The 72,089-nt window shown below is 41.8% G+C and overlaps 3 protein-coding genes across 4 annotated transcripts in view; 2 read left to right on the top strand and 1 right to left on the bottom strand.

Moving 5' to 3' along the window:
• Window positions 1–7,293, bottom strand: part of LOC120536842 (zinc finger protein OZF-like) — an 8,155-nt gene extending 862 nt beyond the window's left edge. The window contains exons 1-2 of the mRNA XM_039765358.1: window positions 6,829–7,293; window positions 1–1,188 (exon numbers count right to left, since the gene is read on the bottom strand). The exon at window positions 1–1,188 is cut by the window's left edge and continues 862 nt beyond it. Of these exons, the coding sequence (XP_039621292.1) occupies window positions 1–1,188; window positions 6,829–7,036 (1,396 nt within the window). The 5' untranslated portion in view covers window positions 7,037–7,293. The remainder of the gene's footprint in view (window positions 1,189–6,828) is intronic.
• Window positions 7,294–13,091: 5,798 nt separating this feature from the next.
• LOC120536859 (zinc finger protein 239-like) lies at window positions 13,092–20,986 on the top strand. The gene is made up of 2 exons (XM_039765381.1): window positions 13,092–13,802; window positions 18,959–20,986. The coding sequence occupies exons 1-2, from the start codon at window positions 13,400–13,402 to the stop codon at window positions 19,837–19,839; spliced, it is 1,284 nt and encodes a 427-aa protein (XP_039621315.1). The 5' UTR covers window positions 13,092–13,399; the 3' UTR covers window positions 19,840–20,986.
• Window positions 20,987–34,815: 13,829 nt separating this feature from the next.
• Window positions 34,816–60,066, top strand: josd1 (Josephin domain containing 1). Of its 2 annotated transcripts, none has more exons than XM_039765401.1 (5): window positions 34,816–34,918; window positions 40,946–42,518; window positions 52,538–52,666; window positions 52,778–52,972; window positions 59,445–60,066. In XM_039765401.1, exons 2-5 carry the CDS (start codon window positions 42,310–42,312, stop codon window positions 59,545–59,547), a joined length of 636 nt encoding a protein of 211 aa, XP_039621335.1. In that variant the 5' UTR covers window positions 34,816–34,918; window positions 40,946–42,309; the 3' UTR covers window positions 59,548–60,066. The 2 variants fall into 2 exon arrangements, with proteins under 2 accessions (XP_039621335.1, XP_039621336.1); XM_039765402.1 differs by lacking the exon at window positions 34,816–34,918 and adding an exon at window positions 34,964–35,503.
• Window positions 60,067–72,089: the final 12,023 nt, after the last annotated feature.

Raw genomic sequence — 72,089 nt, 5'->3', positions numbered from 1 at the left:
GTCTTTTGAGGTGGGAAGACTGCCTGAAGGTCTTTCCACATTCCTCACAACTGTATGGTTTCTTCATCTGGTGGATAACGTGGTGTGTCTTGAGATGTGACAACTGGCTGAACGTCTTTCCACATTCCGAACAGACATACGGTTTCTCCCCGGTGTGGATTCTCTGATGTTTTGTGAGGCTCATCAGTTGATTGAAGCTCTTCCCACAGTGGGAGCAAATGTAAGGCTTCTCTCCCGTGTGTATCCTCTCGTGAACCTTAAGGTTGTACAGCTGATTGAATGTCTTTCCGCATTCAGCACAGCTGTAGGGTTTCTCCCCGAGATGAATGCTGTGGTGTCTTTTGAGATGGGCCAACTGACTAAAATTCTTGCCGCACTCGGCACAATTGAACGGTTTCTCGATGGTGTGGACCCGCTGGTGGGTTTTAAGGTTGATTAGGCTATTAAAGGTCCTATCACAATCCATGCACTGGTACGGCTCCTCTCCTGTGTGAATTCTCTCATGCACCTTAAGGTTGTACACCTGATTGAAGCTCTTCCCACATTCATTACAACTGTGAGGCTTCTCCCCCTGATGAATGCTTTGGTGTCTTTTCAGGCTGGACAACTGACTGAAGGACTTTTCACACTCGGTACACGAGAAGGGCTTCTCCCCACCATGAACTCGTTGGTGTCTCAGCATACCGGCCTTGTGTTTGAAACGCCGGCCACACACATTGCAGGTCACTGGCTTTTCGGGCCTGTCATTCACTGGGCACTTTATATAATTATCTTCTGCTTCCTCCTCAGCATCTTCACTTTCCACTCGGTTCTGATGGTGACCAACCCGGATCAGCTTCACAGGGGTTTTTCTGGGATCTTCAGACACGGCAGTAGCCTCTGCTTTGAAATCTGATGCCTTCTCATTTTCACCAACCTCCACTTTGATGTGGGCACATTCTGACTCGCCATCCTCTTTTTTAACATGGAAAGAGCCTTGCTCAATCTCATTGTCTTCAAGCAGAATAATATTCAGTTTGGTGTCCTCGTCTTCACAGTGACACAAGCTTTCCTCAGCAACTGTCTTCCCAACTTCATGAAGATCTGTGTCTGAGGATCCCAATGCTGCCAAAAGGCACTGCTTCTCAAACGGCTTCTCGTTCTTATGAGTCCTTTTAACCAAGACGGGTAGAGTAGCACCTGGTTTACCTGCGGAGGTATAAAAACAAATAAAGGTCAATTAATAAAGTTAACATCCCTTAGAGAAGACCACTTGGAGTGGAACTTGTAACCGAACTTCCTCTAAAATCAACACATTTCATGCTGTTGTTTATAATGCCTGATATCTTTGATAAGTCAACTGAAATGATTTCACATGCTCCAAGTCCTGCGCTGATTTGACAGGGTTTGTGATATTACTGATGACTAAAGACCAGAAGACAAACACATGGTCAGGATGAGCAAACACTACACATGTGATTAAGAAAACCAGTTCATTGTGTGCTATTCCTGAAAACAGATCATGAATACAGTGAAAGATCATTTAGATGGCACATCATGAACCTGTCAGTAATGAACACCACTGCCTTCAACTCTGATACTGAATTTGACTTATCTCTGTAATGAATACCCATGTAAAATGGCCAAAAAGTACTGAGAGGCCTTCACAAACACCCAGGAATGCAGGCTTGAATCCCACTAGCCTTCCTGGAAGAGGCGCATGAAAAGACTGCCTATTATTCACTTCAGTGCCTGGCTTCAGATTACACTGGGCTTCAAAATCAAAGTTCCAAATACAGTATGCTCAAAATTCCCCAAAAGGGAGAGGATCACCGGCAATTCCTGGCTTGTATAGAGCACGCAAATGAAACATCTTTATATAAGAATGATTTATTTGAATAGTAGAAAAGAATACAGAAAAAAATTACAGAAGTGAAGAACAATCAAAAAGGAATTGCCCTTAAAGGAAAACCACAGCAATTGCTTGTTAAATGCCCATTATTGTGTTGGCTTATGCTATGCAATTAATATTTATAATATTCTGTTTTTGTTTCAGCATCCAGTTTATTCAGCACATCCTTACAAAACTTGCAACAACCACTTTGCACTTTTAAAAATTCACATCAGGAAAAGTGTGTACAGACAGCAACTTGACTGCTACAAAGACTAGGAGGCACATTATACAGTGACCCCAGACTTACAGCATAGTGTGTGTGTGTGTGTTTTTAATAACAGAATTCTACTACAACTTTGTTCCTTCTTAATACTGCTCCAGTGAAGCCCAATAAACTGTCGGTGATGCATTTCTTGTACATGACACACACACACACACACAAAAACTTAGTTATTACTACAGAATTTTTAAAGACACTGTGACTTGTTGCTACAGTATGTTTTTTTTTATTATTATTAAACTGTTAGTTTATCTTACTTTGTCTCAGATTTTCTACCTTTAGCAGACACATCCGATATGTCCACACTACACCAGCACTGGTTTCATTAATATAACACTGCAAAAAAAATAAAATAAATAAAACTCAGGTTTGCAAACCTGCTCACCTACAAAGAATTAACGTCTTTTAATTACGATTTAAGAATTAACATCTAGCTCTGTTACTACTCTGATCTTTGTGTGTCACTGGAGCTACAATTTTAAAGTATTTAAAGTAGATTTCATTGCATGCTGTATTGTGTGTCAGTGATGTTTCTTTTTATGTGTTACAGAGATAACTAAAGTGGAGCTTACAAACAGCAAAACTGTAAAGCTGAACTAGAATTGGATTTACTGCACCCGATGACTTAAAGGTAGGTAGATAGGTTAGTATGGCTGGCAAGATACATAGAAAGATTAGTATAGATGGGCATAGCTGAAGTCAAGAGTTTCCATACACTTAAGGTGAATTCTTTAAAACTCACTGTATAATCCCTTCTCAGATTTCATACTAACAAAGAATAAATTTGGCATATTGTTTAAGATTATTTCACTTTTTCCTATGTTGGAATATTGTGGAGTGGCTGGCAGTTGGCACCACTCGAGACTCTGTTTGGATAGAATCGCTATGTGTGTGTTAATCTTCAAAGGCAAGAGTAGGTGAACCCAATAAACATCGTTGGTAAGTCTCAAAAAGTTCATGATAATACACGGGAGATGCAGTGGTCACACGTCAGATTTTCAGGGGCTCGCACTACGATGTATGCTATTTACTTCACGGTGCATGAAGGACTAAATGCGTTTATAAAACACATGAAAATTATCACCAGCTCCGTATTTATTTTTGGATTCACCACGCCCGATGAGATCGTTTAAATCTTTTTTGTGCAGTTTAATGACACTAAAGCGTTTTGCCAAAGGTGAACTTCGGAAGCGCACTTAACAGTATTGTTTTTCAGCGAGAGGCGAGACATAGTACTTCTCATCGTTTCTAGTAATTAATCTAAAGTGATAAAATGTAAGTTCTCCGCCACCATACGGAAACGTTCAGAAGTGGGACGCCCCTTTCCCCACCTTTGATGCTACTTGGTTATATGATTACATTCAGTTCTGGCTGAATCGGAATGCAACACACCACGGGTAGACGTTTTGCTTTGCTTTTAGTTATGACGAGCCACCTATGTATGGAGGAATATTTCGGACAAAATTAAATAAGTAAATAAATAAATGCGCAAATAAATAAAAGTACTGTGAAATGTGAGCATAAATAAATAAATGTGTCATGAAATGAGTGCCTAAATAAATACACATGTCATGAAATGAGAGCATAAATAAATAAATGTGTCACAAAATATGTTTTTTGTTACTTATTTATTTATTTAATTAATCTTGTCCGTAACACTCCTCCAAACCATCATGAAATACGACTTGAAATAAAACTGTCACTTTCACTCGTCAAAGTTGAGAGGGTGGGCTCTAACACACCCTCTGGTTATTGATTGATGAATCGAGAGCACAAGAATTAATTAGAAAAATGTTTACTACTGCCGATGAAATGGATTCTGCAGAAGATATTATGCATTTCAGAGAGAGAATTGAAGATTTATCGGAAGAAATTGCCATATTGTTACAATGTTTGCCACTGATCAGAGTTGTAAAGTTGTTTGAAAAAGTAGCTGCGAATATGCACCTGACTTTATACTCGTAAACAAGGGTTAAATACTCAGTTCAAAATATTAGTTGGCGCTGCTTTGGGCATTCCATGTCAAAGGACCTAAACTAATACAGCCGTATATCAAGCTGGCTCATTCGCCTTGTGATCGTCTTCTCCGACACACCATATACAGTGCATCCGGAAAGTATTCACAGCGCATCACTTTTTCCACATTTTGTTATGTTATACAGCCTTATTCCAAAATGGATTAAATTCATTTTTTTCCTCAGAATTCTACACACAACACCCCAGGATGACAACGTGAAAAAAGTTTACTTGAGGTTTTTGCAAACTTATTAAAAATAAAAAAACTGAGAAATCACATGTACATAAGTATTCACAGCCTTTGCGCCTTTGGCAGCAATTACAGCCTCAAGTCTTTTTGAATATGATGCCACAAGCTTGGCACACCTATCCTTGGCCAGTTTCACCCATTCCTCTTTGCAGCACCTCTCAAGCTCCATCAGGTTGAATGGGAATCGTCGGTGCACAGCCATTTTAAGATCTCTCCAGAGATCAGAGATATTCAATCGGATTCAAATCTGGGCTCTGGCTGGGCCACTCAAGGACATTCACAGAGTTGTCCTGAAGCCACTCCTTTGATATCTTGACTGTGTGCTTAGGGTTGTTGTCCTGCTGAAAGATGAACCGTCGCCCCAGTCTGAGGTCAAGAGCGCTCTGGAGCAGGTTTTCATCCAGGATGTCTCTGTACATTGCTGCAGTCATCTTTCCCTTTATCCTGACCAGTCTCCCAGTTCCTGCTGCTGAAAAACATCCCCACAGCATGATGCTGCCACCACCATGCTTCACTGTAGGGATGGTGCCTGGTTTCCTCCAAACGTGACGCCTGGCATTCACACCAAAGAGTTCAATCTTTGTCTCATCAGACCAGAGAATTTTGTTTCTCATGGTCTGAGAGTCCTTCAGGTGCCTTTTGGCAAACTTCAGGCGGGCTGCCATGTGCCTTTTACTAAGGAGTGGCTTTCGTCTGGCCACTTTACTATACAGGCCTGATTGGTGGATTGCTGCAGAGATGGTTGTCCTTCTGGAAGGTTATCCTCTCTCCACAGAGGACCTCTGGAGTTCTGACAGAGTGACCATCGGGTTCCTGGTCACCTCCCTGACTAAGGCCCTTCTCCCCCGATCGCTCAGTTTGGATGGCCGGCCAGCTCTAGGAAGAGTCCTGGAGGTTTCAAACGTCTTCCACTTACGGATGATGGAGGCCACTGTGCTCATTGGGAACCTCAAAGCAGCAGAAATTTTTCTGTAACCTTAGCCAGATTTGTGCCTCGAGACAATCCTGTCTCGGAGGTCTTTGACTTTCCTTTGACTTCATGCTTGGTTTGTGCTCTGACATGAACTGTCAACTGTGGGACCTTCTATAGACAGGTGTGTGCCTTTCCAAATCATGTCCAATCAACTGAATTTACCACAGGTGGACTCCAATTAAGCTGCAGAAACATCTCAAGGATGATCAGGGGAAACGAGATGCACCTGAGCTCAGTTTTGAGCTTCATGGCAAAGGCTGTGAATACTTATGCACATGTGCTTTCTCAATTTTTTTTATTTTTAATAAATTTGCAAAATCCTCAAGTAAACTTTTTTTCACGTTGTCATTATGGGGTGTTGTGTGAATTTAATCCATTTTGGAATAAGGCTGTAACATAACAAAATGTGGAAAAAGTGATGCGCTGTGAATAGTTTCCGGATGCACTGTAGATCTGTAATCGGTCGTACTTTAAAACCGCATAACAGAAAGTGTTCTATTGACTGGAATGTCAAAGGATGGGCGTCCAGAGCAGGGAACTGCGTCACCTGAACTGGAGTGCAGTCGAGTCCCTTCCACGAGTTCTTTGATACTTTCAAAAATAGTTTCATCTACAGGTATATCGGAGTCTAAAAGGGCCGCCAACATTGCAATTTCTTCCGATAAATCTTCAATTCTCTCTCTGAAATACGTAATATCTTCGACAGAATCCATTTAATCGGCAGTAGTAAGCATTTTTCTAATTAGCCTAATTCTTGTGCTATCGATTCACCAATCAGTAACTAGAGGGTGTGCTAGAGCCCACCCTCTCAACTTTGACGAGTGAAAGTGACAGTTTTATTTCATGATGGTTTGGAATAATGTTACGGACAAAATTAAATAAATAAATAAGCAACAAAAAACATTTCGTGACACATTTATTTATGCTCTCGTTTCACGACATATTTATTTATTTAGGCACTCATTTCATGACACATTTATTTATTTATGCTCTCATTTCACGACATATTTATTTATTTAGGCACTCGTTTCATGCCCCTTTTATTTATTTATGCTCACATTTCACAGTACTTTTATTTATGTGCGCATTTATTTATTTAATTTTGTCCGAAATATTCCTCCATATGATTTAAAACGCAATAGACTTTTGCATTGCATTTTAAACTAACTAGAAATTTGCTTACAAGATAACACTGTGCCAACATTAAATGCAATGTCTTGTGTTAAACTACGTTGCAATATACTGCCTATGCACGTAGTGAAATTAATTTTGGTTCGAATAATCTTACATAAGAAATAGAACCCATGTCAACGGAGCTGCGATTCTGTGGCTCGAACCGTTTAATGCTGTTAACGCATCTCTAACGTAACCATTAGCACGCGACAAGCTGCCCATCTACTCCCATTTCTTTCGGCTCTTTTGTCCAGGTCGTCTACCTGTGACAGGTGGCAAGAGCTGCTCGTCCACTTCGCCGTCGATCTCCGCACCCTCGGCTGCTCCACTCGCTCTGATGCCGGCGGCGGATCCGGCGGGATTCATAGGTGGGTTGCTGAAGCCCTCCACGACAGTTCCTCTGTCATGCTGGTCGCGTTCTAGTTCCAGTTGCAGTTTCAGTGTTCCTGGCTTCTTCACTTCAATGGCCATCTCGCGCAGAAACTCTTCGTCTGTCACTACTGACAAATGGGCGTGGGGCGGACGAAACGAACCTCTTGTTTTGTTATGCTCGCCGTCCAGAGTTTGTTTTTACTGAGCAAAAACGAAGCTAACGGTTTATAGCAAAACAAGCCCCACTACTGAAATAAACTGTTGTAGTGTAGGCACGTGGGGGCCGCGTTGTAAACGTGGATAAGAAGCTGCCTTCTGCTTTTTTAACAATCCCGACGCTTTCCCATCCACGTTTGTTTGGGGCGTCGCTCCTGATGAGCTCACGCGATGACGTTTAACTGACGCGACGGGATGTAAACAAAACAAGCCCACCAGGCAGCGAATGAATGAATGAATGAATGGATGGATTGGCAATCTTAGGATACTTTTACGTTTTCACCTTCAGAATGTAAACGATATATTGAACAAAAGTATGGAAATAAATAGTTTGTTTAACCGCAGTGTTTTTATCTATTACTATGGCTCGAGGAGCGGATCCCAGCTGCATTTCAGGAGAGGAATGCAGATAATTCCAAAGCTTTCGCAGATCCTTTCTTACAACTATTTATTAAGACAAAAATATAGGCTTTTGGTAATGAAATTAATGAATATATACAATTAAAACGGAAACCTGAGGTGGTTTGGACATATGTCTTCTGATATTTTTTTAAATACATTTGCAAGCCTTCCTAAAATTCTGTTTTCACTTTGCCACTTTTTAGCACAAGGCTGCACCATAGCAAAATGTGAAAAAGTGAAGGTTGTCGGAATACTTTCTAAAGGCGCTGTAACTCCCTCGACTGGTCGGGAAGTTGTTGGGAAAAGAGCGGCCAGGGGGTATTTTTCGTACGTGGATTACTCGCTTAGCCGGATGTAATTGTTGACGATTTGGCCTGATCCTGGATCTGTCGGTTTTTCGTAACTCTTGCTGGAAGTGTTGTCATAGCAACACATCCTAATCCTCAAACCTGCTGTTCTATGTAAACAAGGATTAGATCACACACTCAATCAGTGTCCGTGAGTGGAACTGATTCAGTCATGGCTTCGCCGTTCATGAATGAGCGACCAATTGATATCGGTGCGCAAATTATACGAAGAGAATTTCATATAAAGAGGGTTTTGCGCGATTGGCAATATCCTTTATTGCTCCCGGAGGGAATTGTTTTTCGAAAGATACCACTTTAGCCGAGGGGGAATATTGTATCTCAAAGATTTATTAGCACCTTATATTCGAAGTCAAACTAGGTGAAGTCGGGCTGTCACATCCACACAGACAGTATGCATTGCTTTGGGTTTTTTTGCAAGTGGCACTTTTTTAATATACTGTTGGCGATGCGGAAAATCTATCTAAAAGTGCAGTTTGCCAGGCAATTCGTAAAGTCTGTTTGGCTCTGAAATATTTCTTTCGGGTTTTCGTTGTGTTTCATGGACACCTGTGTGTGCAGACAATAAAAGAGGTGTTTCATGCCATTGCAGGTACACAGGCAAAAGCACCCACAGTTCCGTAAAGAATCTCACAATCAGCCTAACATTCTCATTACCTAGGATTTCCAAATGTGATTGGGGCACATGGGACTGATCAGAGTGGAGTTTGATCAAACATTATTTGGAAAATGTACCTCTCATCCTGATGAATAATCAGACACAGTGTCTTCATCAGATATTTGACCTTCGTCAATATCTCGTTGGTCAGACACAAGTTCTAGGGGTATGACATTCCCTGCAACTGACCCAACAAAAAAAAAATGCCCTCAGAAACAGGGCGATGGGCATTTTGCTGGAGAGCCAACTCTTCTGTAGGGGTTAGGTCTGGACCGCGTGGACCTTCACCTGTTTTTTGCTTGATGCCTTCTTATTAGCTTTAACATTAATGTTTTTTATATTATATATGATTATGTCAACAATTCTTTAAATAGTTATATACCAATATTTACTAGTTTGAAGTATATTCTTGTACTTCACTTTAACCTGTTCCCATGTTCTCCTTTTGCTCACTTTTAATCTGTAATTATGACATATTAAATAATAATTAATCTGACACATTAGAAATGAAACGCTGCATTCAGTAAGTACAATGCACACTACTTAGCGTTTAATTTGTCAGCCACTTTTTGCCAGCCATCTTTTCTGGTTTGGGCTGCTTTTGCAGTGTTACCTCTTGTGCATATTAAATCTTGAAATTCTTCATATCCTTCGAATTAAAGGTCCTGCTCCTCTTGTTTGAAAAAAAAATGTGCCCGTTCTTTCGTCATTTTGTTACAGCCTATCAAAGACTTGTTGGTCATGTTTTCTAGACTCAATATATATGGGCTTTTCAATCAGCGCTCATTCATCTCGGATGATTAGATCCAGCTAGACTAATCTACTACACGGCTGCGTTTGAAAAACTGACTTATCCCGAATGAGCTTCACCGGCATTAACTCATACAAGATGAGGCATCTGATCTCGGATGATTTAAGCGACGTACGGAAAAATATCTCATTCAGGGCAAGTGAGGCACATATATTATACTTCTAGTTCGTTTGGACCCGTTTTTTGCGATTTCCCTGAAAGTCCAGTAAACGCCAATCTCACTCTGGCGCTGCCTCTCGGAAATGGTGGTCTCGGTATGGTACTAACGGAACCTTGGGGTGGTACGCGTGAGGTCTGAATGTGGTCAGGCGGAGGACCAATTTAACTACATGACATACTGTGCACTATGCGTGATATTTTGCTGTTACACTGAGCGTCTGCTGTCGGCAGTTGGGAAATATCTTTCATAGCATAATAAGTCGAGGACTTGGGGCAATTAAACGATAAAAATACAAAAAGAAATCCGCAGACAAAATACTGCATGTATATACACATGAAACGACTCGCACATCCAATTACACGCTCAATTAGAGCTGCATCAAGAGTTTCCGTGCGTGCCATTGGACAGCAGTTGACAATTTTTACATAAAACACAGATTGTTGAGAATTTTTATGTGATCGGGTCGATCAGAACTCATCAAATGATGGTTTCAAGAACCGAACAGTAGTTCTCTGTGAGATCAAATGTCCTAAATCTTACATGAATATACGACGCGCGTACGGTGCGTCCTCTCAATGTGCAGACAAGCATATTGCTATATATTAGTCAGTGTTAATTAAGTATTCCAAAATAAACATTAATAACAAATATGTACCGGTGTTAAGACAGTAGATATGTGATTTGAAATTAATGAAATGGAGATTTTGTTCATAGTGTGGCTACAGCAGAGTAAAGACGCAACATCATACAGTTAAATGAAAATGACGTAATAAATCTATACTGTCATAAAAGTGAAGCACATCCGTGTGTGCCATCAACAGAAATTGGTTTCTATTGCACACTCTAAACTTAGTAACGAATAATTTTCAAGTATAGGCTTACTTAATAATCATAATGCAGCATTGCGCAAATACCCGCCATGATGTTTTCTCCCATGGGAAAAAGAGAAATGTTTCTGCACAATGAAAGAAGTTCACGACACGTCTGTGGGATGTCCCTTGATTTGAAAATTATCCGTAAGAAACCTTATTACCTGGAAGTTGAAACGAAGTAACGAAACGACAACTGATTTGGAGCGAAGTGTGAACGCACTTTAATAAAGGTAACATTTAAGAAATGTAATTTATTGTTACTATAAAATCACACGCAAAATAAGTAACGTCAATGTAAGTTAGTCGGTTATGTAATGTCAACATTGCACAGGAATTATTTTTTAGTGTAAGTGCACATGGAACCACGTTAGATGTTGATAGGGTGTTTATTTCCTCTATTTATGTGTGCAGTGGAAATAATAATAATAATAATAATAATGACGATAATGTATTTGAAACTAAATATATGTAAACTTAACCATTGAAATAAAAGTCAATTTAAAGGTTTTAACTGGATGTGAAGTAGGCTCTTGACAGTGTAGGGTCCGGCAAGTAAATGCTCCAGTAAGCAGATGTATTTTCGTTATAGCTTTAGCAGGATTGTGTTTTAAACAGAAGGATTTCCTATGTTTAACAACAAACCTTGAAATTCTTCGGAGATTTTCACCCATAAGAAAACCATATGCTTTTCACGTTCTTTTTTTGCGCGCACCATTACAAAATTCGTACATTGGATTGGAATCTTTCTTCTCTCGTGAAGGACCAAACATATCAGTGCCTCTGACACCTCGTAATCTCTGCGTTTTTAATCTGCGAGATTTCTGGTTATTTGTCTCATGACAATTAGCTTTGGCTTTAATTCTTACATATGGATTCATATATAATTTATATTTGCTACACGCAGTGACGGCGATGGCAAAGAAACTACCACAGATAAAATAAATGTTTAGAGCCCAAGTGATCATAGACATAGAATTACTAGACGCCGCATGACCAGCAGCATCATACTTCAACGTCGCTGCCATATTGCGAGTGGCACTGCTGTGGAGTGAAGTAATGGATAAAGATGCCTCACGCATGTGCTACTTGGGATTGTACAAACCGCTGTACTCTCCAAACCAGATCCCGGGGGATTACATTTCATAGGTAAGGCTGAACAATTGTTTTGGTTATATTTGGTCATTAGAAAATCCCATTTTATAATCTTAAATTTAGCTACAACAGGCTATGCTAACAAAGCTATGCATTTATGTGCTCAAGTGAGCCTCCAAACAACGTTTTGGCTAAACGTATTTAGTCATTAACTATGTAGATTGTTGTTAGCTGTTAGTATTTCTCAAACTTTGAAGGTTTACCAAAGAAATCCACCTCAGGAAGCAGTGGGAGGTAGCCCTTGGACAAGATTTTGAGAAAGCCTTCCTATGATGTGTGCCATGCTAGTTTGGCAACAGATGCTTCACAGGCATCATATGATCAAAGCTACCACTCGTTCACATTAAAAAAGAAAGGAGGTTTGATGATTCCTTCTGAGGGTCCAGTCAAGGTGGTCAAAGTAGCTGAGCGTGTTATCCGACAGTCAACATTAGGGCACGCTGTCAGTGTATCTTTGATCAATCAGTTTGTTTGGGCTGAGATTGGTTCAGATGATGTGTTTTTTCTCAAGGAGCACATTGAGGAAACACAGTTTAAAATTGACAACCATCATTTTATGCTCATGTCTTTAGTTGTATCTGTCTTACACAAACTAAGGCTGCACCATATTGCCAGACTGAATACTCTCACATTACAGGATCCGAGTGAGCGAGAGGGAGTGTAAGTCTGGAAGAGATCAGTGAGTTAGTGGGGGAGCAAGACTGTGGAGAGCTTTAAATGTTAAGAGCGGTATTTTGTATTGTATTCAGTAGTGACCAGGGTGCCAGTGAAGTTGAAAGAGAATAGGTGTAATATGTTCAGTGGATTTAGAACAGCAGGTTATTATCCTGGAAGCAGAATTTTGAAGAAGTTGTACACGATGGATACGTTTTTGTGTGATGCTAGATAGAATAGCATTACAATAATCTATACGTGAGGTGACTAGGGCATTAATCAGTACTTCAGTACTGTGTTGTGTAAGAATAGGACAATGGAAGAAGGCAGTCCGAGAAATGTTACTTATATGGAAGGAATTATTTATTTAATAATAATAATAATAATAATAATAATAATAATAATAATAATAATAATAATAATAATAATAATATTATAATTATTGTTATTATGTAATAATTGCCATTATTAGTGTATAAATGGATATGAATAATTGCATTTAAACGATTCGCCAAAATCTGTTGTATGTAAGTGATACTGTTTTAAACGTTATTGTTTTTTCATCAGAAAAGCCGGTTTCCACGTCTACCTGTATTAGTTTAAATGGCATTTTTGCCACTCGCAATATGGCGGATGAGCTGGCGTATCGTGTCGACTGGGCAACGCAGTTTCTATCTATATATGTCTATGCAAGTGACGACTACCAGAATCCTGAACTGCATGATTCTATTGGGCAGCTCAGCTAAGTACGTTCCAGTATGCCATAATTATATTGGGTACAGGGAGTACATGCGCCAATGTTCTCGCTCGTGTGATTTTATTGGATAATCTGATGCCGCGTGACTCGGTTCCGCCACATTTTATTGAATAACCCCAAGTGGGTGCGAAATACATGTATCTGTACATTCTGTAAAGAGGATTAGTGGTGGTATTCTGAAATTCTATTGGACAGTTTACGGAGGGGCGTTTCTCTTATTACGCACATATACTTGGTTTCATTGGATTGATTCTTGTGATTCACCAACACGAACTGCTCGTCAGGAGACGTCACAGAAGGGGCTAAGAAAAAGAAATGAAAAGGAACTTGTGATCTCAGTGCGCCCATGAGCAGCTTGGACTGAACGGAGAATCGGAATATTACCGGAATCTAATAGCACTCTGATAAAGTTGCCATGGAAAGAGTATCGTCTGCCGGTGCCTTTCCGGAGCAATTCGCATCATTCAGGGCAGCTTTGGAGGCTGCCTTATGCGAGTTTATCCGCTCTGTGGATGAGCGTTTCATTGAGTTCCAGCTAGCCAAAGAGAAGGAGATTGAAATCTTGAAGCTGGAGTTGGAAACATGCCGGCGCAAACTATACCAGGCGGACGGGGATGACCTTTCCCGACCCCCTAAAGACAGGAGAACAACAGAAGCAGCAACAACAGATCGTCTCGGAGTCCAGCAGTGCACACTGAACGGTCAATCAACCGAATACAACGAACAGATGGACCGACGGGGGCTCTCTATCAGGAGTGCTGAGCACAATGTCCCAGAATCAAGAAACGCGAGCTTACGGAGTCGAAGAAACATTCAAGGTACGTCTAAAAATGACCACGCAGAAGTGCGGCGCTTCACGTACCAGGCGGGTGACAAAAGTGCGACCTGACGTGCTCTGGTTTTTATTTGTTTGGATTAAAAAAAAAAAGCAGCAGAAGCACGTTTCCGATCGTCCTTCATGCTCTTAGTGAAAATAATACTAGTCAGTTTTCCGTTTTCAGGATGTTTCTGTTCATAGAGAGCTTAAACAGGTTGTCAAACCACAGTTGTTTGAAAATAAATTTCGGAAAGAATTCTTTTAGCGCTACGACAGGAAAGGTGAAGTTTACGTGAACTTCCCGATACTGTTGTTCAAGTCCCGAATGATCTGTGCCTTTAGTTTGCATGTTTTATCCATGTTAGTACGAATTTTTGTGAGGATTCTCCGTTTTTTTCTCACGGTCCAAAGATAGGCGATTGCTGGTGCCACAACAACAACATTTATTTCTATATCACACTTTCTTAAATACATATACTGTAGCTGAAAGTGCTTTGCAAGATGTCAAAGGAAAAACGCAATCCTAATCTGTACTAATAAAAGGCAAAGCGCCCACTGACTCACTCACTGACTCACTCATCACTGACTCACTCATCACTAATTCTCCAACTTCCCGTGTAGGTGGAAGGCTGAAATTTGGCAGGCTCATTCGGCAGGTTTCATTTTGAAAAGCCTTCGCTGACTGACTGACTCTCACTCACTCACTCACTGACTCATCACCAATTCTCCAACTTCCCGTGTGGGTGGAAGGCTGAAATTTGGCAGGCTCATTCCTTACAGCTTACTTACAAAAGTTAGGCAGGTTTCATTTAGAAATTCTACGCGTAACGGTCATAACTGGAACCTACTTTTGTCCATATATACGGCTATAGCCTGCAGCTTGGTTGCCGTGTGAGGCGGAGTTGTGTCCCGCATCATCATGCCTCCCACGTAATTGAGTGCCTGCCCATATAAGGTAAATATTCACGGGTGAAGGACTGTGCTTAGCATATTCATAAGTGCAGCTACTGCGAAAACCCTCTGACGCTGAACAAGCCTTTGTACACATATCAATAGGAAAGCAAGGTGTAAAGCTTAAGTTTAAATTACGTTCATAGACACGCTGATGCTAAATATTCGCAGGCAAATCCACAACTTAATACCGGGAATGCCTGTTAAACATCTTAGATTCACAAGTACCGATTTGGGTACTGATCACTTAGGTGAATGAAACCTGTTCAAAAAAACACATTACACAATTGAAAAGGCAGCAAAAGAATATGAAGCGAGTGATGCATGCAAGCATATTCATAAGTGCAGCTACTGCTGAAACAAAGCACTGTGTAATCCTAAAGTTTATATTAAGTTCATAGACACGCTGCCGCTGGGGTTTGTCATGCCTAAGACGAATACAAGATTCGCGAGATACAAGTTTAATGAGAGGACGTAGGGTATAAACAAGACTTTTGATCACTTTGTAACAGAGTTAAAATTGCTGTAATGGGATTAAAATTGCTGGTGAAGGACTTTGCTTATGCAAACGAAGATGAGATGGTCAGGGATAGAATAGTGTTTGGCACAAACTCAGCAAAAGTGCGAGAGAAACGTTTAAGTGCCGGGTCTGAGCTAACATTAAATAAAGCCGTGGACATCACAAGATCGCACGAGATAGCACAAGCACAGCTGAGAAGCTTAGATGCATGTACTCCGAGTGGCTCACATGAACTGACTTTGCAGGACTGGGAAAGTTATCTTTACAACGGTTGACAAACACGGAATGTAACTTGAACACAACACATCCTCCAAATACGAACCTGATTGAAAGAAATAATGATAATCAAATCCTTGATGACGGCAACACTCATAACAGTGACACAATTACTTTTGTGCTAGTAAATAAATAAATTTAAAAGTCAACAAATTTGAATTATGTAAGTATATGAAAGAATTAACAAAATATCCATGTTTCGCTGCGGAGAAGTAGTGCATTAAAGAAGTAACAAAAAAGGTTAGGAAACATTTTTAAAATACCCTAACATGATTGTCAAAGTAATTGTTTTGTCACTGTTATGAGTGTTGCTGTCTATATCTATATATATATATATATATATATATATACATACATACAAACCGGATTCCAAAAAAGTTGGGACACTATACAAATCGTGAATAAAAACTGAATGCAATGATGTGGAGGTGCCAACTTCTAATATTTTATTCAGAATAGAACATAAATCACGGAACAAAAGTTTAAACTGAGAAAATGTATCATTTTAAGGGAAAAATATGTTGATTCAGAATTTCATGGTGTCAACAAATCCCAAAAAGTTGGGACAAGGCCATTTTCACCACTGTGTGGCATCTCCCCTTCTTCTTACAACACTCAACAGACGTCTGGGGACCGAGGAGACCAGTTTCTCAAGTTTAGAAATAGGAATGCTCTCCCATTCTTGTCTAATACAGGCCTCTAACTGTTCAATCGTCTTGGGCCTTCTTTGTTGCACCTTCCTCTTTATGATGCACCAAATGTTCTCTATAGGTGAAAGATCTGGACTACAGACTGGCCATTTCAGTACCCGGATCCTTCTCCACGCAGCCATGATGTTGTGATTGATGCAGAATGTGGTCTGGCATTATCTTGTTGAAAAATGCAGGGTCTTCCCTGAAAGAGATGACGTCTGGATGGGAGCATATGTTGTTCTAGAACCTGAATATATTTTTCTGCATTGATGGTGCCTTTCCAGACATGCAAGCTGCCCATGCCACACGCACTCATGCAACCCCATACCATCAGAGATGCAGGCTTCTGAACTGAGCGCTGATAACAACTTGGGTTGTCCTTGTCCTCTTTGATCCGGATGACATGGCGTCCCAGATTTCCAAAAAGAACTTTGAATCGTGACTCGCCTGACCACAGAACAGTCTTCCATTTTGCCACACTCCATTTTAAATGATCCCTGGCCCAGTGACAACGCCTGAGCTTGTGGATCTTGCTTAGAAATGGCTTCTTCTTTGCACTGTAGAGTTTCAGCTGGCAACGGCGGATGGCACGGTGGATTGTGTTCACCGACAATGGTTTCTGGAAGTATTCCTGAGCCCATTCCGTGATTTCCTTTACAGTAGCATTCCTGTTTGTGGTGCAGTGTCGTTTAAGGGCCGGAGATCACGGGCATCCAGTATGGTTTTACGGCCTTGACCCTTACGCACAGAGATTGTTCCAGATTCTCTGAATCTTCGGATGATGTTATGCACAGTTGATGATGATAGATGCAAAGTCTTTGCAATTTTTCGCTGGGTAACACCTTTCTGATATTGCTCCACTATCTTTCTGCGCAATATTGTGGGAATTGGTGATCCTCTACCCATCTTGGCTTCTGAGAGACACTGCCACTCTGAGAAGCTCTTTTATACCCAATCATGTTGCCAATTGACCTAATTAGTGTTTATTGGTCTTCCAGCTCTTCGTTATGCTCAAATTTACTTTTTCCAGCCTCTTATTGCTACTTGTCCCAACTTTTTGGGATTTGTTGACACCGTGAAATTTTGAATCAACATATTTTTCCTTTAAAATGATACATTTACTCGGATTAAACGCTTGATCTGTCATCTACGTTCTATTACAAATAAAATATTGACATTTGCCATCTCCACATCATTGCATTCAGTTTTTATTCACAATTTGTTTAGTGTCTCAACTTTTTTGGAATCAGGTTTGTATATATATATATATATAGATATAGATATATAGATCTCTCTCTCTCTCTCTCTCTCTCTCTATATATATATATATATAGATAGATAGATAGATATAGATATATATATACACACCCCGATCTACATACTGTCAGATAAACGAACCACATGCCATGGCACAACACGAGAGGTTTCGCCTCTAGCACTGACATCCAAGGTTCGATTCCTGAGAGGGGGTGCAGTGAGTGTGTACACCTGATGAGCCCAGAATTAGGGTGAAACACGTGCCATGTACTGTTTGTATTATTTGACAGTAAAACTATTTCAATATATTCAATATATATATTTCAGCGCTTCCCGATTCATTTTACCCTCGCACCCCCTTGGTTTGAGAAAATCTATGAAAAAATATGAGGTTAATGCAGAAAAACAGATCACCAATTGAAGCTTTATGAATAATGGATACTTTATTCGCTATCAATAATTGCTTTGGTAAAGCCATACTCAGTGTAATCCTCCTTCCATGTTCTAATTTTTTCGCGAGTAGCCATGATTAAAGTAAAGTAAGAGCGAAACAAGGGTGACTTATCTAGACAGGCAGGCAACAGCTAAATAGCTAGAATTTGGATTTAAGTAGGTTCTATTTAGTTGACAGAAATATCTTTGGTAGGAATGTAAGTTGAATTTAGTCTTTAAATTTCTATGGTGAAGAAAAATTTATGCAATTATGACTAAATTTAACTTACATTCCTACCAAACATATTTCTGTCGACTAAATAAACATTACAGATATGATAGTTCATAATACCCATGCAGCACTACAGTAAGTGTACATAAGAGCAGTAATTGTGTAAGTTTAAAAAGTATTTGTATGTTAATTTCAAAGCCAAACGGAACAAAATCGTAAAACGCAACGAATACCTCTAACGCAACATGAAACATAATTTACTTTCAGTTTATTGCGTTTTAATATGGTTAATTACTTTCTGTAATGTAAAATAGTTCTGTTATGCATATGTAACAATTTCCATGAAAATAACAATCTGTTTAAATTGTACATCTGCATCCCCATACGTGAGCGGCAGAACCGCAAAGAGGCTAGCACGTAGCACAGGCCTGGGGGTTGACGAGTGAAACAAGCTGGGGGCAAAGCCCCCTAGTTTTACAAAAGATCAGGCAAAGAAACCTAATAAAAAAAAGTAATGACATTCAAGAGCACTGAACATCGACGTCACTTCCATTTGTAACAGAAGGCGGACCCTCCAAACTTACGTCGCTGTCACCTTTAGCCAAGGGTCCTGTGGCTAAAGGAGCCCCAGAGGGGCCTGTCGCTAACGGTCTGCAGCTGGACCCTTCTCAATTTCAGTTGCATCAAAGCAAAAGGGCAGCCTAATAAGAAACTTGACTTTATCAGTAAGATGACACCCCCTTTAAGCATGTCCATTAATGACACGTGTCCTGTTCATTTTATCATTTCTCGCACAGGTCTGCCTGAAAAATCAATAGAGGATGTGGTGCCCTCTGGTGGACCCTTGGAGATGGATTGTGTGACTGAAACAATGGAGATGGGTTCTTTGCGATCTGCAGCTGGCACTTCAGAGTACAGTTGTCAAGATGATGATGAGGAAATTGTTTGTGGGATTCTGGAGAACAACATGGAACAGGTGCCGGTCAATATTAAGAATGAAGAAGGGTTCATTGCCATTAAAGAGGAGGCTTGTGAGGCAGAGCCCATTGTGTCATATGCAGTCATTCTATCAAATTCTAACAACAAAGCCCATCTGGATGCCCTACAGAGAAGTATGCCCTCAATGGAGCATGTGCATGGGTGTGCAGGTGATATAGTGGATAAACCATATCAATGTACACAATGTGAAAAGGCCTTCAGCGTTTCCTCAAACCTCATTTTACACCTGCGTACCCACACGCAAGAAAAACCGTACCGCTGTGACGAGTGTGGAAAGACGTTCAGTCAAAGCGCACACTTTGCTGTCCACCAGAGGATTCACACAGGGCACCGTCCATACCGATGCAGTGAATGTGGGAAGACGTTTGCTCTCGACTCCATCCTTAAGAAACACATGAGGATCCATACGGGCGATAAACCGTACCGTTGTCTGGAATGTGGAAAGACGTTCAATCAAAGCACACACCTGAGCTTACACATGCGCATTCACACCGGAGACAAGCCCTACCAGTGCCTTGAATGTGGCAAGATGTTCAGCCGGAATTCAAACCTCAAGGATCACCAGAGGGTTCATACTGGGGAAAAGCGCTATACGTGTACAGAATGTAATCAAGTGTTCACATGGCTGGGTCAGCTTAAAAAACACATGAATATTCATGAAAGTGAAAAGCCATACTGAAGAATCGACTGTGCAGTTGGAGAGCTCTAAAACACATTTGAGAATTTAGAAGGGAAGTGAAAACTGCTACATTAAGACATTGGTATCCACAGCAGCAAAGACTTGTATGCAGAGCAATCGAAAAGCAGATTATTTTATGTTTCATTCCCAGTATTGTCTTTGAAAATTTAATTATCAAGTAAAGGCAATTTAAGCATAAAGGCAACACTACAGTTTGGAGTCAGCTTCAATGGCGATCATACTTACTCTACTGTTACATATCTTGCCTTAAGGTTAGTGACCTTGACTACTACACTGGTACATATCTTAAGATTAACGATCTTACCTACTACACCATTATGTATGTTACCTTATGGGTGGTAATCATACCTACTACAGTATTACGTGTCTTACCTTAAGGTTAGTGATCGTACCTACTACACTGGTAGATATCTTGCCTTAAGAGTAGGGATCTTACTACACTATTATGTATGTAACTTTATGGTCAATCTGTACTTTAGAGTCAACTACTGATCATACCAGGCATACTTTCCAGTTCCATCAGTATTTAACAATGATGGTGGTGTTTGACTTTTTGGAAGGGGCTAAACCAAGTCACCTTAATTTCTCAAAGACTAGTAAAATATACACAGTATAAAAGAGTGGCTGAAGTGGCAGACCAAATGTACTTAAAGTGGATGATTCATGCAGTCTTACTGCTTCAGTATTATTTGTTTATGCTCTAGGAGCACTTGGACACATTGCCTGATGTTGTTGGTCTTTCATCGTTAGATAAACCCAGCTGAGGTGCATCATTGCCCTGCCTGTGTCCAAGTCGCATTACCAGTCCACGGCTCGCTCGTCCTGATTTTTATCCATCTAGGGAGCCTCCCCAGTGGTTCAAATAGCCTTTCTCAGATGTGTACCTCGGATTGTCAATTGTGAGCCACCATCTGACCTCTTCAGTACTGAAAAATATTTGGTTAATATGTATCGTTTTCTTACAGCTGTATAAGAAGTATTTGAAAAGGAAGAACTTGTTGAAAAATATGTTTTCTTCTTCAATGGATGATCTAAATTTTTTGCTTCACACTTGTTCATTAAGATGTATTTTTATTTGGAATGTTAGTCCATTAAATACCTGAATGAAATAAAATGTATCACACATTTTTACTTGTCATGATTTATTTAATAGTGCTGATGAAGCAAAATGTGTGTAGCAGCACCCTCCATCAAGTTTTTGAGGTTCACATCTTTCTTAAAAGAAATTGCTTGAGAAGGGGGCATAGCAGAAAGGAAAAGTGACAATGTGACCTTGGACGATGCGATGGCAGCCATTTTGTGACAGTACACTCACCACACATTAGCTATTAGCTGGTGAAGGGGAATCATAAGGAGGCCAGAATGACTAGGCCGTGGTTGTCAGTTTAGCCTGGATATCGGGATACATCCCACTCTTTATACAAGATGCCCGGGGCTCATTAATGACCTTAGATTTACATCTCATCTGAAGGATGGCACCATTTTTACAGCATAACATCCCCATCACTGCACTGGGAACACATTCAGTCCACAGGGTTTTACCTACTGCTCGCCTCACCAACATCTCTTTCAGCAGAAGCCAAAACTTTTCCTGGTTGGTCTCCCATTCAAGTACTGGCCAGGCCTCAATATTCTTAGTTTCAGGTGGATAACCTCTGCTGAATTGTATGTGTTATGGCTGCCAGCAATCTCCAAAGGGGCTATCACCACATTTCACTCAAGAGTGGCTTCCATCTTGCCACTCTACCATAAACACCTGATTGATGGAGTGTTTGTGAGATATTTGTCCCATCACAGAACCAATGAGTTCTTGGTCACCGCAAAGATCAGGAAGAGATCAAGGAAGAGTTCTGGTGGTTCCAGACTTCTTGGTGCTCTTGGAAACACTCAGAGCTTTAGAAATGTACTACTTGACTCTGATTGACAACTCACCACAATTTGGTCTTGGAGGTCTACAGAGAGTCCCATGGACTTCATGGCTTGTTTTTTTTTTTTGTCCTTACATGTCATTTGAATTGCTGGACCTTCTATACACAAGTGTGTGCCTTTGTAAATGATATCTGGTCAATTCAATGGGCCTTAGGTGGACTTCGGTCAAGCTCTGGGTGCATCACAAGGATAATTGAAGCACACAGGAACACAACACCTGAGCACAATCTGGAGTGCAACAGCAAAGGGTCCGATTACTTCTAGGGATGATAGATCTCAGTTTTTGCCAACCTTTCTGAAAATGTATTTTCACTTTGACATTATGGGTTAGACAAAAATAGCAAATGTATCCCCTTAAAAGTCAATCCACGGCAGAATAAAGCGTGCAGAATCTGAAAACTTTGTGGATCCATTGTTGGTTCACTGGTGATTCTAAACTGGCAGACCTTGTTTTCCTGTGGTGGCATTAACCATATCCAGGGTTGTCTCCTGCATCGCCCCCAGTGCTGCTGGGACAGGCTCAAGCTCCACTGCAAACATTAATTGGAATAAACAGCCTGTTATGTTATATTATGTGCCTTTTATCTGGGAAAATATCATAGACAGGCACTGGCTGCCAGCTACATATGTACATAAACTAGCAGTCTATGGAAATGATTTAATGGTTGATATTGATGCTACGTTCTCATCATTTAGTCAAAATGAAAAATCAAGTAAAAAATATGTGGTCATATTATAAAAAATATTGGATTTCGTGCTTTAGAGTGTGGGCAGCATCAGGAGGCATACATTCAGTTAATGTTTCCAAACGGCCAAAACGACATAGCCGCGCTAAAAGCTGTGCCATGAAGGGCAACCACTCACACACCAATGAGAGGCTAAGGGAATTAAAAATCTTCAGTCCTAAAAAGGGAACCCTGCACAAAAAAACTAATCCAGGGCTTCAGAACAGTCGAAGGCGTCGATAAAATGGACTCGCAACGCGCACAATTGAATAGTGACACGCGTATTTGGGTGACATCTAGTGGACAAGAAGGGGAAGTGCGCTTCAACTTCTGTACAGTCAGTCGCTTAGCTATGGAACAAACAACCGAGACGTGGAGCTGGAGCGGAGACCAGTTTACGCCAGTTTGAGAGGACTTTTGCCTTGTGACGTCGGTGAATTGTCATGTTGGGCGTGGCCATTACAAGATGGGTAAATTGTGGCCGTGAAGAGATGCACATACCCAAACAGGCTGTGGCATTCAGACGGTGATTGATTGTTTTGTGTGTGAAAATCTCGGGAGATCAGCAGTTATAGAAATACTCCGACCAGCCCATCTGGCACCATGGTGGACAACACTGAGATCACATTTGATTCCGCTATTTTGATGTTTAAAGTTACCATTACTGATGCAGCTGCATGATTATATACATTGGACTGCTGCCACGTGATTGGCTGATTAGGTAGCTGCATGGTTGCTCTCTTCTTTGGTGGCTCAGAAGAATGCTTTTTAATTAGTGGGTTTTGTGGAGAGAGAGAGCGAGTTGGTATCCTGAGTTGGTTTGTCATGTGGTGGGTGAGGCAATGCACTGTATCAGTGTGTGCTTCTAGCCTCCTCCTCCTCCTCCTTCTCCTATTATCCATAGCCTACTATACGTTACAGGTTTCTGTTTTGTCCACATATTAGAAACTTCCAGTTCCAAGAACCAACTTTACATGCAAAGAACTCTTCACAGTCCAATGGGAGAAGCACCCGGCCCAGTAAAGTGCCATTACAGAACCAGGGGTTCCCAAACTCAGTCCTGAGGACCCCCTGTGTCTTTTGGTTTTTGTTCCAACCATGTTCTGTTTTTTAATTGGACTCCTGGCCCAATTAAGTGAGCTGGTACTTCCAATTTTCTGTGTTTTGGGGTCAATGGAGAAATAACAAAACTAAGTTTGGTAAATTTTTATTAAAATGTACTAAACACTTGCAGTGGAATATTTTTTTACTGGTTAACGATTTTCAGCCTGATTTGCATTCTGCTATTCCGGGTGTTCTAATTGTTTAATTTATTATCTGTTTATTAGTCTAAAGTTATTGCAGCCTTTCATCATTCAGTGTTGTTTACCTGGCTGTCAGTTCTGTTTGTTTTAATTATCATTATTAGGATACAATGAAGGGTGCAAACTGCACAAAACAATAAGAAAACAATATGACAACAAAAGAGAGGTAAGCATTTAGAGCAAAAGTAGACATTTTTCTAAATCTCTTATAAATGTAAAAATGTTGTGCTTTCCTAAAGGCAGAATAAGAGAAGGGAAAAAAGACCATCTAAATAAATTAGATCAATTATTATCGCTAATTGTGCATTTGGTTGGAATACAAACCTACAGCCACAGCGGGTCCATAAGACCGAGTTTGGGAATCCCTGTTTTAGAGTGTAGTCGCATAAGGTCATGGATACGTGCAACCGACTGCAATCCGTTGTTATCAGCGTTGTGTAAATGAACGTCAAATCAGAAGCTTTTATTTTCCTCTCCAAGAAACTTTCCAAAACAAAAGGAAAAAATGGAAAGGGTGTCACATTAGCGGCTTCTCCCCTATGCCCCCACAGCGTCCATCGCGCTTCTCTTTTTTATTTAAACAAATATATTGCATATAAAACTATTTACAAAAAATTAATCAGAACTAAATCCCAGCCAACACAGGGTGCAAGGCAGGAACAAATCCCTAGGCAGGGCGCCAGCCCCACCGCAGGGCACACACACACCAAGCACACACTAGCGACAATTTAGGATCGCCAATGCGCCTAACCTGCATGTCTTTGGACTGTGGGAGGAAACCCACGCAGACACGGGGAGAACATGCAGACTCTACGCAGGGAGGACCCGCGAAGCGAACCCGCAGGTCTCCTTACTGCGAGGCAGCAGCGCTACTACTGCGCCACCCTGCTGCCCCGGTAATAAAAAGTCTAAATACAAATTGCACATTGTATAATATATAAAAATTAAAGTGCACATAATAGAAATAAAACCAATAAAAACGGCTATAGGAAAGGTATTACTGTATCTTTTAAAGTCACTGTTTGTGGGCTTTGGCTACATCAAATGCAATCGCTACGGTGCTCCAAGTCCAAAGACCCTCAAACTTTGAGCTCTGCTGAAAGCCTCTCCTGGCACATAGTAGATCTCAAGAAAAATTTTATCAACTTTAAAGATGAAAAAAAAAAAAAACTTTTCTCGTCAGAGTCAACAGTGATAGGTCACTGTGCAGTGGAGCCTTGAGAGTCTGGAGCCGAATCAGAAACCGCCGAATTGTCAAAATAAAATGTGTCAGTTCGGTTTGTGTTTCTTCCAGACATATATTTCCTCTTCGTGATTTATGAAATCAGCTCGGACTACACTTCACATTACTAAAAAAAATTGTAACGTTCGTCAAAAACACTCCCGATGCTGAGCTTCAAAGACGATTCCTACAGATTTACCGTTGCCATTAGTACCTCTAGTTTGGGGGCCAGGGTGCCTTTAATGTAGCTACACTCCTGCTTAGAATAAGAGAAGAAAGTACAAAAATAGTCGATTTCAATATAACGGTGCGTGATGGGAAACTCATAAAGTGAGTGTATTTATTTACACCCAAACGTGATCAGTAATTCATTTCAAAAGGACGCGCATTTCATACGCTCGGTTTGCGGTCACCTTGCAGAAGTCCGTGGTGCGCGGTGGAGACTCGCGGGAGTTCGTGGAAAGCCGTTGTAGATTTCACTTGTGCCTGATCTTCTCATGGCTGCGCGATTTGAGCAATCCGCAGATGTACCGCGGTGGGGCAGTCAGTCGACGTGGAGAGAGCTGGGCAGAGCGGCATCTCTGTCATGCAGGCTGGCATGGGTATGCGCGTACGCGCGCGAGCAGCAGATCTCTTCGCGTTTACAATGGGCACGTGCACGCAGAGCACCGTCACGTGGCCCCCTCGTAAGGTATATAACCGCCTGAGCTGGTCAGAGGTCTGCCGTTAAACACGGTCTTACTTGGCGTCATTTAGCTCGTGAATAAGGAGTCATGGGGTAGGTGGCTGCTCGGCTATCTCACTGAAATATGAGGAAAGAGGGAGGTACTATTGTTATGGAGTTATCTGGGGCTGCTTCATTTCTGCTTTATTACTTGATTTTTTTGGCTGGCGCATTTATCCATGGCGACTTACAACATTTTAGAAACAAATGGTTACCCTTCTCTTGTTTTTGCAGCACAGACAGGTGAAGAGACTTGTTCATGGTCGTACAGTGTCAGTAGCGGCCCTTGAACCCACAGCCTCGTCATTTGAAGTCCAAAGCCAAAACCACCGCCTCTCACATTTGAACTTTAAAATGAAATATTTTACTGTGTGTTGTTTGCGAATAATTGAGATGTCAATCAGTCAGTCATTATCCAACCCGCTATATCCTAACACAGGGTCACGGAGGTCTGCTGGAGCCAATCCCAGCCAACAAAGGGCGCAAGGCATGTAAACCCCAGGCAGGGTGCCAGCCCACCGCAGGGCATACACACTCACACCCACACACCAAGCACACACTAGGGACAATTTAAGATCACCAATATGTCTAACCTGCATGTCTTTAGAATGTGGGAGGAAACCCACGCAGACACGGAAGAACATGCAAACTCCACTCAGGGAGGACCCGGGAAGCGAACCCAGGTCTCCTTACTGTGAGCTGCCACTGCGCCACTGTGACGCCCCTATTCATTACTTATTTATCACTTTTTTTATCTAAGGACATGGACACATTTCATGTACTTACCATATTTACAGTATGTACAGTGCATCCGGAAAGTATTCACAGCGCATCACTTTTTCCACATTTTGTTATGTTACAGCCTTATTCCAAAATGGATTAAATTCATTTTTTTCCTCAGAATTCTACACACAACACCCCATAATGACAACGTGAAAAAAGTTTACTTGAGGTTTTTGCAAATTTATTAAAAATAAAAAAATTGAGAAATCACAAGTACATAAGTATTCGCAGCCTTTGCCATGAAGCTCCAAACTGAGCTCAGGTGCATCCTGTTTCCCCTGATCATCCTTGAGATGTTTCTGCAGCTTCATTGGAGTCCACCTGTGGTAAATTCAGTTGATTGGACATGATTTGGAAAGGCACACACCTGTCTATAGAAGGTCCCACAGTTGACAGTTCATGTCAGAGCACAAACCAAGCATGAAGTCAAAGGAATTGTCTGTAGACCTCCGAGACAGGATTGTCTCGAGGCACAAATCTGGGGAAGGTTACAGAAAAGTTTCTGCTGCTTTGAAGGTCCCAATGAGCACAGTGGCCTCCATCATCCGTAAGTGGAAGAAGTTCGAAACCACCAGGACTCTTCCTAGAGCTGGCCGGCCATCTAAACTGAACGATCAGGGGAAAGGGCCTTAGTCAGGGAAGTGACCAGGAACCCAATGGTCACTCTGTCAGAGCTCCAGAGGTCCTCTGTGGAGAGAGGAGAACCTTCCAGAAGGACAACCATCTCTGCAGCAATCCACCAATCAGGTCTCTATAGAAGAGTGGCCAGACGGAAGCCACTCCTTAGTAAAAGGCACATGGCAGCCACCTGGAGTTTGCCAAAAGGCACCTGAAGGACTCTCAGACCATGAGAAACAAAATTCTCTGGTCTGATGAGACAAAGATTGAACTCTTTGGTGTGAATGCCAGGCATCACTTTTGGAGGAAACCAGGCACGCCATCACCAGGCCAATACCATCCCTACAGTGAAGCATGGTGGTGGCAGCATCATGCTGTGGGGATGGAACTGGGAGACTAGTCAGGATAAAGGGAAAGATGACTGCAGCAATGTACAGAGACATCCTGGATGAAAACCTGCTCCAGAGCGCTCTTGACCTCAGACTGGGGTGACAGTTCATCTTTCAGCAGGACAACGACCCTAAGCACACAGCCAAGATATCAAAGGGGTGGCTTCAGGACAACTCTGTGAATGTCCTTGAGTGGCCCAGCCAGAGCCCAGATTTGAATCCGATTGAACATCTCTGGAGAGATCTTAAAATGGCTGTGCACCTGCGCTTCCCAACCAACCTGATGGAGCTTGAGAGGTGCTGCAAAGAGGAATGGGTGAAACTGGGCAAGGATAGATGTGCCAAGCTTGTGGCATCATATTCAAAAAGACTTGAGGCTGTAATTGCTGCCAAAGGCGCAAAGGCTGTGAAGACTTATGTACATGTGATTTCTCAGTTTTTTTATTTTTAATAAATTTGCAAAAACCTCAAGTAATCTTCTTTCACGTTGTCATCATGGGGTGTTGTGTGTAGAATTCTGAGGAAAAAAATTCCATTTTGGAATAAGGCTGTAACAACAAAATGTGGAAAAAGTGATGCGCTGTGAATACTTTCCGGATGCACTGTATTTTGCACCATAAATCAACTAACTATATTTTTTGCCCTTCCATACCTGAAGGCTGCCTCTGCGCCTCTGATCTTTCGTCCCTTAGCCCTTCATATCTTCTGGGACACATTTCGTAACAGTCCCTCTAGGAGCCCCAAGTAAAAAAAGAATTCCAAAACACTTCCAATAATACCCACTAGAGGGGGATATCACTATTAAATCCTGGCTAGTAATAAAGGCAAGCGCCGAATTATCTTCTTATATGATACACTACCGTGGCTGTTCGTTTGTCTGTCCAGGATTTTAAATCAACTGTAGCTGAAATTGACCTGACATTTGGGATTAAAATAAGTCTTAAATAAAGTCTTAAAACCTGCTTAACTTTTGTAAGTAAGCTGTAAGGAATGAGCCTGCCAAATTTCAGCCTTCTACCTACACGGGAAGTTGGAGAATTAGTGACGTTGGAAAGTTCAATATGGCGGCTGACAGTGGCGTCATACCACCGAAATAAGTACGTACATTTGTTTCGTTAGCGAGGGAAGCCTACCAAATTTCGTGAAGATGGGGCCATAAATAAGAAAGTTCAACATGGCGGACGTTGTTGACCGTTATGACCGTTACACATAGACTTTCGAAATGAAACCTGCCCAACTTTTGTAAGTAAGCTGTAAGGAATGAGCCTGCCAAATTTCAGCCTTCTAACTACACGGGAAGTTTCAGAATTAGTGACGTTGGAAAGTTCAATATGGCGGCCGACAGTGGCGTCATACCATCGAAATAAGTACGTACATCGGTTTCGGTTAGTGCAGGGAAGCCGCCTACCAAATTTCGTGAAGATGGGGCCATAAATAAGAAAGTTCAACATGGTGGACGTTGTCGACCGTTATCAGTGCAGGATTTAAGTATAAGCTACACAAGCTATAGCTTAGGGCCCCCGCCTTCTTGGGGGCCCCCAAAACAAATCATATTTGGCACTTACATAGAATATCTGGACTTATAAAGGGCCCCATGTCTCAAATAGCTTAGGGCCTTATCACGTCTAAATCCGGCCCTGACCGTTATGACCATTACGTGTAGAATTTTGAGATGAAACCTGCTTAACTTTTGTAAGTAAGCTGCCAAATTTCAGCCTTCTACCTACACGGGAAGTTGGAGAATTAGTGATGTGTCAGTGAGTGAGTGAGTGAGGGCTTTGCCTTTTATTAATATAGATCAACTCACGGCAGCGTATTGCAGGGCAGCCATGCAGTGCATATGTATGGGCGCCGTTCTCATTCCCTACCACCCTCGCCATCACTTCCTCTACCTCTTCATATCTTAAATCATTCTTGAGGAAGATTGAAGACTTAAGTGCCAGCTTAGGGGAAAAATTAAAGAAAACGTACTAAGTAATTGCAACACAAACTCTGACTGAATCAGTTTTAATGCGAAAAGATGCAGACGAAAGAAAGAGAAGAAGCAGGCCGCTAGGGTGGAGAAAAGAAGAGCTGCTCAGGAAACAGCAAGCACATCAACCTCTGAGCACACAAATGCTAAACGTACAGAGAAAGAGAATGAAAACTAGGAATGCTCAGGTCAAGTGTATTAACTGTAGTGCGCCGTTACTGGTTATAGAATAAAAGAATACGTACATCCGTGGAGCACAAAGATAATCAAAGCCTAACAAAGTCTAAATGCAGAATCCAAATAGAGTGGTTGAAAAAACAGCAAGAAATTAAAAATTCCAAAATGTATAAAAGGCCTAAGCACAACAGAACACAAATAACTAACCGACTCCAGGGCGCATTTACAATTAAGTGTCAGGAGATTTACAGGCACTTCCTGGTGGTGATTGGCAGGTGGCCCCGCCTCTTGGGGGACCACCCACAAAAGCATATGCAACACAACAAAGGCAGCTTTTATAGATAAACAAAACCACAAATAAAGAAAGATGCACATAAGCGACTTAAAAAGAATCAGAAATGAGCAAATGAGACATGAAACATGAATTTAAACCCCAGCTAGGGGAGGAATCCTTCCTGAGACATGGCACCTCATGCATTAGTGCCAATCTGACCAACAGAAAAGAAATGCACCACTGTGCATTAAATACAATGTCAGATGATACCTCTCATCAGGTACACACGTGTATTTGGTGATACAGTCGGCTTGTGAGTGGATTTAAAAAATGGTCTTTGAATCCCCTAGTGTGAGTGATGGTGGCCCAGAGTGGAGGAGGAGGGAGAAAAGAGGCCATGCAGCATGGCTGTGGCTTTTTTAATAATACTGTTTGCCTTTCTAATGTAGTGTGTGTTATATATGTCCTATATTTGTGCCATTATTACTGTGTGCCAACATCATCATTCCCTGCAATGTCCAGTGGGCCTGGGCTGAGCAGGTGCCATACAATACCAGGGGGGAGCACAGATGGAGGTTTGAGGGCTTCCTTGGTACAAAATCTAATAACTTCTTCTTCTTTCGGTTGCTCCCGTTAGGGGTTGCCACAGCGGATCATCTTCTTCCATATCTTTCTGTCCTCTGCCTCTTGCTCTATTACACCCATCACCTGCATAACATACTAAAAAAAACTTGCAATATACCCAACAGGAAATTGGCAAGCATATTTTCAGAGGCTTTTTACCATTCCAACCTTTCCCCATCTCATAAGCAGGGAATGGTATACCGATTAGTCAGGAGAGGCCAAAGTCCTTATTTTTTGTGCACACAACATCTGCTGGGTTTAAGTTTGAAACACATTTATATATGCATAAGACAAACATTAAAGAAGCTTCGCGGTTCACACCATCTGGCCCCATACTATGTAATGGCCCAAGTCACAGGAGATACTTGAGTGGCTGAGTTCTTCTTTTCTAATTTTCGCACTCACCACAACCATTTTATGCAATTGTAAGTTTGCAGCTAATTCACACCCCAGGGTTTCTATATGTTCTGTACTGGTGCCCACTTCTGAGACAGACCATGGCTTCACATGATCCTAAAATGTGACTTGCATAAGTGAAAGAGCCTTGTGATGTACTGGGGTCCCATTAAGCATTGGATCCTGCCGTGTGCCTGTTGGGGCCAGAATAGTCTAACAGCCCCCATGAGCCTAAAGCAGATGTTAAATGAGATAGCATGACATGTGATTCACTGGCATCCCATCCAGGGCTGGTTCCTGCCTTGTTCTGATGCTACCAAAAATAGGCTCTGATTCCCTGTAGGCCACAAGTGGGTTCATAAAATGAATGCACAAACAAAAAACTACACATAAAGCCACCTGTGAAGGATTGATGCCCGGGCCTGGTTAATTAGCTGGCAGCAGAAGACTCTGCTTGCCACAATCACAAATATGGCACTGTGTAGCACATTCCCAGTACCTGCTGCAAACAAATCTAAAGTACACTAAATGATCGACATTTATTTATCAAATGTACTAAAATTAAAAAGGTAAAGCATGCTACTAGGGCAGCTGTAAAGAAAACAAAATCCAGAAAATCCATCCATCCATTTTCCAAACCCACTTAATCCTGAGCAGCCTATCTGGGACTTTATAGGTTTAATAGCCAGCACTATTAGTTCTTGCACTTCTAACATCTTACTTAGCTCTTCAGTCACTGAGAATGGGCGTTTGTCTGTTTGAAACAATGGCAGTCCCGATAGGTGTGTAATAAAGTTAAGTGTTCTTAATTTAGAAGGAACCTTGAAAAAATGCAGAATCAATTTGGACAATAACACCTCCAAGAGAAAAGGCTTGAGAAATGACACTCTCTTTGTTACACTATACTATACTATACTATACTATACTATACTATACTATACTATACTGTATACTATATCATCTACCCTAATAAAAGGATAAGTTTCTCTGTGTTATTCTGATAGCGTTGTCTGTGTCATTTCAACAGATGCCACATCATGAACATTTGTAGTAATAAAATGCACTACATTTTTAATTCCAACAGATGGCGCATCACACATATTAACACTGGTTTTATGAATCCTGTACCAAAAGATATAGCAGAGACACATGTATTGCATTTTTCATTCCAACAGATGGTACATCACACATATTAATACTGCTTTTATAAATCCCATACCAAAAGATATAGCAGAGACACATGTATTGCATTTTTCATTCCAACAGATGGTACATCACACATATTAATACTGCTTTTATAAATTCCATACCAAATGACATATAACAGAGACACATACATTGCATTTTTCATTCCAACAGATGGTACATCACACATATTAATACTGCTTTTACGAATCCCATACAAAATGGTATATAACAGAGACACATACATTGCATTTTTCATTCCAACACATGGTGCATCACACATATTAACACTGCTTTTATGAATCCCATACCAAATATCATATAACAAAGACATATGCTTTGCATTTGTCATTCTAATAGCTTGCGCATCACAAACATTTCTAAAGTTTGTGATTCGCCATCTATTGGATTGACAAAAGCAATGCATTTTATTACTACAGGCATTGAAAAATGCATTTCAAGAAATGAAGCACTGCAAACATTAACACTGAGGTCTATGTTGGTTATTTAGATTTCAAACAATCTTATATATATATATATATATATATATATTCATAGCATTAGTAGTCTGAATCATTTCTGATTGTATAGGTGGTTACCTACCAGGTAATGCATCTGGTTGGTCTGCCAGTCAGCAAACATCCGCCACACCATCTCAGTTGCGAGAAGCAGATCATAGAATGTTACATAGTTTAGTGCCAAATAATGCAATGAGTACGCGACACGTGTTTTGCCCTTATTTGGGCTCATCAGGTGTACACACTCCACTACATCCCTCGCGGTGATCAAACCTCGGACGTCAGCGGCGAAGCCCCTTTATGCTGCACCACGGCATGTGGTTCATTTATATATAATAAATAAATTTAAATATAATAGTAAGATGCTGCAGATGTTCTACCAGATGGTTGTGGCGAGTGCCCTCTTCTACGCGGTGGTGTGCTGGGGTGGCAGCATAAGGATGAAAGACGCCTCACGCCTGGACAAACTTGTTAAGAAGGCAGGCTCTATTGTAGGATTAAAGTTGGACAGTTTAACATCTGTGGCAGAGCGATGGGCACTAATCAAACTCCTGTCAATCATAAATAATCCACTGCATCCACTGAACAGGATCATCTCCAGGCAGAGGAGCAGCTTCAGTGACAGACTGAGGAGATTGTTCCTCCCCCACACTATGCGACTCTTCAATTCCACCCGGGGGAGTAAATGCGAACATTAATTTTATTTTACTTTTTTTCATTTTTATTTCTATTTAATTTAATATTGTTTCTTTGTATCAGTATACTGCTGCTGGATTATGTGAATTTCCCCTTGGGATTAATAAAGTATCTATCTATCTATCTATCTATCTATCTATCTATCTATCTATCTATCTATCTATCTATCTATCTATCTATCTATCTATCTATCTATCTATCTATCTATCTATCTATATGGGAAAGTATTAAGCCAGATCTTAAAAGAAAGGAAAGCGTTGTATGGATGAAAGAAACTACAAGAGCAGACCATTGGGACTCGACGCACATTTAATAGGTTCATTCAAAGAAGTGGCACATCACAAACACATGAAGTAATAAAGTGCATTGCATTTGTCACTCCAGCAGATGGGATGTTACAAACATTTGTAGTAAAGCATTTAATTTCTAAAAATGTTTATAATGTATCATATGTTAGGAATGACAAATGCAATGCATTTCATTACTACATGCATTACAAACAGATAGCGCACTTCAAACATTAACACTGAGGTCTACGTTGATTATTTAGATTTCAACCCATCTTGGACTGTTAACATGGCTAATGTTACAATATTGGAATACTTTATGACTGTTCACCAGACTTTAGACTCTGAATCTACTGGTCCAAAATGTTCCATGTGGCAAAAACAAGCAGTGAGACAAACAGTTGTTCAGGACTGCTGCGGTCCAGTTGGAAACCTCACCAACCACAAGGAGAACATGCCATGCATTGGCACTTCAGCAGGTAAGCAAACCCACAGACTAAATGCCCTAAGCCAACAATGCTATCTGCTGCACTTCCAAGCTATGTAATGAATAATAATGGCAATCAGTAGAAAAGACTGGGGAAACAATGGCCAGATTCTTGAAATCCTGTACGTTCTTTATATGTAGCCTAGTTCTTTTGAAAATTAGTCAGAATCTGGTACATCTTGTCATTATTTAACTTCACACTGCCTGGGTTAAACATGAGCCCTTTGTGTCCTTTTATTAATTCTGCTCTCTTGTATGTTATAATATTTATAAAATATATGCAGCAATTAGGATTAGCGACTAACACTAAATACACTAAGAAAATGAACAGCAATTGGAAAGTTTCAAAATGAAATGAAATGCAGGGTCTTTGCGTTTAACTATAATCATGTTTTTATGCAGGCTGAAAGCCGCGTCACTGGCTGACGTTTGTTGTTTTTTTCTTTCTTTACTTGCGCAAAGTCCACATTATTTACGGCTCACGAGACTGTTCTGCGGTGCGTTTTAATTAACTAGAATACGACTCTACCGTTTAGCGAAGGGCGGGGTGCGTTGGGGCAATGGGAAGCGAGCGCGAGAGACATGTTGTTGTGCACACACCTGCTCGGATTGGACAGCTCATGGCTCCGCCCCAGGAAAAAAAAATGAGTGACGCAAGGCTGTGGAAGACGAAAGCAGAGAGCGGTGACGTTACGTGCAGCGTGTCGCCAGAAGCTTAGCTCAGGCACAAACTAACAAGGCAGTCAAGGTAAGACTATTGCCACAGGGCTATCGTCCAGATTACTGGGATGATTATTATTTGGTTTTGTAAAAACGCTTTAGCGTCACGAAAGATAGTGGAGCCTAACAGCAGTAGCTCCACTGACTGCCGTCCTCGTAAAGTCGTACAGGCGTTTGCTTTGGCCAGTCCTGTTTCAGGAAGCTATCCCGTGGGGGAGACGTAGTGTCCCGCACTGCAATCCGGGAGGGGACTACCCTGGGGAGGGTGTTATAGCAGCCCCGGGGGGAGAGGAAGGTGCACCGCGCGTGCCTCTCGCGTGGAAGGAACAGCTGCTATGTCGGAAGGAGTCCTTGAGTGAAGCCCCCCGTTGTGTGTCGTTGAACTGGCATTCGAGCGACTCGGCGCTGGGTGGAGACCCTTGATCCCATCAGAAGAACCACGTTGCCCGAGGGTGCCAACTGAAACGCGTCTGCCGGCGGGCGTTTCAGTAGTGATGTGCCGCGAGGAGCTCCGTGTGTTGGCCGAGAACGAGGAGCGACGTGGCGCAGATAAGGAGGAGAAAGAGAATACAACGACAGGACAGTTTGGAAGTCCGATTCTTTGTCAGTGCAGGTTTGTAGTCTTGTGCAGTTAACAAGCGGCTCGAGTGACTTGGGGAGGTCTAACGGGCATGGGAGTGGGTTTACTTTAAAGGCTAAGTGAGCCCGAAGGAGCGTTCCCTAAAATCTGTGAAGTCTCCGCTATTCTGACATAAACGAGCCTCTTTGCTCCTTAAATGATTAGACGGCCAGTTATCATCTCGTCGTTTATAGCGCCTTTCATGGTGAAATAGTTTGGTTTATCACATTTATCTGCTTAGAACTTTAGAAATGTGACAAACGAGAGATCATCATTCAGTCCGTCACGTTCGTTTGTTGTGCTGACCCAGTATCTCATCCAGGTATTTCATAAAGCTTTTCAAAGTCTGCTTCAACTTCGTGTCTGGTTAACTTGTAACGCAGTTCATGTTATTGTAAGGCCAGTCCTGACCAGCTTTGTGGTGCCCTTGATGCCACGGAAAATGTTGCTGCTGTGGGACGGATCCTGTATCGCTACCGTTTCAAGATTTATACTTACATTTATTATACGTATTATTTTAGCCACTTAAAGCGCTTTACATAGACGGTGGCAAGTCACATCAACCACCACCCGCTATGTGCAGAATCCAACGAGATGATATGGCAGCCAGGACTCTGATCATACATTGGCTGTTAAGGGGAGAAAGAGGTATTTAGCCAATTAGATACAAAGGATGGTTAGGGGGTCGGAATAAACAAGGTTATGGTGGGCAATTTAGCCAGGCTATCAGGATACACCCAACTCTTTTCGAAAGATGCCATTAAGATCACAGAGGTTTATGACCTCGGTTTTATATCTCATGTTATGACACTGGGGTATTGGTATCCACACACAGACCACAGGGTAAACACCCCCTGCTGTCTTCACCAACACCTGTCAGTACCCCCAGCTTTTTTTTTTTTTTTTCCCCCTTTATGGTTCATAATGGTTCATAAATGTTGGGGCCCAAACATACTCCAGGTGGATTACCTGTTCTGAAGTGCAGGTGGTATAGCTGCTGGGCACGACCTTCACTTAGACCAGTGGCCCCTTGTGTCCTACATCATGAAGACCTCCGAGAGGCTGGTCTTTTTGTAAATCATGAGCCATCATCTGAAAGACCACTTGAACAAAAAGTGCCATAGGGAGCATGTGCAGCAATGTTCATTATGGCACTCGGTTTTGCCTGCATTTTCTCCTCCACTCCTACCTTCATTGGGTCCAGGGGTGTCTCACAGCTGAGCTTGACACCTTAATCGGCTTGTTGATTCTCTTGGCCTCTATGGAAGTGAGGACATCACAGCTTAGAAAATGACTGTGGCCATCACAGAGTCACAGAACATGGCAGTCAGGGCTGTTATGTTTGTTATATTCCCCAGCTTCTGTAAAAGGTAAATTTCACTTTTGGGACTATCTAGCTATCTATCTATCTAGCTATGTAGCCTACTATACTAAAATATCCATCCATCCATCCATCCTACTATATACTAAAATATCTATCTATCCATCCATCAATCCTGCCTACTATACTAAAATACAGTGGTGTGAAAAACTATTTGCCCCCTTCCTGATTTCTTATTCTTTTGCATGTTTGTCACACGAAATGTTTCTGATCATCAAACACATTTAACCATTAGTCAAATATAACACAAGTAAACACAAAATGCAGTTTTTAAATGATGGTTTTATTATTTAGGGAGAAAAAATCCAAACCTACATGGCCCTGTGTGAAAAAGTAATTGCCCCCTGAACCTAATAACTGGTTGGGCCACCCTTAGCAGCAATAACTGCAATCAAGCGCTTATGATAACTTGCAATGAGTCTTTTACAGCGCTCTGGAGGAATTTTGGCCCACTCATCTTTGCAGAATTGTTGTAATTCTGCTTTATTTGAGGGTTTTCTAGCATGAACCGCCTTTTTAAGGTCATGCCATAGCATCTCAATTGGATTCAGGTCAGGACTTTGACTAGGCCACTCCAAAGTCTTCATTTTGTTTTTCTTCAGCCATTCAGAGGTGGATTTGCTGGTGTGTTTTGGGTCATTGTCCTGTTGCAGCACCCAAGATCGCTTCAGCTTGAGTTGACGAACAGATGGCCGGACATTCTCCTTCAGGATTTTTGGTAGACAGTAGAATTCATGGTTCCATCTATCACAGCAAGCCTTCCATGTCCTGAAGCAGCAAAACAACCCCAGACCATCACACTACCACCACCATATTTTACTGTTGGTATGATGTTCTTTTTCTGAAATGCTGTGTTCCTTTTACGCCAGATGTAACGGGACATTTGCCTTCCAAAAGTTCAACTTTTGTCTCATCAGTCCACAAGGTATTTTCCCAAAAGTCTTGGCAATCATTGAGATGTTTCTTAGCAAAATTGAGACGAGCCCTAATGTTCTTTTTGCTTAACAGTGGTTTTGCCTTGGAAATCTGCCATGCAGGCCGTTTTGCCCAGTCTCTTTCTTATGGTGGAGTCGTGAACACTGACCTTAATTGAGGCAAGTGAGGCCTGCAGTTCTTAGACGTTGTCCTGGGGTCTTTGTGACCTCTCGGATGAGTCGCCTCTGCGCCTTGGGGTAATTTTGGTCGGCCGCCACTCCTGGGAAGGTTCACCACTGTTCCATGTTTTGCCATTTGTGGATAATGGCTCTCACTGTGGTTCGCTGGAGTCCCAAAGCTTTAGAAATGGCTTTATAACCTTTACCAGACTGATAGATCTCAATTACTTCTGTTCTCATTTGTTCCTGAATTTCTTTGGATCTTGGCATGATGTCTAGCTTTTGAGGTGCTTTTGGTCTACTTCTCTGTGTCAGGCAGCTCCTATTGAAGTGATTTCTTGATTGAAACAGGTGTGGCAGTAATCAGGCCTGGGGGTGGCTACGGAAATTGAACTCAGGTGTGATACACCACAGTTAGGTTATTTTTTAACAAGGGGGCAATTACTTTTTCACACAGGGCCATGTAGGTTTGGATTTTTTTTTTCTCCCTAAATAATAAAAACCATCATTTAAAAACTGCACTTTGTGTTTACTTGTGTTATATTTGACTAATGGTTAAATGTGTTTGATGATCAGAAACATTTTGTGTGACAAACATGCAAAAGAATAAGAAATCAGGAAGGGGGCAAATAGTTTTTCACACCACTGTATCTATCCATCCATCCTGCCTACTATACTAAAATATCTATCTATCTATCTATCTATCTATCTATCTATCTATCTATCTATCTATCTATGTTATAGTGTAATGAAAATTGCATAAGTAGGTCTTATAGATAGATAGATATTGGTAAAGCGGGTCTGTACAGCGCCCCAAACCTAACGCAGACGGGCACAAAGACACAAGTCCAAGCACATGCTTTTTATTTTTCTTCCCTTTTTAGCACACAGTGCACAAATCACCAAAGCCATATTGCTCAGCCCCTTCTTCTTTTCTCCTTCTCTTCTCTGCCACCTCCACTCCTCAATGCAAGCTGTGTCCTCCACCTCCCAGAATGGAGTGAGGCGTCCTCCTGTATAGTGCTTCAGGTGCACTCTGATCTTTTCCCGGCAGCACCCCCAAGTGTAACGGAAGTGCTGTAAGGGCCCCCCGGAAGTATTCCATGTGTTCCCGAATCCTCTTCCGGCAGCACTTCCGGGTTTGGTGGAAGTGCTGCAGACCAGAGCTCCGGAACTGTCCAAGCGCCCCCTGGCAGTGGCCACGAGCCCCAGCAGGGTTGAACTTCCAAGTTCCAAGCCCGCGGCCCCGATGCAGTCGAGGGGGTTTGCCCTCTCGTGTTCCAGGGGAGGTATTGCCCTGAATATGTCCTCTCATCACAGGGGCGTCCCGGCTTCCACAATATATACATATGTACTTGTTTATTTACCTCTTTAGTTACTGATATTTTACGTTGTTTCTCTGCTCTCTGATTGCTGTAGTCATTTCATTGTAATGCAGTTTATCCAATTATTTATAAACTAGATGCGTAAGCCTATGCTTTAAAAATCCCAGGCTCCTAGAAACCATGGATTTTGGCACTTCAATCAATCAATTGCCTCACTTGTGTATTAGCAGCCAAGCAAGTTTCTCCTTCCTTGGAGGTTTAATTTTACTGACGTGTTCGCCTCCGTTGTCTATTAGCGGCTAATTGAGTTTCTCTTTACTCTGTGGTTTTGTTTTGCCGATGTGTTCACCCCCTTTATGTTTCAGCGGCTAAGCTAGTTTCTCTCTCCTTGGAGGTTCCGTTTTGCCAACGTGCTCGCCTCCGTTGTCTATTACCAGCTATGTCCTGTGAGGTTTTCTTTTGCCGATTATGTTCGCCTTGCTTGTGCATCAGCGGTTAAGCCAGTTTCTCTTTCATTGGAGGTTTTGTTTTGCTGATGTGTTCACCACCTTTTGTCTATCAGTGGCTAAGCAAGTGTATCCTTCATCTGAGGTTTTGTTTTGCCGATGTTCTCACCTCCGTTGTCTGTTACCAGCTAAGCGAGTTTCTCCTCCTCGGACCTTTTGTTTTGCCGCTGTGCTCGCCTCAGTTGTGCATCAGCGGCTAAGCGAGTTTTACCGACGTGTTCGCCTCCATTGTCTATTAGCGGCTAAGCAAGTTTCTCTTTCCTCTGTGGTTTTGTTTTGCCGATGTGCTCACCTCCGTTGTAAATCAGCAGTTAAGCGAGTTTCTCCTCCTTGGACCTTTCATTTTGCCGATGTGTTTTCCTCCGTTGTCTGTTAGCGGCTAAGCGAGTTTCTCTTTCCTCTGTGGTTTTGTTTTGCCGATGTGCTCACCTCCGTTGTCAATCGGTGGTTAAGTGAGTTTGTCTCTCCTCAGAGGTTGAGTTTTGCTGATGTGCTCGCCTCACTTGTGTATCAGCGGCTAAGTGAGTTTCTCCTCCTTGGACCTTTCATTTTGCCGATGTGTTTTCCTCCGTTGTCTATTAGCGGCTAAGCGAGTTTCTCTTTCCTCTGTGGTTTTGTTTTACCAATGTGCTCACCTCTGTTGTCAGTCAGCGGTTAAGCAAGTTTCTCTCTTCTCGGTGGTTCAGTTTTGCCGATGTGCTTGCCTCAATTGTGCATCAGTGGCTAAGCGAGTTTCTCCTCTGAGGAGGTTTCATTTTACCAACGTGTTCGCCTCTGTTGTCTATTAGCGGCTAAGTGAGTTTCCTTTTCCTCTGTGGTTTTGTTTTGCCGATGTGCTCACCTCCGTTGTCAATCGGTGGTTAAGTGAGTTTGTCTCTCCTCAGAGGTCGAGTTTTGCCGATGTGCTCGCCTCACTTGTATATCAGCGGCTAAGCGAGTTTCTCTTTTCTCGCCGGTTTCACTTTGGCGACAGAGTCGATTTCTTTGAGCTTCATGCTGTAGTCTCGCACTTCCCAGCCGGACAGACTTCCACGCATAGACATTTATATATAAGATGTCCCTTTATGTTGCATTTTGTTATATTTCCTTTTATAGTAAAATCCTGTTCCTATTTTTTTTTCTTTTTCTAGGAGAAGTGAACCTTGGAGCTGAGATTGCTGAGTGACGGACTTGGCCTTGCAAATCTCCCAGTGGCTTCAGACGAGCGATGGGCCAGAATGAATGAACACATTTTGGCTCCACTTTTAAAGCCATTTCCATCTGTTATCGGTGCACTGCACAGACGTTGAGCCAAGAATACAGTTTTAAGACTTGGACGTCAGCAAGAAAACGTTTTTTTTTTTTTTCTTTCTTTCATGGTTTGTGGGATTGGTTTGCCGGAATATTAGCAACTAAAACTTTCTGCTGATTAAATAAACCTTTGAGAGAGGCCTGCTTCATTTCTCGAAACAATGGTGAAAAGTCGTAAAATCTAAAAAAAAAAAAATTAGATGTAAATTTGCCAAGATTGAGGCCCGTTCCTGCATGTTGTTGAAAATGCTTATCATGCTGCACCAGCCGAGGAGGAGGACTTGTAATGTTTAATGAGTGAGTAATGAAAGTGGATGGCTGACTGTTTTGAACTTCTCACCTCTGCTTGGGTAATCGGATTTCACCTTTTATATAAGTGAACTGCAGCAGCTTATCCTCAAACCTGACACAAGCGTACTTTGTTTTTTTGGGGTCTCTGATGATTTTTTTTTTTTTTTTTACGCCCCAGACATTGAATTGAGTTTGCTTAGTTGGGGTCCGCACGTTTTCCAGAAGACGCCTTTGGAAACTCGGAACATTCATTTGAAGGATTAAGAGATGCGCCAGGTCCACATTGTGAAGGCCGTGCCAAAAGACACAAATGCACACGTTTTGCAGACCTCCCTGACGGCAGTTTGTCCTTTTTGGGTGGACTTCTTGTGCCCCTGTCATTCCCGTTTTGCAGCCCTCCATTATTTCTGACAGAATCGAGTATTTTGAGCACTACATTATTTTGTTTTTTTTTTTTCTGAATGAATCTGTTTTGAATGCTGATTGTGTTGCAGCTTTTTTTTGGGGGAAAGAAAAAAAAAAATTCCATGACTGTAGAAAATTGCAGAAGAGGAGGAAAAATGTAAACATGTGAGGGGGCTGGGATGGTGGGAGGTCTGGCCAAGTAAGCATTCCTGTTGGATCACATTTTGTGGGCATTGGCTAATTTTACCGCAGTGGCGCATTGAGGGTTTTTTTTTTTGTTTTTTCTGCTCCTCACTTTTTCGTTTTTTTTTTTTTTTTAATACTTTTAATACATCTTTATTATGCCAAAGAAACTTCTAGAAGGCTCGCAGCTGTTGAACGATCCTGAAATTCTGTGTGGAAAAGCGTAAAGTTCCAGTTGGGGACGACTTTAGAAGGCCAAACCTGCTTGTTGTTGTTGTCAGTGCCTTCCTTTCCCTGCACATGTGCTTCAAGTGAAGGCCAAGTGATGGGTAGTGCTCCGGGGCCTGGCAAGGGTCTGGGCTGTGTACCCTGGCGGGTGAGGAAACTGAAAGCCAGTGCCCATGTCCCCCTCTCTACGCACACCATCTATCACGAGAAGCAGCGCCGAGAACTCTGTGCCTTGCACGCTCTCAACAACGTCTTCCAGGATGGAGCTGCATTCAGCCGAGAAGCCCTGCAGGACATCTTTCAGAGGTGGACCTTTTTTCTGCCTAATATTCTACCATACTTATATATATATATATATATATATATATGCACACACACACACACACACACAGGGGGTCCTTGGGTTACGACAGACACAGTTGTGTTTCTACAACAGTGATGTAACCTGAATTTTGGTGTAAGTCCAAACACACCCTAGCCTAAGTTACTTACCTATCCTAACACATTTGCAAAATCATAATCTAGAACATAACACAACTAAGCCAAGGAAAAAGGACATAAATATACTGTATAGGGTGGTCCAGATCTAATTATGCAATTTTCATTACGCTATAACTTAAGTTTATCACACAGAAAATCACCCTAAAAATCCCGGACCATCCAGAAGTGTGCGAACTGACGACATGAAGAATTGTCTTCGCGCTGAACTGGAATCGTCCCCGCATAAATCAAAGTCATCCAGACGATCTGGATCTGCATAATTAGATCTGGACCACCCTGTACTGTACACTGTACTGTAGGAACAGAAAAAATGAGTGTAAAAAAAAAAAATCCTTACCTTTATTCCTTCTCATGTCTGGTTTTTATGGGAGTGAGTGTTGTAAACTCGAAACGTTGTATGTCGAGACGTTGTAACCTGAGGAAGCCCTGTATAATGGCTTTAAAAAGCCCGGGGTCCTAGAAACTATTGAAATCGTCAGGGGGAAAAAAAATTTAAATGTAGAGATGTCAGGTAACTGAAAGGAAATCCTCTGGATGTCTCTCTCCTAGGAGGATTTGTTTTGCCGACGTGCTCGCATCGCTTGTGTAGTAGCAATAGAAGGAAAAGTAAAATGGAAACCGTTTTGCTGATGTTCGTGGATAAGCAACTTTGTCTTTCTTCTGAGGTTTCGTTTTGCTGACGTGTTCGCCTCGTTGGTGTTATAGGGGCTAAAGTGAGTTTTCTGTTCCCTTGGAGTCGGAGCTCTTACCCCGAATTCCACCTCTCACTTCCAGGACGGACAGACATACACACACACTTCCACACGTAGATGATATATAGACATGCACACACACAAAGTGAGTGACAAAAATAACCGGATTGATAAAAAAAAAATATATTGATGAATTACAGTATTCTAAACATTGTCACCTTCTCTATACTCCCCCTCACAATCTCTACTCCGTCCAGACATATCCTCCATTGATTGAAACCGTGCTGGAAGTCTTCTTGCTTGAGACTCCACAACAGGCTTACCGTTTCAGTCTTCAGTTCATCCACTGAAGAAAAATTACAGGGCGCTAAATCGGGCGAATAGGGAGGATGATCGAGGACAGGAATGTTTTTGTCAGTCAAAAACTGCTTTACGGAAAAAGACAGAATTTGTGAGAAATTGATGTTGATTCGCTGCTCGATATATATATATATATATATATATTTTTTTTTTTTCCCCACCTGACATTATCGCAGCAACTCATGTAGCGATTGTTGTGCAAATACTGACTGGGCTCTTCACAGGATATACCTAGCTGGTCGGCAGTTTGAGAGGGCGTGTAGGAGGGGATATAGTACTATGAATTCACGTCAAGCTGAATTCCAGATGGTTTCCCAGGAAAGTCCCAAGCGCAGTCCAATTATTTTTGTGTCTCGCCTCATCTACAAAACAGGAAAACTGTAAACATCATAATACGAATGGCATATCAAGATCTCCTTTGGTTTCTAATGTTATCCGTGAAAGGTGTGCTACATTACCTTTCTTGTTGCATGTTAAAATTGTACATGTCATTGCCTTGTAACCAATCGCCATTTTTCATGTTAATGCATTTGACTTCATCGTTTCTCGGTGCTAGGATTGCCTGTGTACTCATTTCTTCTGTTGATAACCCTTCGGGATGAAATTCTTCAATAAGATTTGGACATAATAAGTCTTCTTTAATTGGGAACTTAAAGTGAGGAGAATGTAAAAATTTATACAAGCTGAGAGCGCAGGAACTGTGTCTGACAAAAGCATTCACACGATTGAGAGGTGAGAGGACCGTGAGAGTGGGCCTTTAACCGGATATGGTTGAGCGGAGGGTGACTTGAAAAGTCTTGTCTCAAGATTTTCTTTTATAATACTAGGGGGCTTCGCTCGCCAACCCTCGGGTTTGGTTTACCGGATATACAATTTAAAGAGATTGATAGTTTCATGGGAATTGTTACATATGCATTATTTTCACTTTTATTTTAAAACTTTTCTAAAAACAATACTTTATTTCCGGTCCCAGGCGTGGTTACATCTCTTTCTCGCAGGACGTATAACGCTGCTCGTGTTGTGAAGAGGGTGCGGCTGAACTCACGCTAAGGAGATTCCATCGGATCATCTGCTGGCGAGTGGCCTGTTCTGCTTGTCTCGCTGCCCGACCACTTCAAAGCCTGTACAGCAGCTGTCCTTTTGCCACTTTGCATCTCTGTCGCTCGCGTTGTAAAGGGAGGGCAAAGGTTAGTTTGGCTGAACGCACGCTAAGGAGAAGCTGCGTGTTTTGCTTGTCTCTTGTCGTTGTTTTAAGAGCTGAGCGCACATGAAGCATGTCTGCCAACAGCAATCCAAGAACTGCTAGGTTAGATGTCTGTGGACTTGTTTTAAATGATGGCTCACTGCCTTGGCTCGCGTGACATTGTAAAAACAATACTTGTCCTTTATTTCCGTCCCCGGGCGTGGTTAAATCTTTCTCAGGACGTATAACGCTGCTTGCTTTGTCATGGAGGCTGAATGCTTGCTAAGGAGGTGCCGTCGGATCATCTGCTGTCTTTCTACTGCTGTCGTGCTGCTCTCAGTCTTCCATGCTATACTCCACCTTCCCTCAATCGGACCTAACAGTCACTTAAAACAAAAAAGGCTTCAACCTGGCTGGGATGCTGCAATACTTTCGAATTTTACTGCTTTCATATTCTTTACCTTTCTCTGCATGTGTGTCGTGCCATCGTTTGTTTGCACCTTTCGAATTCCATTGCTTTCATAATCTATCTGCCTTTTTTTCCTCTCCAACGCTTTTGGGTCTCTTTTTTCCGCACTGCTCTTTCTTCTTTGCTTAGTCGTTGATGTTTCATCTAGAACGTATTGTCTTTATACGCTTTATATGTGCTGAGAGCATAGGATCTGTGTGTGCTACGTACCTTTACACGACTGAGTACTATTTGATATTGTTTGCATCTCGCGGGTCTTTTAAGTGTCTTCTGAGAACATCCGAGACGATCACATCTCGTTGGCCTGCTTTTCCTTTCCTGGATTTTTTTTTTAATGATTTTTTTTTTTGCCTCCAGCCTCTTAGTAATATTCCAATTTTCATTTCTTCTTGTCCTAATATATGAGGCAAGCCTCATTGGGTATTGTTTTGCCTGTGGAGATGACTGGTTTAAAAACTACACTACGTCACCTCGAGCAAGCCTTGAAGCTTCATAACTTATGACAGAAAACAAAATGGGGCTTAGCAGTGCTAGTGCTCAGTGCTCTGTATGTTTTCAGAATGAAGATAGATAGATAGATACTTTATTAATCCCAAGGGGAAATTCACATTCTCCAGGAGCAGCATGCATAAAGAACAATATTAAATTCCATGATAGACAGGAGCCTGCTCGGCACCCGTCACACTGCCACAGATGTCAAACTGTCCAGCTCCATGCCTACAATAGAGCCTGCCTTCCTCACCAGTTTGTCCAGGTGTGAGGCGTCCCTCTTCTTTATGTTGCCTCCCAGCACACCACCGCAGAAGAGGCCGCCACAACCGTCTGATAGAACATCTGCAGCATCTTATTGCTTTTATTATTATTATTATCTTATTGAAGAGAGAAAATCACATGAGAGGTGAGCCCTGGCAGGTATAAACGACAGCTTTGCTGTGACACTATGGGCCACTTGCAGTATATCATACTGGCAGTGGTTAAAACCAGACTGTGTAGTACGGCTCTGAAAGGAGGTGATCCTCCAGTCTAAGTGCTGTCTCGGTGAACACCAGCACAAGATCAATCTCAAGTTTAACTAATCCTAGCTAGTCTTGGTTTGGCGTCACACTCTCCTCTGTTTCGTCCGCCGGCCATCTTGAGTTGCCTGGTCATGGCAGTGTGTCAACGATTAACGTCTCGCCCTTTCTTTGTGCTCCCTAGATATTTGAGTTGTTTGTGTAGAAGCTTGTGGTGCCATGAGCTTTGTTGGAAATTGCACCTATATAGAAACTGGACTTGTTGAAGTCCAAATATTTATTTATTTTATTTATTCCCCTGATGCCATGGTTAAGTCATTGGATTTCCCCAAAGACAGAAAGGGCACTGGCTCTAAAGTTGTCGTCTTTCCCAACCAGTTTTTCACAGACTCGTCTGTTTGCAGTCCACCCTTTGGTTTGTGGGTTGGGTGATCCCTTCCTTGAATTTAATGTGAGTGTCTGAGCGAGGGGATTGTGGTGGTCCACCCTTGGGCTTAGGGGTTGGGTGATCCCTTCCTTGAATTTAGTGTGATTGTCTAAGCGAGGGAGGGAATTGTGGTGGGTCCCCTCTTGGTGAATCGAGTGTGATCGTCAGGAGTAGGGACATGATCCATCAAGCCTATCCGCCGATGCTTTCCCTTCTCGGTGAATCGAGCACAATTGTCAGAGCCAGCTGGCATTTGAGGAGGTTGCCCAGTCCCATCCACGTTCCATCCGTGATGCTCGCCATTGTGAGTCGATCACAATCATCGGACCGGTAGATGGGGTCTCATTCAGGGTCGGCCATGATTCATCTGTAATGGTGCCGCTGACAGTTCAGCGTGGTCATTGGAGGATTGAGGGTCAGGGAGAGGGGGCTTCTTCCAGTGTCGGCCATGGCCTACATGTTTTTAAATTCAATTTTAAAGGTAGGCCTTTAAATGCGGTTACAGATGCACTCCCAATTTACAGAATGGCTCAGAGACTTCTTAAAGTCATGATTTCAATTTCTGGAATTTTCCAAGAGGTTTACACAGATGTTCAAATTAACGTTGACCCATTGAACATCGACTACCGTAAATAAAGGCTGAAATGAATCTTTTGGGTTGAATTTCGGCATTACACTTCTAGAAAAAAAGCAGATACCCTAATGGGCTTAACACTGGGAATGCATGGTAAGATGGCAGGTGTGGAAAGCCTTCAGTCTGGGTGGATGGAAATCTCCGGCCTCTACTGTATGAACTTGAGTTGTTTATCCAGGGTGGTTGTCTGGCAGGACTTTTTTGTGGAAACTCTCGTTGTCTGATAAGGTGAGGCTGCAGGGGATATCAACATGGCCGAAGATTTTGTTGCAGGCTTGTTAAAAGCTCATCATTCATACTTTCTCAAAAAAAGTAGCTGGCCACCTGTGCGTTGGCTTTCATTCATCTATTCAAAGGAAGTTCAATTAGATATCATCCACCTTGTTCATGTTATTGAGAAGGAACAGCACAGTGGGACAGACTCCTGGCTCGGGTGTCCACTCGGTCACTGCCTGCCTGTGTGCCATTTCCATTTCCATGCACACCTCTGTCATGTTTGGTCTGCGTATTCAGAGATTTATTTTTGTTTTGCACCCACATACTTGGCCGGGAGTGTGAGTTGGACTGCCATCTCACCGAGGTCTGTTTCCTGTCTGATGCTTAATTTAATTCAAAGCTGGCAGCAAGTTGGAGAATATTAGGAAGACCCGTGTGCTGGTGCAGCTTCCCGCATTTCCTCATGATGCACTTCCTTCACAAAGCTCGTGTTTCGTTAAGCGGGATTTTTTTTTTTTTTTTAAATGATTGTCGTATTGCTGGTGTCTGATGTCACCATACCACTCTTATACTGTCGTGTCAGCATCATTGCACTGCCTTGGCTGCCTTTGACTTGCACAGTAATAGCCCGTGATTAGTCACAGCAGGCATCTCTGGATGGCACTGTGGTTCCCATCATGTTCTCACACCTCACTTTGTTGTAATCCCACCCGTTCTCCTGGTGATAGGATACTCGGTTACAGTCCTGGAAGTCCACAGTGGCTGGAGGTTTTCATTCCAACCAGTTTTCTAACAGATAAAGAAACTGAGGATTTAATTCTATGGCTTGTTTGTGCATTTCTTCCATTTTTATGAAGTTTCTCCAGATGTTTTGTGGTCTTCATTTCTCTTGTCAATTATTCAAAACATTTTATTAACACAAATGCTTTGAGATACTTGGGTTTAAATGGAAGCACGTTAGCTGGAGAGCTGGTGGCTCCTTTGTCATTTGCACCTCAGTATTAAGGGGTTGCTGGTTAAAAAAAAAAAAAGCAAAAACACGGGCAACTAAAACATAAATGCAGCAGTTAAGGCAGGGGTTCCCAAACTCGGTCCTGGGGACCCCACTGTGGCTGCAGGTTTTTATTCCAACCAGCTTCTGTTTTTAATTGGACTCCTGGGCTAATTAAGTGATGTGTTATTTCCCAAGTTCAGTGTTTTTGGGAACAAAATAGAAATTAGAAAAGCAAGTTTGGTTAAAAAAAAAATAAAATAAAATGTACCAAGCAGTTATATGGGAATTTTTATAAAATAATATTTTCATCTTGATTTTCATTCTATTTTTTGCCAGGTGTTCTAATTGTTTAATTAATCTAATACAGGTATTTACTATTTATTGGGTCTGATGCTAAAGCCTTTACTTATTCAGCATTGTCTGCCTGACTGTCTGCTTAGCTCATTTTTAATTGTCATTAATAAGATACAACGAAGCACAGAGAAAGGGCAAAATAGAATGAAATCAACCAGAGAGAGTTAAGCATTTGAATACTGTATATAGCAATGTTGGATATCTCTGGGTCCACGGTCCTTGAGGCTGATCCTCCAATTAGCTGTGAACCACCCAATCTCACTGAGATGGCACAGGTGGTGAACCAGCGGAGGGGAGGAAAGGCTGCTGGGATCTGTGGTATTCGGGGTGAACTTCTCCAGGCTGGTGATAAGGCTGTCCTCCTGGCATTGCAAGCAATCTTTGCTTCCATTTGGGAGACTGACGTTATCCCAACTGACTGGAAAACGGGACTTGTCGTCACTATCTGGATTGCAACATCTACAGGAGGATAACACTGCTCTCGGTGCCGGGTATGGTCCTTGCTAGGGTCGCCCTCAATGGGATCCGTGATCACTTCCTCACTTACTAGCGACCGGAACAATCTGGTTTTACGCCTGAGAAGTCTACCATCGATCGCATCCTGGCACTGAGGGTTCTCGTGGAGCTCAAACGCGAACATCGGCAGAGTTTCTTTGCAGCCTTTGTCGATTTTCGGAAACCGTTCGACTCAGTTGATCAAGCTGCCCTGTGGGACATCCTGAGGGTTTGCGGGATCCCCTCGAAGTTGCTGGATATCATGGCCGGCCTGTGAGTGCTGTGCAGAGTGAAGGAAGGACCTCTATGCTTTTCCCAGTTGATTCTAGGGTTCGTCAGGGGTGTGTTCTGCTCCTCCTCTGGTCAATGCTTGTATGGACTGAGTGTTGGGCAAGGTCGTGGGGTCCAGTGGCTGTGGGACATCTGTTGGTGAAGAAAGACTCATTAATCTTGACTTTGCTGACGATGCTGTGATCTTCGCGGAGTCAATGGAGGCTCTAATCAGGGCGCTCGAGAGACTGAGCGAGAAGTCTGAGTGTCTGGGCTTGTAAGTGTCCTGATAAAAACCAATATCCAGGCCTTTAATGACCTCTTCGGCACGGCCATTAGCAGTGTGTCTGTTTGAGGAGAGACTGTTGACCTCGTCGAGAGGTTTACTTACCTTGGCAGTGACATTCATGTCTCTGCTGACTCTTCCTATGAAGTCACTAGACAGATTGGGAGAGCATGGGGGGGTCATGAGGTCGCTGGAAAGGTGTGTGTGGCACTCCCGATATCTATGCAAAAGGACGAAGGTCCAAGTATTTAGAGCCCTGGTGCTTCCTGTCATGCTATATGGTGATGAGACATGGACGCTATCCAGTGACCTGAGATGAAGACTGGACTCCTTTGGTACTGTGTCTCTCCGGAAAATCCTTGGGTACGGTTGGTTTGACTTTGTGTTGGTCATGGAGTCCTGATTGAGGCACATTACCTGCATTGTGAGGGAGCGTCACTTACGGCATTACGGCCATGTGGGGCGTTTCCCCGAGGGTAATCCAGCTCTTAAGATACTCATTGTTGGGGACCCAAGTAGCTGGACCAGGTCAAGGGTCGCCCACGTAACACCAGGCGGCAGCACATAGAGGGTCATTTCCAGAGGGTGGGACTGGACCACGTGTCTGCCTGGCAGGTTGCCAACCAGGATCCCGAGCTGTTTTGTCGTGTAGTGGGTGCGGAAACACACTGTACCAGTGCATGCTGCTCAACTTGACTTGATATAGCAAAATCAGAAATATTTCTAAATGTCTTATAAATGTAAGCATCTTGCTGCTGTGCTTTTCTGAATGAATAATAAGAGAAAAATAATACCAGCTAATTAAATGAGCTCAGTGTTATCAGGTGTTGTCTCCGATTATGAATCTGACTGGAACAAACTTAACAAATTCAGCAGGGGATCAAATAATTATTTCCCCCACTGTAGAGGTTGTTTGAGGCCGTGAAAGTCAATAACCCGTTCTTTCATTTTGTTGATGTTAAGATGCAGACTTTGCACCGTGAAGCCAAGTTCTCCTTCCGACGTCTCTGTCCCATCTCCCTTATCTATACACTCCCACAAGTGCAGAATCGCTCCGTGTTTGTTTTTTTTTTCCACCCTTCCCTCAATTCTGACCAGTCTTCCTGTCCATGCCACTTAGACGCACACCTATAGTTTTTTGCTGTCACCACCATGATTCATCGTAGGGTTAGTATTAGGCTGGTAATGAGCAGGGCCTGGTTTTCACCAGACATATTGCTTGGAGTTCTGCCCGAAGAGTTAGTTTTGTCTCATCAGACCAAAGAATTGCTGTCATGCTGTCTGAGTCTAAGCGAACCGTCGTATGCCTTTCTCTCCTTGTAGCCATAAACGCCTGCTCGATGGAGTGTTGCTGAGATGATTGTCCTTCCAAGAGGTTCTCCCCTTTGAGCAGAGGACTTCTGAAGAAGCTCTGTTAGAACACCATTGGGTCTTTGGTCAACTTCTTGACCTGGTTAGTCAGTTTAACTGGATGGCCAACAGTAGGAAGAGTCTTGGAAACACTCCAAGCTTTTGAAAAGGTTGTTGTAATCTCTGCCTGACCACAGTGTTATCACAGAGGTCTACAGAGAGTTCCTTGGACTTTTGAAGCTCTGTTGGAGTGATGGTTGGGTTCTAGCTCATCTCTAAAGTCCAAGGCCCTTTTTCTCCCGAGTAATCAATCTGACCAGATGGACAACTCTAGGAAGAGTTCTGGTGGTTCCAAACTTCTTGGGGAACACACGAAAGTTTTAGAAGTGTACAACCTGTCCTTGAAATGTCTGTAAATAAAATGATGGACCAACCATGCCTAGCTCAATGGAGCATACCGGTGTCTGGTGTGGTGTTTCCGGCAGTTCACCAGATGTATGATATGCACACTTGCCAGCCACACCATTATAACACATCCTTAAATAAGGACTTAATAATAATAATAAATTTTATTTATATTGCGCTTTATATTTAACAATCTCAAAGTGCTACAAAATAAGAATAAATTAACAAACAAGATAATCTATAGAAATAATTTAACAAAAAACATTATATAAAGTTATTATATAAAATATAAATAAAATATTTAAATATATAATTTATTTATAATATAAATATAAAATATTTAAATATATATTTATAATATATAATATAAATATAAAATTATATATAAAAAAACAACTTCACTCTGTCAAACTCAAATGCTTGAATTATAAATTTATGTTGGGAATAATTGGATTTGGAACAATTTAATATTCCCCAAAGTGGTGCATGTGGTTGCCGATTTTCAATAACACAATTGCGACTGGCATAGAATGCTAGATGTGCACCTCCTGCTTTATTACAATACACGCAGTGTGGCAGTTATATGCCACCTGTAGGGTGTGGGCACTAAAGTTTAAGTGGACTCGATCAACAAACTATAGTGACCTTTATCTATGACTCACTTTTTTTTTTTTAGGTTGTCACCGAACACCATGGTGACGCCTCACAAGAAAAGCATGCTGGGAAATGGGAATTATGATGTGAACGTGATTATGGCAGCCCTACAGACGCGAGGCTACGAGGCGGTGTGGTGGGACAAAAGAAGGTAAGCATGGCCTGTGTTGGGCTCAGGGGGACTTGGCATGAGTTGGGTCACAGTTCACTTTGTTTTTTTTTTTTTGGCTGTGGTTTAATCACCGCCGCTCACTCTTGACAGGGATGTCAGCACTATCTCCTTGCCTAATGTTATGGGCTTCATTCTCAACGTCCCCTCAAACCTGTGCTGGGGTCCACTGCGTCTTCCTCTGAAGCGGCAGCACTGGATCGGTGTACGGGAGGTCGGGGGAGTGTTCTACAATCTTGACTCCAAACTGAGCAGCCCACAACACATCGGCGCAGAAGATGAACTCAGGTGAGCGGTTTGTTCCCAACTTGGTGGCTTGTGTTCATTTTTAACCCCTTTAATCGGGGACCTTTTTTCAGTAGTTACTCCTATTCTGCCTATAGAAATGGTTGAATTTTGCTAGAATATTATCTAATTGACATTCAAGTTAAATTGTTGGAAGAAAAAAAAATTTGAAATACAAACAAAATTATTAAAACATTTTCTGCTAGCAACAATTAGCTAATTTCATGTTAGGCTTTGCCCCCTCCGCTTTGCTCGCCACCAAACCCTGTGCTTGTACTTCGCGCTAGCCTCTTTGTGGTTCTGCCGCTCGCGTATGAGGATACGGATGTACAATTTACTAACTATTTTAAATTATAGAGCGTAATTAACCATATTAAAAAATATTAAAACATAATAATTTGAAAGTACTGTACATTATGTTTCATGTTGCGTTACGAGTTATTCGTTGCATAATATGATTTCATTCTGTTTGGCTTTGAAATTAACAGGCAAATACTTTTTAAATTTACATTTTTACTGTAAAACTTAAGTAAAAACAGTTTTTTGAATTAAATTTCATCAATATCACATTGGATTTTAATTCTGTGTTTGGACTTTCATCGTGACAACGCCACGTATAACAGCCCGTGAGTGAATTTCGTTTCTTTCTCTCTATTAAATAAAAAAACTTTTTCGAATGTTTGGCTCTGAGATTTGTTAATTGTCTTTGGAAAAGCTATTCTAATGGGAAACTGTTAACGTTTTAATACAAATGGCATATCAAGATCTTCTTTGTTGTCTAATGGTACACTCTGAAGATTTGCTACATTACCTTTCTTGGATACATCCTTCTTTGTACAGTAATTCATGCGGAGGAAGACCGGACGGTGTTAACGGTTGTAGATATTCTTCATGATATTGTAATTTGATGTTTTCATCTTCCGCACCATCACCATCAACTGTTTCAGCAGAGTCTATTGATACGCATTTAACCAATTTGCAGTGTAACCGATCAACATTTTGGGTGTTGATTCATTTTAACTTCATCTTTTCTGTGTGTTAGGGTTGCCCGTGTACTCATTTTTACTGTTGATAACCCTTCGTGATTAAATTCTTCAATAAGATTTGGACACAAATCGTATGTTTAACTAGGAACTTAAAGTGAGGAAAACATTAATATTTCTAAAAAGCTGAGAGAAATGTGTCTGTCAAAAGCATTCACACGAATGAGAGGTGAGAGGACCTTGTGCCTGGTTGAATATGGCTGAGAGTGGGGTGTGACTTGAAAACATCTCATGTTGATTCGCGGGACTTGATGAAATCTTCCAAAAAGTCTTGTCTCGTCACAGGATTTTTTTTTATTATAATAGAGCAATATGTTTACACTATGTACAAATTTGCCATTTTTCGCTTAGTACTCTGGTTATGTGTGGTATACACGGAAGCACGGAACAGCGCAGAATGGAACATTGCAGTCTCTGCCGCAGTATATTGTTTCCCTTCTTTTCTTGTGTGACAGACACGCTACACGTCTCTTATGGGATGTCTGCTCAGCAAGCAAACAAACATCTCTATTATCTTTCCACGTCAAATCCATCAAATTATTTCTGAATGCAGCGGCAACTTTTCCCAATTTAGATTTTTTCATCATCACAGATTTTGGCAGGTCCATTCTGTTTAACTTTCCTGTTCCAACCGCATCAGTTTCCATCAATTTCAAAAATTCATAGAGCTTGGGAGTGCTGTAGTAAGTGTCTAGTCCTATCAGACAACCCTGATTCAGTAGCTTCTCCGCAAGTATTGGCACAATCTGCAACGGTTTTGTAAAATTACCCACATCAACCCCTCGTATATCGTTAACAAGTTCTGAATCTTTTCCTGTGTACAACAACAACGTTTTTTTTCTATAGCACGTTCTCATACAAATGATGTGCTTTACAAGATGAAGAAAGGAAAAAAAATATAAAAATTTGGCAATGCTTATTAACAAAGAATAAAGTAAGGTCCCATAGCCAAGAGGACAGAAAAAAAAAACCCAGAGGGCTGGAGAAGAAAAACAAAATCTGCAGGGGTTCCAAGGCTATGAGACCACCCAGCCCCAGCTAGGCATTCTGTCTGACATCAATGATCTCAATCAGTCCTCATGGTTTTCAGGCTTCATGCAGAAAAATTAGACGATTGATGGTCATGTGGATATCTGGCCTTCAATCCAACAATGTAGGGACTGCATGATGCTTTGATCAGGTGGTGATGCAGATAGGCACCGCAGAAAACTGGAAAAAGAACAGCAGAGAAAGAAGGGGTTAGTATGGATTGTGGAACCATGATAAAAATGATAATTAAGTGCATATACAGAATATCAGGCTTTCTAAAAAAAATGAAGCTATGAGAAAACCATATTAATGTAATGGGTTTTTAACAGTTTTTTTGAAGTGCTCCACCGTATTATCCTGGCGAATTTCTATCGGTCAGCTATTCCAGATTTGAGATGCATAACAGCAGAAGGCAACCTCACCAATTCTTTTAAGTTTAGCTCTTGGAATTATAAGCAGACCTCCATTCGAAGATCTAATGTTCCGATTTGGAGTGTAGGGGGATGGGCAATCTAAAGTATAGGGCGAAGCGAGATTATAATAGGCTTTATAAACCATAAGCAGTATTTTAAAGTCAGCTCTAAAAGGCACAGGTAACCTGTGTAATGACATCAAAACTGGTGTGATATGCTCAGATTTTCATCATCATATTCCACACGTATTCACTTTTTGCCTTACAAAGCCTATAGCGGATTCCATCCCAAAATATGATCATTTTTTCGGAATGTATACCTTCCACCCTAGACCGCCTTTAAACTTTCATCGATCGAAAGATCTCCCACCGGAATTCAACTTCGAGAAAAATTTCAAATGCAGTGGTCAATGAAAGGGTCAATTTTTATCCATCTTTTGAGAAACTGGTCTGGCATCACTATTTCCTTCATTATCAAATAATAGGTAACACACATCGTAATTGCTACAGAGAAGGTACAAATCTCAAAAAAGGAACCAAAACACGGGCAAAACTACTAACAGAATTACCACTCGCAAAATAAGAGCGGTAATCGAAGACATTTCAAATGTTCAAAACACGCATGCACACAATAAAAACTGCTAAGGTACACAGTTGAATGAAAGATGTTCACCCACCAAAAATAAATGCCAAGGCTAAATCCATTTCCCTTTAGAAATGTGACTTGGGGCAAGTGAAAGAAAAAGTACCGATAGAAGTTCTTTGGTCTTGAAACTACCATAAAATTTTCACCCCAGTAAAGGAAGTCTGTACCTCTGCCACTATGACCACCGAATTCAAACAAAATCACACTAGACGGCAGGACCATGCAGTGCACAGAATCCAAGGAACCCCGTCCATAGACGCGTTCCCCTGAGGAGGGAAAAATCTTTTTATTAAGCGCGTCTATAGACGCTCTCTCCGATTCAGCATTGTCTTCGGAGCACGTCTGATTCCTAGAAATTTTTGCATTTGACTGACTGGTAACTTCAAGCTGGACAATTTGTATGTGTGTGCATTGTTGATTTTGATGGATGCCTTGGGTCGTTGTCATGCTGACAAATGAAGTTCCTCTTCATCTTTAGCTTCCTAACAGATGCTTGAAGGATTTATGTCAAATTTGACCGATACTTGGAGCTCCACCCTGACTAAATCTCCAGCTGAAGTAAAGCAGCCCCAAACCCTGATGCTGCCTCCACTGTGCCTCCCTGTGGCTATGGTGTCCTTTTGATGATGTGCAGTGTTATTTTTGAACCAAATATACCTTTTGGAATTATGGCCAAATAGTCCAACCTTGGTCTTATCAGACCATAATACACATGGTTGTGGGAGACTGGGTATTCCTTTTTGAGAAGTTTTGCCAGGCTTGGATGTTTTCATTGAAATGGACAGTGAAACCGAAAGTGATTCTGATGAATCCAAAAGTGTTGCTTGTGTTTGGGTTTCTGTTGACCCAGCTTCAAATAAACCAACACCACCTCGTTTTGATATTGTGGGGGCAGCCAGGAGTAAAAGACAACTTTGACAGCCAAGATCCCCTTACTGGCTTGAAGGTATTTTTTGCTGCTGATGATGATGTGATCGAAAAGAATTGTTGTTGAGAAAAAACGTTATGCTGAACAGAGCCACTTTAATTGATGTCGGGTGATACTAAAGACTATTTGAGAGGATTGGTTGATTCTGAACGCAGCCACATCCTTGATTATTAAAGGTGGTCTGCACACCAATGACACCAGCTTTTGGTAGGATTTTGTTTTTCTGTTTTCACTAAACAGTTTCTGGTTTGTTTTCACCTTCTTTGTGTAGACTGCTGAACAGTGTTGGGTCAAATGACTGTACAGCTAAGCAGTTTTCCTGTTCAGAGATATAGCACACAGAAGACATTTTGACAGCATATACGATATTAATATCATCATTATTATTATTAATAATAATAATATTCATTTCATATTATTATTTGTGTCATTTTTCACACTTCTGACTTTTAGTGTTTTGCATCTTTTACAGTTGAAAGATGAGATTTAATAAAAATATAATTTTTCAAGATAAATTTTTTTTTGGTTGAAAAAATGTAATGCCACGGAGGTTATTGCTTTTGAGATATATACATATATATATATATATATATATATACACACATACACACACAGTGTATATATATTTTTTTATTACCCTTGTCTTGACTGATACCTTTCAATGAAGAGTCCTGCTCTTGTTTTAAAAGTTCTAATGTTGCAACCAAGAGGATATCAGAATGATCCTACAAGGAACAGTCAGACTTTATCTAAGCTCAATCAGAGCCACTTTTATTGATGTTAGGTGATATTAACGACTATTTGAGAGGAGCCTTATTGTGATTGGTTGATTCTGAACGTAGACACATCCTTGATTATTAAAGGGGGTCTGCACACTGGTGACACCAACTTTTTGTAGGATTTGTTTTTATTCTGCTTTCACTAAACAGTTTGATTTGTTTTCACCTTCTTTATATAGATTGCAATCTCTCTCTATATAAAATCCAATGTCTGTCTGTATTTCTGTCCAATTTTTTTACAAGAGCACTACTTAACGCATTATGATCAGGTTTTTTTCTATAATTTGCTTGAACACTCTGGTTGATCTTGTGACTTCTTTCATCGCACGCTAAGTATCACAGTTCGTTTGTGATACCGATTTATTTGCACGAATCCAAAAGAGAGGCTGCGGGCCGAGGCGAGGGAGGCTGGGCCCAGCTTACTCACATGCCAGCCTTGGGGTGTATCTTACATCCGCTTAGCCACTGAACGAGAGAACTTCTTAACAGATTCAGATCGGGCTTTTTTCTATAATTTGCTTGAACATTCCAGTTGATTTTGCGACTTCTCTAATTGCGCTAAGAATCAGAGTTCGCTTACAGGAGCGATATAGTCGCCTTAATCTGAGACAGAGGCCGAGCGGAGGGGGAAGCGTGATGTCAGGAGTGGGGAGTCGGACCGGGCCCAGCTTACTCATGTGCGAGCCTCGAAGCATACCTTTGCCTCTGCTTAGCTAGTGAACGAGAGAACTACTTAACGTATTTAGATCAGTTTTTTTTCTATAATTTGCTTGAACATTCCGGTTGATGTTGTGATTTCTGGAGTCATGTTAAGAATCAGAGTTCTCTTGCAGGAGCGCTATATTTGTACGAATCTGAGAGAGAGGCTGTGGGCCAAAGGCGGGGGCGACCGGGCCCTCATCACTCATGCACTCTCTTGCCTCGATGCATACCGTGCCTCCGCTTAGCTAGTGAACGAGAGAACTACTTATCGTATTTAGATCAGTTTTTTTCTATAATTTGCTTGAACATTCCAGTTGATTTTGCAACTTCTGTAATCGCGCTAAGAACCAGAGTTCGCTTGCGTGAGCGATATATTCGCCTTAATCCGAGACGCAGGCTGCGGGCCGAGGGGGTGGGAGAAGCGTGACATCAGGAGTGGGGAGCTGAACAGGGTCCTCCTCACTCACGCGTCAGCCTCCTTGTGAGTCGGTCTGCCTCTGGCCGTGTTTTAGCGTACCTTGCCTCCGCTTAGCTAGCGATACCGGTTTGTTTATTGATTTTTTTTAAAGCCTGTCCCGTTTCACTACTACTTGGGTAGAGCCGCGTGGGATGGCTAGTTTTGAATTAAAGGTGGAATAAGTTCTGAGAGTATTTATCTTGGTTTTATGTTTTTATTGCACAAAATGTGCGATTTTCACAAGGGGGATGTAGATTTTTTTTTATCTCCACAGTATTTGGTGTGTGTATGGGAGATAGTTAACCGCATGTGTATTTCAAGTATTGCCCCCGGCTTATTTCTTTTATTTTTTTCATGTGGTAGTATGTTTGGAGGAAAAGCTCATTTTAACAGAAGCGGCTTGTTTTAATGTCATTAATTTAATTTAAATGTTCACTGCTTTCTCTGTTAAACTCTGTTCTTCTACTTCTCCTGGGCAGGAAGTTCCTACGGCACCAACTGCGAGGTAAAAACTGTGAGCTCTTACTGGTGGTTCCAGAAGAGGTGGAGGCTCAGCAGACTTGGAGGACAGACGTGTCGTGAAGAGCCGAACAGAGCAGAGCGCCGCTCCTGACAGCCATATCCTGACTTTTTGAATTCTTTTTCTTTTTAAGATCCAAGTGGTCTAGCAGCATTGCTCTTGACTTTATATATTGTGGAACAGAAGGTAAAAAGTTTTCATTTTAGGCAGAAACCTGGAGGTCGTGGAAAGCCATTAGTATGGATTCTCTGCTTAATGTCCATATATATATATATATATATATATATATATATATATATATGGACAGTATTTTTGTTATTGCCATTTACTCTCCTGTTGGATGTGGAGAAGGGAGGAGGCAAAAAAAATCAACTACCTGGATTTCCTTTCCTAATATTTCTTATTTGTACACATCTTTTTTTTATATTCCTTTTTGCTTCAGTTTATCGATGGAACAAACGCCTTGAAGATGTTTGACCCGCTGTGAGCTGCTCCGTGTTTTTCTCTTTGGTGTCCATCCTGATACATCAAGTGAATTTTTACTGTTTTGTGGATTGTACACTAATGTGTTTTCTGCTGGGAGGCTGAAAGTAGGATTTGATTGAAGGGGGGAGTCAAATGGAAGAGGATGCAGAGGGGGCTCCCGTTTTACTTGGAGAAAGAGCAACGCTTTCTTCTGTTGAAGGGAAGTGGAGAGAGTCGAGACCGCAAAGCAGTGTTTCGTACTTTATTTGCTGCCGACATTCATTATACTCGGGTGCGATGTTTCTCTTTGTGTTTTTTTTATTTTGTATCATTTTGTAGTAGAAGCTATCATGTTTGAGTTTCTGTGTACAAATGTGCTCCTTCCACACTTGCTCCCAAACGGCTCTTCTAATCAGAAGATCACATTTCCTTGTTATGTCCGCCTTGTTTGCATTCAGTTCTTAATGGTGAATGGCCGCGTTACTAGGAAAGACCATTGAAACACTAATGGCTTTGCAGTGAAGCTGGGTTGGATGGGGAAGTCTGCTGAGAAACGAGATGAGGGAGAGAAGGCATCCAGAGGAATATTGGATTTGATTTACGCCAAATGTGCATTATGGGAAAACGTAAAAGAAGGGACAGCAGTTCGGGTGAACTGCATAAAGACAGCCATAGTGATTCAGGGTTTCACCAGCACAACCTGGGGACAGGGAAAGGAAGACAGTTGTCAAGTTTTGTCTGCAAATAGTAGATGTGTAAATACGCTTCACCAGCACAAGGTCAGAGCTTGGAGAGCAATGTGTTGAGATGTTCTTCTCATCGTAACATATCTTTTGTATAATGTTGGTCTGTGTATCCTCTTAAATCAGGAAAGGTATGGCTTATGGGAAGGGATTAAAGTTGGCAGCACGTGTAGAGTGAGGTGTGTGTGTGTGTGTGCGTTTGGCAAATGGAGGCCAGCAGAACTGAATTTCTCCACCCAGCCTCCTTTGTGACGGTAACATTCCTGGCCGCTTCCAGAAGCTGCTGTGCACTTCAGTACCGCGATAAGAGAGGAAGACAAAAGTCGCATATTGAAGAGGCGCTTCCTACAAGACGAAATTCCGGTGAGGCCGTCTGCTTTTGGACCTCGACTGGTGAAAGGAACCGCGTAGATTTCAAGTTTTCTGTGTATGCGCTTTTTGGATTTTTTTTTCCCCCCTTCTTTTGAGTTTGTAACCTCTCTCTAACCCTTCACTGTTGGATGACTTGTTGTATAACAAATTTGTGTTTCTTTAAATTGTTATTCATTTCTCCATTTATATTTGTTATTAAAATTTGTTGAAACACTAGTGGTTTTCTGTAAAAAAAAAAATCTTTTTGGATTCTATGCAAATCCTTTATGGCTACACCGTGGTTCTGACAGAGTCATCTATGTTATATATACAGTTTATTCTTAACTGGCTAAGTGATTAGTAAATCATTTTTTAAAAGTTACCTACAACACTCTGACACAAAGTTAGAGTCCTCAGAACATTCTAGTAGTCAGGTGGATTCCTCAGAACATTCTAGCACTAAGGGGGAGTTTCAAAAACATTTTGGTCATAAGTAGGATTTTCTGTTTTCGCCCGTTTTGAAGACCGAGCTTCAGCAGAAACAAAGGAAAGGATTGCATAAGGCCTGCAATGGCCTCCATTACCAGACATTCCTCAGTGTCTTATGTCTGACAAATGAATCTGAACAACAGAAGATGGAGGATCGGGTAACAGAACAACATCCTTCTTTGATGTCCTTATGGAAAAAGGCAAAGGACGATTTTGGTTGCTTCTCAAGAAACCACCAGAGCAGTGGACAAATGAGTTTTTATCACCTGTCAGTGTGCATGATGGTAGTGAATAGTGCAGATGAGAGAGGAAGAAGTCTCATCAAAAAGTATAATGACATACTGATGAACGATGATGAACAAAATCTATTTTTTCCTCGAAACCATTGCAAGATCTTTCCAACATCACCAAAAGCAGAGCAATTTTTTTTAAATCTATCTATTGATCTATCCTGCTCACTCTACTGAAATAAGTAAATCTGTCTTATCCTGCCTACTATACTAAAATATAAATCTTATCCTGCCTATTAGATATTAATTTTAGTGTATATTATCCAAACTACTGTACTAAAATTAATATTTATCTATCTAACTTATCTAGTAAAATAAAAAAAATCTATCTTATCCTGCCTATTAGATATATATTTTAGTATAATAGGCAGGATAAGATAGATATTAATTTCAGTATATCTTATCCTGCCTACTATACTATCTATCTATACACATGAGAGCACCACAGATGTGATGTTTGCTCTGAAGGTGTTGATGGAGAAGTATAAGGAGGCCAGAAGGAGTTGCACTGCATCTTTATGGACCTGGAGAAAGCGAATGATAAGGTTACTCGAGAAGAGTTGTGGTATTGTATGAGGATGTCGGGAGTGGCAGAGAAGTACGTAAGAGTTGTACAGGATATATACGAGGGAAGTGTGACAGTGGTGAGTTCTGCGGTAGGAGTGACGGATGCATTCAACATGGAGGTGGGATTACATCAGTGATCGGCTCTGAGCCCTTTCTTATTTGCAGTGGTGATGGACAGGTTGACTGACGAGATTAGACAGGAGTCCCCGTGGACTATGATGTTTGCTGATGACATTGTGATCTGTAGCGATAGTAGGGAGCAGGTTGAGGAGACCCTGGAGAGGTGGAGATCTGCTCTAGAGAGGAGAGGAATGAAGGTCATTAGGAACAAGACCGAATACATGTGTGTGAATGAGAGGGAGGTCAGTGGAATGGTGAGGATGATGGGAGTAGAGATGGTGAAGGTGAATGAGTATAAATACTTGGGATCAACAGTACAGAGTAATGGGGGTTGTAGAAGAGAAGTGAATAAGAGAGTGCAGGCAGGGTGGAATGGGTGGAGAAGAGTGTCAGGAGTGATTTGTGACAGATCGGTATCACAGTAGTGAGACCAGCTATGTTATATGTGCTGGAGACGGTGTCACTGACCAGAAAGCTTTAGGTGGCAGAGTTAAAAATGCCAATATTTACATTGGGTGTGATGAGGATGGACAGGATTAGAAATGAGGACATTAGAGGGTCAGCTCAAGTTGGACGGTTGGGAGACAAAGTCAGAGAGGCAAGATTGCATTGGTTTGGACATGTGCAGAGGAGAGATGCTGGGTATATTGGGAGAAGGATGCTAAGGATAGAGCTGCCAGGGAAGAGGAAAAGAGGAAGGCCTAAGAGAAGGTTTATGGATGTGGTGAGAGAGGACATACAGGTGATGGGTGTGACAGAACAAGATGATGAGGACAGAAACATATGGAAGAAGATGATCTGCTGCGGCAACCCCTAACAGGAACAGCTAAAAGAAGAAACATTTGGGATCAGAAGTTTCCATACACTTTAGGTGAATTCTTGAAAACTCACTTTATAACCCATCCACAGATTTTATACTAACAAACTATAAAAGTGCCATTCCGTTTAAGACGTCTACTTTGTGCAGGGCGAACGTCCTTTTTGCCAACAATGTTACTAGACCTCAGGGAATTTCACTTTTTATTCTAGTGGGTCACAGGTTGTTCATATTTGGTAGCATTGCCTTTAAATTGTTCAACTTGAGCCAAACATTTTTGTTCACCATCCACAAGCTTCTTATGATAAGCTGCTGGAATTTTGGGCCATTCCTTCAGACAGAACTGGTGTAACTGGGACAGATTCACAGGCCTACTTGCTCGCAAATGCTTTTCCAGGTTTGGCCTTGTTGTCCTTAAGCCATTTTGCCACAACTTTGGAGGTCTGCTTGGAGTCCTTGTGCATTTGGAAGACCCATTGGTGCTGCAGTACAGTATTTCTCCATCATTCTCCTCCTTCATGATGCCATCTGTTTTGTGAAGTGTACCAGCCCCACAACACGATGCTCCCAGTTGGGATTTTGTTCTTTGGCTTGCCGGCATCACCCTTTATCCTCCAAACATCCATCCATCCATTATCCATCCCACTATATTCTAACTACAGGGTCACGGGGGGTCTGCTGGAGCCAATCCCAGCCAACACAGAGCGCAAGGCAGGAAACAAACCCTGGGCAGGGTGCCAGCCCACCAGCAGGGCACACACACTCACACACCAAGGACAATTTAGAATCGCCTGTGGGATTCTGTGGGAGGAAATCCACGCAGACACGGTGAGAACATGCAAACTCCACACAGGGAGGACCCGGGAAGTGAACCCGGGTCTCCTAACTGCTGCTGCGCCACCGTGCCGCCCCTCCTTCAAACATAACGATGGTCATTTTGGCCAATAATTCGTTTCGATCTTGGATTCATTAGTCAAGAGGACATTTCTGCAGTAAGATCTTTGTCCCCATACGCCATTGCACACTGCATTCTGGCTTTTTTTTATGGTGGCTTTGGAGCAGTGGCTTCTTCCTTACTGGGCAGCCTTTCGGGTTGTGTTGATATTGGACTCCTTTTACTGAGGATGTCATTACTTGTCTTTGACGCGTTTCCTCCAGCATGTTCACAAGGTCCTTTGCTGTTTGTTCAGGGACTGATTTGCACTTTTCGTGCCAAAGTACGTTCTTCTCTAGGAGACACAATGCGTCTCCTTCCTGAGCGGTGTGACGGCCGTGTGGTCCCATGGTGTTTATTCTTCTGTATTATTGTTTGTGATGAATGTGGAATCTTCAGATGTTTGGAAATCGTTCTCAAGAATGAAGGAGATTCGTGGACGTCCATAAGATTTTTTTTTTTTTTCCAGGTCTTGCCTGATTTCTTTGGACTTTTCCATTACGTCAAGCAGAGGTAGTGAGTTTGATGGTCGGCCTTACTAGACATCCATGTGTTCACTCAAATGAGGCTAATTGGCTATCAGAAGCTAATTCTCAAATTGCCTAAAGGCTTGACATTGTTTTCTGGAAGTTTCCAAGCTGTTTAAAGGCACAGTTAAGAAAAGTGTGTGTAAACCTGTGGCCACTAGAATAGTGATCTGCTCAATAAAAAGTGAAATACTCCGAGGTCTAGGAACGTTGTTGGGGGGGAAAAAAATGACTTTTGCACTGCACAATGTAGACGTCTTAAACCAGGGGTCGCCAAGTTCGGTCCTGGAGGACCACCATGGCTGCAGGTTTTCATTCTAACCCTTTTCTTAATTATCCATCCAGCTGAATCCGAACACAGGGTCATGGGGGTCTGCTGCAGCCAATCCCAGCCAACACAGGGCACAAGGCAGGAACCAATCCTGGGTAGGGTGCCAACCCACCCACAAACACCAAGCCCAATTTAGAATCGCCAATCCACCTAACCTGCATGTCTTTGGACTGTGGGAGGAAACCCACGCAGACACGGGGAGAACATGCAGAGAGGACCCAGGAAGCGAACCCGAGTCTCCTAACTGCGAGGCAGCAGCGCTACCACTGCGCCACCATGCCGCCCTTTTCTTAATTAGTAACCTGTTTTTGCTGCTATTTAACTTCTTGTGAATTCGTTTTAACTGACTTGCTCTTGAAGACTCAGACCCCTTACTTGTTGCTTTTTCCTTAATTAGCAGCCAAACAATAATTTGATACAAAATGAGCCAAAACAACTGGTGTCCATCAAACGATATCTGAAAATAAAGAAAGGTGGAGGTCTCAGGAATGTTGGTCTGCTCAGTTCCCCAGCGCTCTTAGAAAGAGAACATCAACAATTTCAGAAATGTCTGCTACTACACAATGAGAGCATGAGAGCCATGGAATTAAAGAATGAATTTAACGACAAGAATCGGCACCTCATTAAGCAACTGGTTGGAGTGAAATTGGTTGGAGTTTGAGGCTCTGTCTGAGTTGGTCTTCTGTTGGCTCCCTCAATTCACATTTCATTTCTGTTTGGGTGCCATTTAAGGAAAGACCTGAAGCAATAAGGAGGAACGACTAAGAAATTCAAAGGAACAAATCTTAACTCTTTGAGGGCTGAATATTTTTTCCAAAAACTTCAATTTTCTGAAAAGCACACAAAGCAATGGTTTCACACATAAACCAACATAAAACATCTGTTGTTGTGTGCTGTGGCTGCTGTTGGTGCATTTTCAGCATCTCTGGCAGCAGTGGCTGTGTGGGGGCACCTCGATGGTCAGCAGGAATGCTTGCTCGGTGGGCCGGCTACCTCACTGTCTTCAGACAGCAGGTGGGCGGCGGTGGCCATTGCAGTGTGACGCAATATGGTCTTGTCATCATAAGTGGTGGTCCTTCCAGGCGAACGCTGCTATAGGTGCATCAGCTACATGAAAGTGTTCAGCACCGCGATCAGCTGGAGACCGATCACATGATGCTGGTACCTCACTTTCGTTTTCGATCTCCATCTCCAGATCACTTGCATTAAACTTGGAGTCCGACAAGTCAGAGTCCTATTCAACAAAATTACATAAAATGTCCATGGAGTATTTTTCTTTGCGCATTTGCGTTGGTCTCTCGCCAGATGTTGATGCCATTTTAGAGGTCGTTTGCTCTTCACTACTCATGCACGCGTAGAGAATCGAGGCTGAATGAACAAAGCTATGTCATTTTCCTTCTAGCAAAGAGAGTCGAACTAAAATCTAAGGGCGAGTTTTGTCGCAGTTTACAGCTGATTATTGTCCTCTACTCCTGAATTTTGACAAAAGTCGACATCAACCCTGAAAGAGTTAAACCAGCAATTCTATTAAAATGAATTCACAAGAATTAGCAGCACAAATAGGGCACTTATTTAAAAAAAGGGTTAGAATGAAAACCTGCAGCCATGGTGGTCCACCAGGACCGGAGTTGGCGACCCCTGCCTTAAACGATATGCCACATCTATACTGTAGATTGTTAGCAGAAAATCTGTGGATGGGTTATAAAGTGATTTTTGTAAAAAATTAACCCCAAGTGTATGGAAACTTCTGAATTCACCTCTAATTCTAACTGCAGTGTATCATCGCCGTTTCACTTTCTGCCGCCAGACCGTTGCTGTTTGTACCTGCTGCTTGTTAGTAATGCAAACTGTGTGGAGAGATTTGAAAACAAAAATGATTTAATCAGTGAAAAAAATCAATCAAGAATAAAAAAAAGAGCAGAAAATGGGAGGTCAAGTGCTCTCGTTCCTGAGAGTAGCGGTGAGGCGAATTTGTGGACGACATCAGGGTTCGCCAGTCCAATGCAGGGAGAGAGTAGTTTACTGGCCGCCTGCAAGTGTTGGAGTTTCTGCCACCCTGCTCATCCTTCAGAAAGCATTGGATAAGGTGCCACATGAGAGGGTGGGCATCAAATGAAAAGAAGTGGCGGATTCGGGGTGTGCTGTGCAGATAAGGGGGCAGAATTGGCTCAGACACAGGGAGCAGAGGATGATGGTGAGAGGAACCAAATCAGAATTGGGTGACGTTAAGAGTGGCATCCAGCAGGGGTCAGCGATGGGGCCGTTGTGCTTTTTAACATATAGAAATGATTAAATCCCTATATACTACTGAGTTTAAAGAAGACAATATACAATCTAATGCATTTCTGGATACATTACAGATACCACAAATTGACGCTTTTAGTGTGGAGGAACTCGATAAACCTCTGGCATTATCAGAATTACTGGATGCTATAAAGTCACTCCAAGGTGGAAAAGCAGCAGGCCCTGACGGCTACCCTGCAGAGTTTTACAAGAAATTCTCCACTCAGCTAGCTCCCCTCCTATTAGCAACATTTACAGAAGCCAGAGATAACCAATTTCTTCCACAAACCTTTCGCCAAGCACTAATCACTGTCTTTCCAAAACAAAATAAGGACTTATTACAATGTGCATCATACAGACCAATTTCACTTCTGAATAACGACGTTAAAATACTCTCTAAAATCATAGCTAGAAGGATGGAGAAAGTGCTCCCCTCAGTAATATCACAAGACCAAACTGGATTTATTAGGGGCCGACACTTATCTTCAAATCTTCAACGCCTGTTTAATGTAATATACTCACCAACTAAATCAAACACCCCAGAAATATTATTATCATTGGATGCAGAAAAAGCATTCGACATGATTGAATGGAAATACCTTTTTACTATATTGGAGAAATTTGGGTTTGGCCCGAACATTTGTGCATGGATTAAATTACTGTATACTAACCCAGAAGCTTCAGTTTGCATCAATAACATTTGCTCAGACTACTTTAAACTAGAACGTGGCACAAGACAAGGATGCCCTTTGTCACCACTGCTGTTTGCGATTGCCATTGAACCACTGGCAATACATTGTCGAAATACCGATCAGATAAAGGGGATTAGCAGAGAAGGACTGGAACAGAAAATCTCATTATATGCAGATGACATGGTACTGTATATATCAGACCCACAAAATACTGTGCCTGCAGTCTTAGCAGCACTCACAGAATTTCAAAAGCTCTCTGGTCTCAGAATTAATCTGAATAAAAGTGTACTCTTTCCGGTGAATTCTCAAGCATTGTGGTGATATGGGTCCACAGCTCGTTGAGTAAAGGCCATTTTTAAATAAATAATCAATGTGTTCGCGGCTTAGCGAGGGGACGTTGGGCCATAGTGAGCCGCAGGACGATCCGTAGGGTGTGGGCGTTTCTCACCGAGTGCACAGGTGAGGAACTGCCCACATTCATGATTGTCCCGCGGCTAATGCTGCAGCTGCTGTGGCCCTCGTCATTTTAAAAAGAAGCGCGAGTCGGTTTTAAAGGGGGTAAAAGAAAGAAACGATCGGAGAGAGAAAGGAAAGGAGAGGATGGAGGTTACCGGGAGCAGGAGAAGAAGCGGGCGGTGCGTGAGTGTGGTGAGCGCGCGATCGAGCGCTCGTGGACAGCTGCGTGGAAGCTGGGTGTTAGGCCGACACCCAGGCGTTTGTGTTGATGTCGCTCCCGCTGAGCGATCAGGTAGCGGGAGTGACCAGGGAAGGCGACTGGCCGCAGAGAGGCCATTGAAAGGCAGCGGACGTCGGGAGACTTGGTGGTGGGAATCCCCAACGTGAGCGACCTGGCCGTTGTGGGAAACCAAGTTCTCCGGGACTGGGATGAGTGCCATACCGGAGCCAGGGATCGGGAGGTCTCCAGTCTTGTGCGTGTGTTTCAGGAGGGCAGCTGCAGAGAGCGTCTTGCCTGCTGCGATGCCCAAACGGGATTAGCAGGTGAGACGCTAACAAAAGAGCACCGGATTTGTTTGTTGTTGGTTTTAAAACTGCTTCCAAGAGAAGATTTTAACCTCCGATTTTTAAGGATGTGTTTTTTTTCTATTTATTGATTTTTAACCTCCACGTGTTCTTTTTATGAATTTATTTATTTAATGAATATGAAGAACTGCACTATTTATTTGAACACTGTTTTTGTTTTGTTGACTGCTTTTAATAAAAGCACTATTGCACTTTTTGTATACCACCCCTTGCTCAATTGTTTATTTGCCTCCATTGACTAGCTCACTCGGCAACATTATCGACGGTGTTGGGTTCAAGGGTTCCCAAACCGCCAAAGGAGCGTGGAGCCAGAACCCTTATCGTCACAAGCATATAATATTAGATTAGACACCCTACCTTTTATCATTGCAGAACAGTTTAAATACCTCGGGGTAAACATCACAAGTAAACATAAAGCTCTATATCAACAAAATTTCGTCGTCTGCATGGAAAAAATTAAACAAGACTTGCATAGATGGTCAACCCTTCATCTCACACTAGCTGGAAGAATTAACACTGTTAAGATGAATATTCTTCCTAAGCTCCTTTTTTTATTTCAAAACATACCAATATACATTAATAAATCATTCTTTAAGCAATTAGATTCAATGATAACCTCATTTATTTGGAATTCTAAATATCCACGCATCAAAAGAGCGACCCTACAAAGGCAGAAGGTGGCATGGCTCTACCTAACTTCCAGTTTTATTACTGGGCAAATATACAGCGATAAGAACCTGGACACAAATAGAAGAACATACACAGGCTTGGACCGCAATAGAAGTAAAATCCTGCAGTACTTCTTTGTATTCCTTGCTTTGTGCTCCAATAAACACACGTTATCGGCAATACACTAATAACCCAATTGTGCTCCACTCACTTAGAATCTGGAACCAATGTAGAAAGCATTTTAAGACGGAGAAGCTTCTTTCTGTGGCACCCCTGCAAGATAACCACCTCTTTCAACCCTCACAAACATATGCAGTTTTTAATATCTGGAAAAAATTTGGAATTAACTTGCTTAGAGATCTTTATATAGACAACGTCTTTGCATCCTATGAACAATTACATTCCAAATTTAACATTCCAGCTACAAATTTCTTTCACTATCTTCAAATCAGGAACTTTGTTAAACAGAACCTTCCAGATTTTCCTCATCCACGCTGGAAAAAATATTGCTCAATTTTGAGGAATTAGACTCCATCTCTACAATATATAAAATCATTTTACAATCCCTTCCTTTCAAAGATCCAAGAGGACACTGGGAAAATGACCTCTCAATTAATATATCAGAAAAGGAGTGGAAAGTAGCAATGCAGAGAATTCACTCGAGCTCCATATGCGCAAAGCATACAATTATACAACTCAAAATTATATATCGAGCACATCTGTCTCGACTAAAACTCTCAAAATGTTTCCAGGGCATGATCCAACCTGCGAACGTTGCAACCAAGCCCCAGCCTCACTAGGTCACATGTTCTGGGCCTGCACCAAATTAACATTATTCTGGACAAAAATTTTAATTACCTCTCAGACAGTCTTGGACTCACAATCCCTCCTAACCCATTAACAGCTGTGTTTGGGGTTCTTCCAGAGGGTCTTAAAGTGGAGAAAGACAAACAAATTGTGATTGCATTCACTACACTGTTGGCACGCAGACTTATTCTGATAAACTGGAAGAACCCAAACTCTCCTCTTTAAGTCAGTGGGAAACTGATGTGTTATATTATTTAAAATTGGAAAAATCAAATACTCAGTTAGAGGATCTGTACAGACTTTTTCAAAACATGGCAGGATCTAATCAGTAATATTTTAAAATAAGTTTATAAAGCACAGAGAATTTATTAATTTAGGTATTTTTACAAGCCTTAAATTTTACACCGTTTGGCTTGCTCTCTCTCTCAAGGGTGGGGATCGATCTGTTCTTAGCATAATTCTTTTTTTGTAAAAACTTGATTGCTATGTATTGATTGTAATAAAATTAATAAATAAAAATTAAAAAAAAAAAAGAAAAAACATATAGAAATGATTTAGATAGGAATATACAGTGGTGTGAAAAACTATTTGCCCCCTTCCTGATTTCTTACTCTTTTGCATGTTTGTCACACAAAATGTTTCTGATCATCAAACACATTTAACCATTAGTCAAATATAACACAAGTAAACACAAAATGCAGTTTTAAATGATGGTTTTATTATTTAGGGACAAAAAATCCAAACCTACATGGCCCTGTGTGAAAAAGTAATTGCCCCCTTGTTAAGAAATAACCTAACTGTGGTGTATCACACCTGAGTTCAATTTCCTGATTACTGCCACACCTGTTTCAATCAAGAAATCACTTAAATAGGAGCTGCCTGACACAGAGAAGTAGACCAAAAGCACCTCAAAAGCTAGACATCATGCCAAGATCCAAAGAAATTCAGGAACAAATGAGAACAGAAGTAATTGAGATCTATCAGTCTGGTAAAGGTTATAAAGCCATTTCTAAAGCTTTGGGACTCCAGCGAACCACAGTGAGAGCCATTATCCACAAATGGCAAAAACATGGAACAGTGGTGAACCTTCCCAGGAGTGGCCGGCCGACCAAAATTACCCCAAGAGCGCAGAGACGACTCATCCGAGAGGTCACAAAAGACCCCAGGACAACGTCTAAAGAACTGCAGGCCTCACTTGCCTCAATTAAGGTCAGTGTTCACGACTCCACCATAAGAAAGAGACTGGGCAAAACGGCCTGCATGGCAGATTTCCAAGACGCAAACCACTGTTAAGCAAAAAGAACATTAGGGCTCGTCTCAATTTTGCTAAGAAACATCTCAATGATTGCCAAGACTTTTGGGAAAATACCTTGTGGACTGATGAGACAAAAGTTGAACTTTTTGGAAGGCAAATGTTTTGTTACATCTGGCGTAAAAGGAACACAGCATTTCAGAAAAAGAACATCATACCAACAGTA

The sequence above is a fragment of the Polypterus senegalus genome, chromosome 10, assembly GCF_016835505.1.
Source record: "Polypterus senegalus isolate Bchr_013 chromosome 10, ASM1683550v1, whole genome shotgun sequence".
NCBI lineage: Eukaryota > Metazoa > Chordata > Cladistia > Polypteriformes > Polypteridae > Polypterus > Polypterus senegalus.
Note: the sequence above shows the minus strand (reverse complement) of the source record. Positions and strands in the feature narration are given on the sequence as shown.

Coding starts and splice junctions, on each gene's coding strand:
- josd1 (XM_039765401.1), top strand. CDS start 42,310: ATGGGTAGTGCTCCGGGGCCTGGCAAGGGTCTGGGCTGTGTACCCTGG. Junction 42,519..52,537: donor CTGCAGGACATCTTTCAGAG/GTGGACCTTTTT, acceptor TTTTTTTTTTAG/GTTGTCACCGAACACCATGG. Junction 52,667..52,777: donor GTGTGGTGGGACAAAAGAAG/GTAAGCATGGCC, acceptor CACTCTTGACAG/GGATGTCAGCACTATCTCCT.
- LOC120536859 (XM_039765381.1), top strand. CDS start 13,400: ATGGAAAGAGTATCGTCTGCCGGTGCCTTTCCGGAGCAATTCGCATCA. Junction 13,803..18,958: donor GAGTCGAAGAAACATTCAAG/GTACGTCTAAAA, acceptor TTTCTCGCACAG/GTCTGCCTGAAAAATCAATA.